Here is a 72,089-nt window from a genome sequence, read left to right as displayed (position 1 = left end):
TTTCATGGAGAAATTTGAGACTGACGCCATCCAGACTGCCACTCTGCGCCCAACCTTATGGAAGAGGTACGTGGATGACACTTTTGTCATCTGGCCACATGGCCGGCCTGCTCTAGACCAATTCTTCGACCACATCAATTCCATACACCCAGCCATCAGATTTACCATGGAAGTCGAAATAGATGGCAAGATACCTTTTTTGGATGTCCTAATTAAAAAGAGACCTGATGGTTCAATGAGCCACTCTGTCTACAGGAAAGCTAATCATACGGATGCTTATCTGAAACCGGATTCCCACCACCATCCATCACAGAAGAATTCTCTCATCAAGACTCTGTATCATAGAGCCCAATGCATATCCGACCAGGAACACATAAGCAGTGAACTCAAGCACGTACACCAAGCTCTTAGGGCTAATGGTTACTCCGACTATATAATCCGCAAAGCTATCACTCAAACCATGAAGAAGAACCCTCTTGAGGAGCCTTTCAAAACCATCACTTTACCCTACATTGCTGGGATCACAAAAAAGATCTCCAAAATCTTGAATAAACACAAGATCCAGGTCCGTTTCAACACATTACATAAAATCCGTGATCTGGTTCCGCCGTTTAAAAATAATTTTTTGCAAACCAACACACCTGAAGACGACCGTTTGAGTTATGGTCGAAACGTCATGAGAATTTTTTATTGGATTATATATATTTTATTATTTTGTTGTTTCTCTTCAACGTGACTTTACCGAAAAAACTAAGTATATAATTTATTCAGTTACAGAGCCGCTCATTGTGGGAGGGGCGTGTCTCTTACCCCGGAAGTGACGTCATGATACCTGCTTACCCGCGTGACGTCGCGAGGTAACAGGAGGCTGCCGATCCGCGCTTGGACTGAAATCCGAGGTGAGAAATTCTCATGGTGGTCATGGTGGTTGTTGTTTACCAAGGTAGAGCCTCTCTCTCTCTCGTAGGGATGTCAGTTGAGTAGCAGCGAGCATGGGAATCGATGTCCAGGTTGGAACTTTACAACGCGGGGCCTCGCCACGCGGGGCCTTGCCTCCTGCCCTCGCCTGATTGCGTTCACTTTAATTATCTCGCTTAAGTTTAATTTGTCTTCACCCGGCTCGCCACTGTGTAACTTTGTTTTATTGTAAATATTCACGCAGTTTTTATTTTTTTCACCAGGCCAAGCCCGCTTGAGCTGCTATACCGCTCTTGTTATCAGAAGCGACCTGCCCACAACAACACAAGGTGAGGCTTTGTCAACGTGTGTGAATGTTTTGACTTAAAACTTTGGTGACTGCAGGAATTAATATTCTTGGTTCTTTCGGTAAAGTCACGTAGATAGAAAATAAAATAAAATAACATAATAAAAATAAAAAAATGTAAATAAAGCAAAAAACCCCCACGTTTTGATTGCAACACAAGTGGTCTTTATTTAATGTAATTGTATTATCTGTTATTGTTATTTTTTATCTACGTAACTTTACCGAAAGAACCAAGAATACGTGTGTCAATGTCTATCGGTCAAAGACACTATACGTAGAGACGCGCAAACTCCAAATATACAGCAGGCGTCAGGGTCGGGATCGAACCCACGACTTCCTGTATACCAGGTGAGGTAGTTAACATCTCACCACGGAGAGAGACACGCAAACTCCAGTTAGCCTCGGCTATGTTTGTTGATCCTCAATTAATTACTTGGTGGAGTGATTAAGCATTAATGCTGAGCAGATGAAGGTGGCCAGGCATGGTTCTGGACATGCCACCGCCTCTTGACCCGTGACAGTGTCAAGTTTGTGTTTGCAGTAAAGTCTATGCTAAATTATCCTGTTATGTAAACCCCTTTGTCAAGGTGCCTCACTTCTCTCAACCAGTTTAAAAGACGCTACGAATCTTAGCAGCGTTCATTGTAGCTTTGTCGTCCCGACAGGTTTGTTCCTTTCACCTGAAGAAGGCCACTTGTGTTGTGGCCGAAACGTCGTGAGAATTTTATTGTTTTATTTTATTATTTTATTCTCATTCTACGTGACTTTACCAAAAGAACCAAAGAAGATCTATTAACTCTGTTGAACACGGAAGTTATATCAAAACAATAGTTTTTTTTTTCTCTGGAAGTCTTTGTAAGAATGGAAACAGGAGGTGAACACAGCACACACATTCAGCTGAAGTCGGATCTGTTCATACCAGCATTTAAGGACATCTGAGCCTGGATTCACACCTCTAAGTTGCGATTGAACATTAATTCATGCATTTCTGCATAACACAAATAGTTTTGTTTTCAACACCCTTTGCCGAAATTATGTACTCGGAGTTTTGAGTTAACATTCATCTTGAAGATACGAGGGCTTCCAGGCATATTTATGACCATTTGCCCTCTCATTGTGTGCCATGACAGCCCGTGTGAGGTATTTGGGAAACTTTTTCACTGCATCATGAATATATAAATAAGTATAGACGTGCAAGTCACATGTGACTGTATATATGCATTCCTCTGTGCCTCGATACTGACGTGTAGATGGTGTGCATATTCTTATTTTCTGTCTGCAGCTGACACTGGTCTGATGGAGCAAAGGCAGTCAGCACAGCAGCTCGGTACGACAAGTCAATATTGCGACCAGCGTGCATACAGCACGGATCGGACTGGAAATTTGACACAGCACCAGAGAACTCGCAGAGGAGAGAAACCCTTCAAGTGCACTGTGTGACAAGGCATTTTCATGGCCATCAGTTCTTGAGACCCACCAGAGAACACACACAGGAGAGAAACCCTTCAAGTGCACTGTGTGTGGGAAGGCATTTTCACAGTCATCTGCTCTTAAAATACACCAGAGAACACACACGGGAGAGAAACCCTTCAAGTGCAGTGTGTGTGGGAAGGCATTTTCACGGTCATCTGCTCTTAAAAGACACCAGAGAACACACACGGGAGTGAAACCCTTCAGGTGCACCTTGTGCGGGAAGGCGTTTGCCCATTCATCAGTTGTTCAGACCCACCAGAGAACACACACAGGAGAGAAACCCTTCAAGTGCAGTGTGTGTGGGAAGGCATTTTCACAGTCATCTGGTCTTAAAAAACACCAGAGAACACACACAGGAGAGAAACCCTTCAAGTGCACTGTGTGTGGGATGGCGTTTGCACAGTCACCACATCTTAAAGTACACCAGAGAACACACAGGAGAGAAACCCTTCAAGTGCACTGTGTGCGGGAAGGCATTTGCATGGCCATCAGTTCTTCAAAGACACGAGAGAACACACACGGGAGAGAAACCCTTCCAGTGCACTCTGTGCGGGATTATGTTTGCACAGTTGCCACATCTTAAAGTACACCAGAGAACTCACACAGGAGAGAAACCCTTCAGGTGCACTCTGTGCGGGAAGCCATTTGCAGATTCATCAAATCGTCAAAGACACCAGAGAACACACACGGGAGAGAAACCCTTCAAGTGCAGTGTGTGTGGAAAGGCATTCTCACATTCATCTATTCAAAAACACCAGAGAACACACAGGAGAGAAACCCTTCAGGTGCACTCTGCTGGAAGGCGTTTGCAGATTCATAAAATCTTCAAGTGCACCAGAGAATGCACAAGCATAGGAAGATCCACAAGGAGTTTAGTCTGAAGTCAGCTTGTGAAAGTCAAAGTGCCGCAATGAGCCCATCCCTCATGAAACAAGAACCGGAGGAAAATCCCAGCTTTGACACTTAAAGGTATCGAGGTGAAATGTGAAGAGGTGACGGTGAAGAGGGAAGAAGTGATGAGCGAAGAAGTGATGGTGAAGAGGGAAGAAGTGATGGTGAAGAGTAAAGAAGTGCAGGTTAAATGTGAAGATGGAGATTCAACTTCAAAATCCGACCTTCACATCGATGGAGGCAACGTGAAGCAGGAGGAGAATTCTGACTGTGAGGCAGAGCGAGGCAACTCCCAGCAGTTTGTGGAAGTGTAGGTGTGGGTGGACTTGCTCCTAGACAATACAAAGTCAAGTGGAGACCCGGTAGATGTGTAAGCCATAGACGATGTCGCTCCAATAGATGCACCTTTGTCACAGGCCTTTAATGACAATAATGTGAAGTTGGACACTCATTTCTTAGGTTCATCCTGCAGAGTAAGGGCGGCCAATCTTTGTGGGCCCGTGGGTTGGGTAGATCTCCAACCAGGAGCGAGAGACAATAAGCCCCCAAGCATTCACTATGTTATCATAATAATTGCATTTACACGGTGCTTGCTTAACCGCCTCAGCAACTCGGAGTTTTGTATCTCGTCTGAAACACTCGAAGAGCATCCCCAAATAGCAGCTTCCCCTGTGTGGCGCAAGGTGGTGGCCCTGCACCAGCCTGCATGTGGACAAGAGCCTGTTAGTAGGGGGCGATGATGCGTCATCTCGGTTGTGTAGTTTGTAGGCAATCTTGATTCGAAGCTTTCGTGACTGCAGGAATCCACACTCTTGAGTTATTTCGGTAAAGTCACCACGTGGGTAGAAACAACAGATCACGGCGTTTAGATCACAACACAAGCAATCGTCATCAGGTGGGACAACCACAGCAAGAGAAACTGCTGAAGTAGTAGGCGCCTACTCCAGCAGTTTCTTATTAGTGCTGCTGTGCTTGTCCCACCTGATGACGATTGCTTGTGTTGCCATCGAAACGCCGTGATTTATTATTTGTAGCGTAATGTTTAGAATTTGATACATTTTGACCCAGACGCCAGCATGCAACGGCCTACTCGTTTTGAATGACGCAACAATAGTACGGTGTACATACACGGTTAAGCAGACGGTGCGTATTTGTAAAATAACTTCTTGTTAATACGATGTAACGTGATGCAGTCAATTTCGCTGCAGTAATTCAATGTTGATAATATGCCCGTCAATGATTTAGAATTAATACTTGTCTGACTGTGCGCGTACAGGTAACATTTTGTCTGTGAGGGTCAAACATTGAATAAGTGATGTTAGGACAAAGTGTGTGTTTGTTTTGGAAGTAACCTGTACAGAGAACTCAGGTGAGACCCGTTGTTCTTGTGATACAGGTCAAAGGGTACTTTTGTGTTTCACGAAGCATCTGCCCCTGGAGCAACTCATTCTCTTTGAAATAGGGAGCACACTCGGATCATTCATCAGTCACAAGGCATACCACTTAAAAGTTACACGTATAGGACGAGGTACATTCTCTACAACACGAATTGTAGTTTTGTCTTACGTGTTGACGTAGATTTTGTCTAACTGGGACTAGAAATGCTCCTTGCTGATTCACGTCTGGATGTTCGTGACCATCGGTTGAAGCAAACCCCACTGCTGTTGAGACGCTGTGCACCATTTAATGGTCCAACACATTGACGGCCTTCAGGCCAGGAAAGTCACAACATTTGCACACGAAGGACGCATTCACGCAAGTACCCCATGCTCCGTTTTGAAGTTTTAAAATGAAACATCTTGAATTGTGTTGTGTTTTGAATTAGATGATTTTATTTCTTCATTAAAAGCTTGTATCAATTTACATCTGGAAGACTTCATTGAAAAGGACATTTCGTGTGAATTTTCTCTCGTCATTAAGTAGATGGCCTTGCCGGGGGTTCGGTTCAATGCGGACACAAACAGGGTACATACACAATGTACACACACAGTTTATACACAGTGTACACACACACAGTGTATACACACAGTGTACACACACACAGTGTACACACAGTATATACACAGTGTACACACACAGTGTAGACAGTGTACACACAGTGTACATACACAAACTGTACACAGTGTACACACACACAGTGTATACACACAGTGAACACACTGTGCACACACAGTATACACACAGTATACACAAACAGTGTACACACACACTGTACACACACAGTGTACACACACACAGTGTACACACACACAGTGTATATACATAGTTTACACACACACTGTACACACAGTGTACACACACAGTATATACACATAGTGTACACACACACACAGTGTACACACACAGTGTACACACATAGTGTACACACACACAGTGTACACACACTGACACACACAGTGACAGACGCACAGTGACACTGACACAACAACAATCGCCATTCGCCACTAAGTGGTGGTGACGTCACCACGACGCTTGTGCCAGACACAGTGACACACACAGTGACACAGTGACACACACAGCGACACACAGTGCACACACAATGTACACACACAGTGTACACACACACAGTGTACACACACAATGTACACACAGTGTATACACAGTGTACACACATAGTGGACACAGTTTATACACACATTGTACACACACAGTGTACACACACAGTGTATACACATAGTGTACACACACAGTGTACACACACAGTGTATACACATAGTGTACACACACACAGTGTACACACACACAGTGTATACACAGTGTACACACACAGTGTATGCACAGTGTACACACACAGGGTAAACACACAGTGTATATATACACACAGTGTACACACATGCAGTGACACAAAGTTTATACACAGTGTACACACACAGTGTACACATACACTGTACACACACAGTGTACACATACACTGTACACACACAGTGTACACACACACAGTGTATACACACAGTGTACACACACACTGTACACACACACAGTGTATACACAGTGTACACACACACTGTACACACACAGGGTATACACAGTGTACACACACACAGGGTATACACAGTGTACACACACACAGTGTACACACGGTGTACATACAGTGTATACACAGTGTACACACGTGTACATACAGTGTATACACAGTGTACACACACAGGGTACACACAGTGTATACACACACAGTGACATGCACACAGTGACACACAGTGACACACAGTGACACACACACAGTGACACACAGTGACAGTGTATACACATAGTGTACACACACACAGTGTACACACACACACAGTGTACACACACACAGTGTATACACAATAATGTCCACGTTGTTGCTGAGCTCACACACCCAAGAGAGGGAGCAATGGAAAATGAATCTAAATCAACTTAAACTCCAACTCTGTGACGTCACCACTCTGGATTACCTCATCGGCGTGAAACGCCAGGCGGAGGTGTACCTCGCTAGTGAAGTCATGTCACCAAGGTATTCACCCCTCCCACGTCCACCGCGCTCTTGAGCGTGACGTCCCCTCCGCATGGGTCACTGCCGATATCGTTCCAGTGGCAATCCTTATTTGGGCACAGTTACGCCCAGTGACTGGTGGCTCATTAACATAATGTGTCCGTTAAAGACGTCGCGAGTTTATTGCTACGGGTTCAGCGCCCACGCCCCCATCCCTCGACATATGGGCAGGCCTCATTAACATAATTTATTCAGTTAGAGAGCCGCTTGTGGGAGGGAAGTGACGTCATACTACTTCCTGCTGTCGCGAGGTAACAGGAAGCTGCCGTGTGCGCGCTTGCACTGAAATCCGAGGTGAGAAATTCTCATCGTTGTGGTGGTGGTCGTTGTGGTGGTGGTTGTTGTTGTTGTTTACCAAGGTAGAGCCTCTCTCTCTCGTAGGGATGTCAGTTGAGTAGCAGCGAGCATGGGAATCGATGTCCAGGTTGGAACTTTACAACGCGGGGCCTAGCCACCCGGGGCCTTGCCTCCTGCCCTCGCCTGATTTGCGTTCACTTTAATTATCTCGCTTAAGTTTAATTTGTCTTCACTCGGCTCGCCACTTTTAACTTTGTTTTATCGTAAATATTCACGCAGTTTTTATTTTCGTTCTTTTGTTAGCAGGCCAAGCCCGCTTGAGCTGCTATACCGCTCTTGTTATCAGAAGCGACCTGCCCACAACATCACAAGGTGAGGCTTTGTCAACGTGTGTGAATGTTTTTACTTAAAACTTTGGTGACTGCAGGAATTAATATTCTTGGTTCTTTCGGTAAAGTCACGTAGATAGAAAATTTAATGAAAATAACAAGAAAAATAAATAAATGTAAATAAAGCAAAAAAACTCACGTCGTTTTGATCGCAACACAAGTGGTCTTTATTTAATGTAATTGTATTATCAATTATTGTTATTTTCTATCTACGTAACTTTACTGAAAGAAACAAGAATACGTGTGTCAATGTCTATCGGCCTGGTATACTTCCTGTATACCAGGTGAGTTAGTTAACATCTCACCACGGAGAGAGACACGCAAACTCCAGTTTGCCTCGGCTATGTTCGTTGATCCTCAATTAATTACTTGGTGGAGTGAGGAAGCATTCATGCCAAGCAGATGAAGGTGGCCAGGCATGATTCTAGACATGCCACCGCCTGTTTACCCAGTGACAGTGTACAGTTTGTGTTTGCATTAACGTCTATTAACTCTGTTGAACACGGAGGTTATATCGTAACAATAGTTTATTTTTGTTTTCCTCTGGAACTCTTTATATGAATGGAAACAGGAAGTTAACACAGCACACACATTCAGCTGAAGTCGGAACTGTTCATCCCAGCATTCAAGGACATCTGAGCCTGGATTCACACCTCTAAGTTGCGATTGAACATTAATTTATGCATTTCTGCCTAACACAAATAGTATTGTTTTCAACACCCTTTGCTATGTCAGCTGAATTTAGCTCTCATAAATATTCCTTTTGTAGCCAGACATCCGAAATTGTGTGCTCGGGGTTTTGGGTGAACATTAATTTTGAAGAATCGAGGGCTTCCATGCATGTTTATGACCATTTGCCCTCTCATTGTGTGCCATAACAGCCCTGTGATGAATTTGGGAAACGTTTTTACTGCATCATGAATATATGAATAAGTATAGACGTATAAGTCACATGTGACTATATATGCATTCCTCTGTGCCTCGATACTGTCGTGTAGATGGTGTGGATATTATTTTTTTATGTCTGCAGCTGACCCTTCCTCTGACACTTCCTCTGCAGAATTGGTCTGATGGAGCAAAGGCGCTCGGCGCAGCTCGGTATGACGAGTCAACAATGCGACCGGTGTGCATACAGCACGGATCGTACTGGATATTTCACACGGCACAAGAGAACTCACACGGGAGAGAAACCCTTCAAGTGCACTGTGTGTGGGAAGGCATTTTCACAGTCATCTACTCTTAAAAAACACCAGAGAACACACACAGGAGAGAAACCCTTCAAGTGCACAATGTGCGGGAAGGCGTTTGCACAGTCATCACATCTTCAACTACACCAGAGAACACACACGGGAGAGAAACCCTTCAAGTGCAGTGTGTGTGTGAAGGTATTTCCACATTCATCAAATCTGCAAAGACACCAGAGTACACACACGGGAGAGAAACCCTTCAAGTGCATTTTGTGCGGGATGATGTTTGCACAGTCATCAAATCTTCAAGTACACCAGAGAACACATACAGGAGAGAAACCCTTCAGGTGCACTCTGTGTATGATGGCGTTTGCACAGTCATCACATCTTAAAGTACACCAGAGAACACACACAGGAGAGAAACCCTTCATGTGCAGTGTGTGTGGGAAGGCGTTTGCACGGTCATCTCCTCTTGTAACACACCAGAGAACACACACGGGAGAGAAACCCTTCATGTGCACTCTGCAAGAAGGTGTTTGCACATTCATAAAATCTTCAAGTACACCAGAGAACACAAGCATCAGAAGATCCGCAAGGAGTGGAGTCTGAAATCGGCTTGTGAAAGTCAAAGTGCCACCATGAGCCCATCCCTCATGAAACACGAACCGGAAGAAAATCCCAGCGTGGACACTTTTAAAGGTATCGAGGTGAAATATGAAGAGGTGATGGTGAAGAGGGAAGAGGTGATGGTGAAATGCGAAGAAGTGAAGGTGAAATGTGAAGATGAAGATTCAACTCCAAAATGGGACCTTCACATCGATGGAGGCAACGTGACGCAGGAAGGAGAATTCTGACTGTGAGGCAGAGCGAGGCAACTCCCAGCAGTTTGTGGAAGTGGAGGTGTGGGTGGACTTCCTCCGAGACAATCCAAAGTCAAGTGGAGACCCAGTAGATGTGTAAGCCAGAGACGATGTCGCTCCAATAGATGCACCTTTGTCACAGGCCTTTAATGACAAGAATGTGAAGTTGAACACTCAGCTCCTAGGTTCAACCTGCAGAGTAAGAGCGGCCAGTCTTTGTGGACCTGTGGGTTGGGTCAATCTCTCACCAGGAGCGAGAGCCAATAAGCTCCCAAGCATTCACGATGTTCTAATGATAATTGCTTTTACATGGTGCTTACTTAATCGCCTCAGCAACTAGGAGTTTTGTATCTCGTCTGAAACTCTCGAAGAGCATCCCCAAGTAGCAGCTGCCCCTGTGTGGCACAGGGTGGTGGCCCTGCACCGGCCTGCATGTGGACAAGAGCCTGTCAGTAGGGGGGGATGATTGATGCGTCATCTCAGTTGTGTAGTTTGTAGGCAATCTTGATTCGAAGCTTAACAGACCACGGCGTTTAGATCACAGCACAAGCAATCGTCATCAGGTGGGACAACCACAGCAAGAAGAAGACTCTGAAGTAGGCGCCTACTTCAGCAGTTTTGTCTTCTTGCTGCTGTGCTTGTCCCACCTGATGACGATTGCTTGTGTTGCCATCGAAGTGCCGTGATTTATTATTTGTAGCGTAATGGTTTGAATTTGCTACATTTTGACCCAGACGCCAGCATGCAATGGCCTACTCGTTTTGAATGACGCAACAATACTACGGTGTACATACACTGTTAAGCAGACGGTGCGTATTTGTTAAATAACTTGTTAATACGATGTAACGTGATGCAGTCAATTTCGCTGCAGTAATGCAATGTTCTTAATATGCCCGTCAATAATTTGGAATTAATACTGTGCGCGTGCATGGAACATTTTTTCTGTGACGGTCAAACATTGATTAAGTGATGTTAGGACAAAGTGTGTGTGTGTTTTGGAAGTAACCTGTACAGAGAACTCGGGTGAGACCCGTTGTTCTTGTGATACAGGTCAAAGGGTACTTTTGTGTTTCACGAAGCGTCTGCCTCTGGAGCAACTCGTCTTTGAAATAGGGAGCACGCTCGGATCATTCATCAGTTACAAGGCATACCACTTAAAAGTTACACGTATAGGAGGAGGTACATTCTCTACAACACGAATTGTAGTTTTGTCTTACGTGTTGACGTAGATTTTGTCTAACTGGGACTAGAAATGCACCTTGCTAATTCACGTCTGGATGTTCGTACCTATCGGTTGAAGCAAACCCCACTGCTGTTGTTGAGACGCTGTGCACCAATAATGGTCCAACACATTGACGGCCTTCAGGCCAGGAAAGTCACAACATTTGCAATGAAACATCTTTGAATTGTGTTGTGTTTTGAATTAGATGATTTTATTTCTTCATTAAAAGCTTGTATCAATTCACATGTGGAAGACTTAATTGAAAACGACATTTCGTTTGAATTTTCTCTCGTTAAGTAGATGGCCTTGCCGGGGGTTTGGTTTGATGCGGACTTTCACCTGTTTGGGATTGCGGGATCGAGATAAGGCGACATCGAGCTGCTGGCCGTGCGAGAAGACTGCCGTCTGCAGATCGATTCCAACGTAATCGAACGTCTGTCCCTGCGCCTCCGTCGTCCATACAGGGGGTGCGTAGGTTTGCAGCGCCCCCTGCATGAAAACAACGGAAAGTGCAGTGCTCATCACAGATAGATAAAGTTGTGCGCTTATATTTAAAATGTTATTCTTTTATAAGGTGATGTTGAAATCGAAAAGTGTTTGGCCAGGTCATGATTTCAATCAGATTGATTCATTTATTATGAACCACATCTGAGCTTTTGTGGTCCTGTTGAGCTAAAGTTAGAAAAAGTCCGTGACTATAACTTCGCTCAATATTGTAAACGTGTTTCTATTATTCAGTTATTGTTTAATACAAACTACTTCAGATAATGGGTTTCATGATGTACTTGAATGGCACGTTCGTTGTTCCGGTGTTTAATGGCTTGGACGTCATGGCAAATGGCTTCCATCGATGTGGAAGTCAATGGTGGATGATAATTTGACATTTCGGTGTTGATTTAGAGTAGATTGTTCAACTGTTGAATACCGGGTGGTGAAATGCTTTGCCGAGTACCTGAACTGTTTGACCAAGTGAATTCATGAAGAGTTCGATACGAGTTTAAGCGTCAATATTCTTGCAGAACAACAAAGGTCGGATATTTTAAAGATTCCTGATCGTACGTTTATTGCGACAATGTTCAAGGGGAACACGTGTGGAGGAGAGTTCCGGGTGAAGTCTCCCCTTACCTGGCAACCATGGTGGCTGTCCGCTGATCACTCTCACTCCGTCACAGCTACGAGCTGTAGGGATCAGGATTCTCCACGCTGGCGCTGTTTTAATTCACAGCACCAAGAGTGGAGAGCCTCATCCCTGTAGTGCCCTCCTGTTGTGCCGCAGCATTTACCGCGTAACGAGGCAACGTTTTCATGAGCAGTGCGTTCCACTACACACCCACACGAGCGAACCATGTGCAACAGTGTGCGTACATACAGACACGAACAAACACGCGGGTGCACATACACACACGAGCGCTTACTTGCATACACGGACGAGTGGAGATGCACGCACGAGTGTGGTCACCACCTGGCTAGCTACACTAGTCACGTGATAACTAGTATAGTAAACTATACACTACACTATACACTACTATAGACTACACTATACACTACACTATACTAAACTATACACTACACTATACACTATTATACACTACACTACACTATACACTACACTACTATACACTACACTATACACTACACTAAACACTATTATACACTACACTACACACTACACTATACACTACGCTAATATACACTACACTATACACTACTATACACTACACTACTATACACTACTATACACTACACTATACACTACACTATACACTACTATACACTACACTATATACTACACTATATACTACACTATACACTACTATACACTACACTATTATACACTACTATACACTACACTACTATACACTACACTATACACTACACTATACACTACTATACACTACACTATACACTACTATGCAATACACTATTATACACTACACTATACACTACTATACACTACACTATACACTACACTACTATACACTACACTACTACACTACACTATACACTACTACACACTAGTGCTGCACTAGTCCCCAAACTGCAAAGACAAAGGCTCCCCAATGTAGACTGACGCATCCACAGACCCACTCATGGACCCACGGACTCGCACAGAAACCCACGGACTCATCGACTCCCACTGGGCGTGCGCTGTTAGCGAGCACCGGTGAGGGTCGTGATGGAACAACACCAGGGGCTGGTGTGGACAGAACCACGGCTGGCCGCTCGTCTCTCACATTTTGATGTTAGCACCCCCACCCACCTCACCACCTCCTTAATTATGGCTGAGTCCACCTAAGTGACGCTCAGGACTGCTTCAGGTAAGGGGCCGACCTTAAATGACGTCACGTGATTTTAGAGGATTTTTGACCCCCCCCCCCCCCCAATCGTCACACGACGTCACAAAGTCAGACCCCTCCCCCTCAAATATGACGTCACAAAGCTCTGCCCCCCCCCCCCCAAAAAAAATAAAACATGCTTCAAATCTCTTTAAACTATTGTTGTCATTGTAGTGCGTTGTAAATGTGGCGCTGCACTCTGATGTTGTCGGTAGAAAACATTACAAAGTCTATTTAAGTAGAACGCGTTTATATTTATTTAAAGTTGCGTAATTTGATGTGACGTCACATTTCTCAACCCCCCCCCCCCTTGCCACACATCGTCACAAACGTCTGACCCCGCCCCCCCCCCCTCTAGGTGCGTGACGTCATTCACGGACGGCCCCTAATTGTCGCTGGTATTGGCCGTGAGCGAGAATGGCGCAGCGCCGCTAACCGCTACGCCGCGATGGTGCCCTTACCTGCATGAACGGAGACGCGGTCAGACGATGGGTGAGCCGTTGGTGCGGGCAGGACGAGTGATCTTGGGCGTACCTCCTGACGTGGAAAGCGAGGGAGGTCGGAGTGCGCGTGTGAAGAGAGACGGCAAGGGGCGGGAGGAGAGGGGGGCGATCGGACGGAGCGGAAGCAGGAGGACGAGGGCAGGAGAGACAGCGGAGCCTTGGAGGAGTCTAGGCGCGCTTGATGGTGAAAGTTGTCGTGGACGCACGCTGCAGAAGAGGAGAAAATCGTCACGCTCGGCGCCACACACAGCCAGACGTAGCTCACCTCATCCGTCTTGCTGACGATGTGTGGGACGACTAGACTCTGATTGTCTTGTAGCTCTGTGGAAAGAAGGAGAGGTGTCTTGGGTCAAACAAGGCCCTCTGCCACCGGTGTGGGCGGGGGGGGGGGTACCCTAGTGGAGGGCTGAGCGTGGGAGTGAGTCGAGGGGAGGATGAGTGGTGGTTGACATGAATTTGAATTCTTATACATGCTATGTATTGTAACATTTATTGTCTTATGGGTTTACATATGGTAGAACATATAGGCTATTAGACGAGGACCAATTCAGTGCTAACATCGTTAACACGGACCCAAATCGTCATCAGGGACCCACATCGTCAACAGTGACCCACAACATGAATATGTTCACGTTTTTATTTGTTGCGGTTGCACCCGAGTCAAGGGCCGCACGGCTCACAGGGCTCTACACCTAACACATGAAACTTAAATTAAACTGAAGACGACGTCTCGCCAGCATGCGTCTATCATCCACGCGTGGATTCTGTCACGCGACTTCCACGATTTCGCCTGAGAGTCTCCTGCTGCGTGCCCCCATAGGTCTTCTCCATCGGTCGCTGGGCTCGCGTAGACCATTCATCCGCGTGGTCCACGTGGTCAAAGAAGAAGTTGGTACCAGCCGAGGCAGCACAACGCCAGTAACACAGACTTATGTTAATGGTCGATAAGAGTGAAGTACAGTACGTCATAACCCACTCATGTCAAATGCTTGCCACAATTCGTCGCTATTGGTCACATAAAGAACTTGGAATTGCTAATGCTGTGCCACCTCAGGTTCTAAGGCAAAGTGAAATGTCTGCTCTGGGCCGGTCAAGGATTCCATTTCTGGGATGAAACTATCTCACATTCACAACACGTGATAAAGCATATAAGCAGTATGCACTGCTGTAACCTTAGCAGGTCCTACCACAGTATGCACTGCTGTAGTGAAAGCAGGTACCACCACGGTATGCACTGATGTAATTATAGTAGGTACCACTAGTTGGTATACCTACTGTAATCATAGCAGGTACCACCACAGCAGTATGCACTGCTGTAGTGAAAGTAGGTACCACTAGTCAGTATACCTGCTGTAATCTTAGCAAGTACCACCACAGTATGCCCTGATGTAATTATAGCAGGTACCACTAGTCAGTATGTACTGCTGTAATCATAGCAGGTACCACCACAGTCAGTATGTACTACTGTAATCATAGCAGGTACCACCACAGTATGCACTGCTGTTATCATAGCATAAAAATATATAACGATACTATTATAGAATGTTAACGAAACGAACATACATTTTTAACTAATTTAGGATAAACATTAAACTTAATGAGTATGGATAAATATACTGCATTAGCATACAGATTAAAATTAATTAGCATACCAAAATTAGCATAGGACAACCGTTGACCAATCGCTGCGCACCATCGCCGGAGACGCGCCCAGGTTTGCCCTTGTGCGTGTGAGTGTTTAGTTTTGTTTTAATTATTTTAATCATTAAAGTTCGCGAGTGTCAAGGTAAGCTACGTTGACTTTTTTTTAAAGCATTTTCTCAAGAGAACCGTTGTTGCTGCTGCTGCTGTTATTGTTGTGAAAGGCTCGGTACACCCTGAGGCCTTGCCTAGACTAGGACAGCCTTGATGTCACGTGGGTCCACACTCTTTGCGTCTTTCGGAAAAGTGACGGAGGTAGAAAATAAAATTTATTTATTATGTTATTAAATTTATATCTACGTTAAATTTAATTTGAAATTTTGATTAATTTAAAATGTATTTTATACCTACGTAATTTTTTTTATAAATGAATATTTTTTTTATAATTTAAATTCATTTTATTTTATACCTACGTTAAATTTAATTTAAATGTGTAATAAATTAAATTTTATTTCATACATATGTTAAATAAAATTGAATTTTTTTGTGAATCAAATTTATTTAAATTTATTTTATACCTACGTTTAATTTTTTTTTTATAAATTACATTTATTTCAATTTATTTTATTTTATACCTACGTTAAATATTTTTTTTATAAATTACATTTATTTAAATTACATTAATTTTATACCTACGTTAAATTATTATTTTTAGTAAATTTATTTAATTTAAATTTATCTAATACCTACGTTAAATTAAATGTTTTAATAATTTAAATTTATTTTATTTTAAATTTATTTTATTTCATACCTACACATGTACAGTCATTTTAACTGCTCTGACTGCTACAAGCTAAGTGCGGCCTGGAAGCGTATTATTAAGTAATACATTTTACAATTACAATTCCTTATAGAGGAACCCCATGCTAATGAACTGACTACGTATCTATATAATTAAAAGACCGCACACAGATGTCGCAAAAGTGGACCCCGTTGTCAATGATATAATTTGATGCACGTACAGCAGTTGCTGTATGTACATCATTAAAATTACACCGATTGCAATACGTCACCAAAGACGACACAATTTTAATTTGACCCCCGGGTCTGATCGCGTTAACTGTGCAGGTGGCGGGTCGAGAGGTGACTTGCACGTGTGTGCAGCTTGTTGAATATTGACGTGCGATGACTTGTGGAGAGGAAGAATGATGATGATGGCGATGCAAGTCTTGAAGTCTGACGCTGTTCTCCGAGTCGTGTAGCCTACCGCGTGCGACTTTGGGGATTGCGTAATGTCATTTTAGTTTCCTCTGTGGAACTGTGTGAACAGACACACACATTCACAACTTTTCCTTTGATATATGGAGATTAGTAATAAATTGTTAATTTAACTACTTTCATGTTGATGGATTGGAAATAGGAATAGCACTGGCTCACCACGGGGCTTATCGCGTGGTATCTGGGCACTATAATTTGACCCCACAGTTTGTGAGTACAGTTTGTGAGTACAATTCCTCGCAAGTTGCGTCCACAGAGACAGACAGACTGACAATGACGTTTCTAGGTAAGAGTAAGAAATTAATCTACGTGTCGAGGAGAGACGAGAGAGCCAAGAGGTCACCTTGGGAGACGGGGCGGCGCGTCAACCTTAGTCACGTGACGGAAGCAGTGTGGGCGTGCCGTGCGTGTGTGTGTACTATGTGTGTGTACTTTGTGTGTGTACTTTGTGTGTGTACTGTGCGTGTACTGTGTGTGTACTGTGCGTGTGTACTGTGAGTTTGTGTGTACTGTGTGTGTGTACCGTGCGTGTGTACTGTGTGTGTGTGTACTGTGCGTGTGTGTGTGTACTGTGAGTTTGTGTGTACCGTGTGTGTGTACTGTGCATGTGTGCACCGTGTGTGTGTACTGTGTGTCTGTGTGTACCGTGCGTGTGTACTGTGCGTGTGTGTGTGTACTGTGCGTGTGTGTGTGTACTGTGCGTGTGTGTACTGTGTGTACACTGTGTGTACTGTGTGTGTACCATGTGTGTGTACTGTGCGTGTGTGTGTAACGTGTGTGGCGGTAGTCTAGCGGTTAGTACGCTGCTTACGAACATAACGACTCGAGTTTGATTCCCGCTCACAGCCAACACCCAGTGACGATTATTTGAACCGGTTCTGGGCCTCCCCTAGGTCGACTCAGCCTCAAATGAGTACCCGGTGTGGTGTACAAACATCGCCACTTTGGGAGACAAAGGCGGTCGGGCACGGTGCTGGCCACCCACCCCGTCGTGTACCGTTCCGGCCTTCATAGGTGGCGCTGCTACTTGCTAACAGCACTTGCCCCAACAGTCTGTTAAGGCTACACGGGGGTTCTTTGTCTTTGTATCACCACCCAGGAGTCACGGAGCTTTTGAGGCTCCGAGCCACGTGGGGATCCACAACAGCGTGAGGCGGTGCCACTCACAGGTGAGACTCGGGGATATGTGATTTCTAATCGATAGCCATCCGTCGGTTAACCCATCGCAACTGCTGAGTCTGTCACGCGACTTCCTCCTTCCAGCGAGCCTTTGACGCTTCACGTGGCCTCAAAGTATACCTGGCCTGGCACGGGCGCCACGGCGATGTCACTGCCACTTACTGGCGAACGGCGGTCGTTGATGTCGGTGTTGACGGCGGCCATTGTCGTGGTACAGGTGCGCGTGGTGCATCGCTACCCCCGGCAAGACGCTGCGGGAGGGGCCAGGAGGAAGAGCGCAATCGGAGTACCACGATGGAGAGAGAGGGGAGAGGCGGGGATGGGGCAGGACAGAGAGGACCAGGGGGTGGGGGGGATCGACCAGGGGGAGATAGATGGGGTGAGATGAGAGAGCTCGTGAGGCAGAGGGCACAGAGGGAGATGGCCAGAATTGAGAGGGGCAGAGGAGAGGGTGGAGAGAGGCCATGGAGAGTGGGGGAGAATGTGGAGCGGGGGCGGGCGGGAAGAGAGCGTGAGATGCGGGTGAGGGAGGGGGCAGGAGGAGGTGGACGGTTGGAAGAAGGGGTCATGGGGCTAGAGGAGGAGCAGTGGGCTCGGAGAGAGCTTGCTCGATGGAGGGGAGGGAGAGACGTGCGCGGGGAACGGGAGGATGGGGTCAGGGCTTTGGGAGCGAGGGAGAACGTGGACCGGGGGGGACAAGAGAGGGAGATGCGGGCGAGGGAGGGCGAGAGGGGTGGACGGGGGGGAGAGAGGCGGGGGGAGAGGGACCCGGTCAGGCAGAGGGGAGTGGGAGAAGTGGTTCAGGTGGCAGAGCGGCATGTGTGGGACATGGAGGGGGCCAGATTGAGGGCAATTAGAGAGGTAGATAATAGAGTGGAGAGGATGTTAGTAAACAGGTCTCGATTGGAGAGAGAGGCGGCCAGATTGACGGCAGAGGCAGAGGTGCGTAGGCCAATGGACAGGGAAAGAGCGGAGGTGGACATTGTCAGAGGGGCCGGTGGCCCGGGTGGAGAGCAGCAGATAAGAGAGAGAGCGGGAGAGATGCTAAGGTGGGAGAGAGAGGGAGCACGAAGGAGAGATAACAGAGGGGTAGATCGGGGAGCAGAGAGGGAAAGAGCGGAGGCAGACATTGTCAGAAGGGCCGGTGGTCAGGGTAGAGAGCAGCAGATAAGAGAGAGAGCGGGAGAGATGCTAAGGTGGGAGAGAGAGGGGCTTGGAAGGAGGGGTCGGAGAGAGGTAGATAGAAGAAATGAGAGAGAGGTGGCACACAGGGGCATGGAGGGGGCTGGAAGGATCAGAGGTGGCAGAGAGGTAGAAGTGTCGATCGAGAGGGTTAGGCAATACTTGGACAGAGCGTGGAGAGTCGTGGAGGCCGAGAGGGGTCGAGACCGGGGGGCGGGGGGGGAGGTGGTCGCGAGAGACAGAGGAGTCGCGGAGAGAGATAGACGGCAAAGGGAGAGGGGGGAGGGGGGGATGAGAGAAGGGGGAGAGGGAGGAGGGAGGGGACAGTTAATGCACATGATGCGGCATATCGCGAGAGAGAACCGCTTGGTGGGAGTGGTAGATAGGGTGCTGGGTATTGTTAACAGGGGGCGAAGGTGGGTGGACAGAGAGGGAGGGAGAGAGAGCGACAAGAGCCCGGCTTGTCGTCGTTGCATCAATGACCGCTGATAGATGATGTTTGCAGGGAGGGGGGACGAGGAGGGGGGTGAGGAGAAAGCAGCGGCGCAGAGATTCAGGCTACACTGCACTACCAACACGGCAGAGACCCCAGTTCGATTCCCGCTCCTGGCCAACAACAACGGTGACGATTATCTCAACCGGTCCTGGGCCACCCTCTTCTAAGCGCCGACTCGGTTTCAAATGACTGGCGGTGTGTTTATGAACATGATTTGGAATTTAAATGCAGCGGGTGTGTGTGGCGTGGGACTCACACGGAGAAGAATGGAAATATTAAGATATGTTTTTCAAACGAACGGTTGTTTGGGTTGCGTTGTGTTCATTAAAGTTACTTGCAATTCAAATACAGGTGTGTTGTTGGTGGTTGTGATGCCAGACGATAACATTGTGAGGAGCAATGCCTGAATCCTTACCCTTGGGGTTCCTCTAGAAATGGCAAAAAGTCACTGAGAGTGGCCACGTGGAGGAGAGGCTGCTACTCTGTACAGAGCTGGACCGGTACCGCCTGGATCTCTGTGGCATTCAGGAGATCCAGTGGACCGGCTCTGACTCCAATTATCATGAGGGGTGCAGAGTCCTCCACTCGGGGCAGGAGAATGCCGAACAACAAGGAGTGGCTCTTATTCTGAAAAAAAGAATGAAGGCGGCGTGGGAAGGTGGCGGCGAGGTGTGGGAAGCTGTAAGCCCCAGGCTACTTTGGGCTCGCCTCCCCATCAACAGGAGGCAGAGAATGGTGGTGGTGGCTGCTTACGCCCCCACCGAAGACGAACATCAGTGAAGGGATGCAGGAAAGCCCGTGGATTCAGATTCCTTCTATAAACTCCTGTCACAGGTGTTAGCTAAACGTGGCCCCTCGGGATAGAGTCATCCTGTTGGGTGACTTTAATGCCCAACTTGGTGATGATGCTGGCACCTGGTCTGGAGCGATTGGAAGGCATGGGCCAGATCAACTCAATAACAACGGTAGGAGGCTGTTAGACTTCTGTGCAGCCTGTGGGCTTGTCATTGCCAACACGCTGTTCTGGCATCTGTGCATCCAGACAACATCATGGATTCATGCCGGGTTCAAGCAAGAACATCCGCTGGACTATATAGCAGTGGACCAGCGAATGCAGGCCCATGTCCTTGACACCAGAACCTACAGTGTTGCTGACCTCACTGACCATTAGCTTTTAGCAGGAGCGAGGGACAAAGCAGGAGCGAGGGACAATTAAGCTCCCAAGCATTCACTACGTTATAAACAACATTTTTGCACTCATAAGTCGCTTGCCTAATTGCCTCAGCAACTCGGTGTTTCGTATCGAATCTCATCTCAAATAATCGAAGGGCGCCCCCTAGTGGCAGCTGCCCCTGTGTGGCACAAGGTGGCCCTCCACCGGCCTGCACGTGGACATGAGTCTGTCGGTAGGGGGCGATCATTGACGCGTCATCTCCCTTGTGGAGTTTCTGGATAATGTCTGGAATTAACCACAATTTTGACCGTGACACCAACATGCAATGACCTGTGCGTTGTGAGTGACACAATACTCTGTTTTACATCTGCCGTGAAGCAGAACAGCGCATAATGTGGTGAATGTTACTGGGGTAGCCAGGTGTGCCTGTCGGATTTGAACTTTGAATCTCTGCAACAAATAGAGAATGCGCTACCATATTCCTGGTTCTTTCGGTAAAGTCACGTAGATAGAAATCAAAAAATAAACAAATAAAAGTAAAAAAAAAATTAAAAAATGTAATACAAATAACAAATAAAAATAATACATTTTAAAAAATTAATTGATAAGATGCCATGGGTCGACTGACTCAGATGACTGGGCAATGCACCGCCTTTGACCTCCACTACACACACACAGTGTGTACGTACACACACACAGTGTGTATTTACGTACACACTGTGTGTGTGTACGTACATACACAGTGTGTACACACACACACAGTGTGTACACACTGTGTGTGTACGTACATACACAGTGTGTACACACTGTGTATGTACGTACACACACACAATGTGTACACACACACACACTGTACACACAATAATGTCCACGTTGTTGCTGAGTTCACGTACCCAAGGGAGGGGGCAATGGAAAATCAATCTAAATCAACTTAAACTCCATCTCCGCTCTGTGACGTCACCACTCAGCATGACCTCAACGGCATGAAGTGCCAGCGGGAGGTGTACCTTGCTAGTGACGTCATGTCACCAAGGTATTCACACTCCCCCAACCCTGTCCACGGCGCTCTTGAGCGTGACGTCACCTCCGCTTGGGTCACTGCCGATATCAATCCAGTGCCAATCCTTATTTGGGCAAAGCTACGCCCAGTGACTGGCGGTTCATTAACATAATATATTTGTTGAAGCAGTCGAGTGTTTATTGCGACGGGTTCAGCAGCCACGCCCCATCCTTCGACATATGGCCCGGACTCATTAACATAATTTATTCAGTTACAGAGCCGCTCATTGTGGGAGGGGCGTGTCTCTTACCCCGGAAGTGACGTCATGTTACCTGCTTACCCGCGTGACGTTGCGAGGTTACAGGAGGCTGCCGATCCGCGTTTTCATTGAAATCCGAGGTGAGAAATTCTCATGGTGGTGGTGGTTGTGGTGGTTGTTGTTTATCAAGGTAGAGCCTCGCTCTCTCTCTCGTAGGGATGTCAGTTGAGTAGCAGCGAGCATGGGAATCGATGTCCAGGTTGGAACTTTACAACGCGGGGCCTAGCCACGCGGGGCCTTGCCTCCTGCCCTCGCCTGATTGCGTTCACTTTAATTATCTCGCTTAAGTTTAATTTGTCTTCACCCGGCTCGCCACTTTGTAACTTTGTTTTATTGTCAATATTCACGCAGTTTTTTATTTTCTTTTGTTAGCAGGCCAAGCCCGCTTGAGCTGCTATACCGCTCTTGTTATCAGAAGCGACCTGCCCACAACAACACAAGGTGGGGCTTTGTCAACGTGTGTGAATGTTTTGACTTAAAACTTTGGTGACTGCAGGAATTAATATTCTTGGTTCTTTCGGTAAAGTCACGTAGATAGAAAATTTAATAAAAATAACATAATGAAAAAAAAAATTGTAAATAAAGCAAAAAAACTCACGTTTTGAACACAAGCAGTCTTTATTTAATGTAATTGTATTATCAGTTATTGTTATTTTCTATCTACGTAACTTTACCGAAAGAAACAAGAATACGTGTGTCAATGTCTATCGGTCAAAGACGCTCAGCGGAGAAACGCGCAAACTCCAAATATACAGCAGGCGTCAGGGTCGGGATCGAACCCACGACTTCCTGTATACCAGGTGAGGTAGTTAACATCTCACCACGGAGAGAGACACGCAAACTCCAGTTAGCCTCGGCTATGTTTGTTGATCCTCGATTAATTACTTGGTGGAGTGAGGAAGCATTCATGCCAAGCAGATGAAGGTGGCCAGGTGTGATTCTAGACACGCCACCGCCTGTTTACCCAGTGACAGTGTACAGTTTGTGTTTGCAGTAACGTCTATTAACTCTGTTGAACACAGAGGTTATAGCGTAACAATAGTTTACTTTTGTTTTCCTCTGGAACTCTTTAAATGAATGGAAACAGGAAGTTAACACAGCACACACATTCAGCTGAATTCGGAACTGTTCATCCCAGCATTCAAGGACATCTGAGCCTGGATTCACACCTCTAAGTTGCGATTGAACATTAATTTATGCATTTCTGCCTAACACAAATAGTATTGTTTTCAACACCCTTTGCTATGTCAGCCGAATTTAGCTTTCATAAATATTTATTTTGTAGTCAGCCGAAATTGTGTGCTTAGAGTTTTGGGTTAACATTCATCTTGAAGATACGAGGGCTTCCAGGCATATTTATAACCATTTGCCCTCTCATTCTGTGCCATCACAGCCCTGTGATGAATTTGGGAAACGTTTTTACTACATCATGAATATATGAATAAGTATAGACGTGTAAGTCACAGGTGACTATATATGCATTCCTCTGTGCCTCGATACTGTCGTGTAGATGGTGTGGATATTATTTTCTGTCTGTAGCTGACGCTTCCTCTGACGCTTCCTCTGACGCTTCCTCCGCAGAATTGGTCCGATGGAGCAAATGCACTCAGCGCAGCTCGGTATGACAAGTCAACAATGTGACCAGCGTGCATACAGCACGGATCGGACTGGATATTTGACACGGCACCAGAGAACACACACGGGTGAGAAACCCTTCAAGTGCACAGTGTGTGGTAAGGCATTTGCATGGCCATCACTTCTTCAGATACACCAGCGAACTCACACGGGAGAGAAACCCTGCAAGTGCAGTGTGTGTAACAAGGCATTTGCACAGTCATCTGCTCTTAAAATACACCAGAGAACACACACGGGAGAGAAACCCTTCAAGTGCATTGTGTGTGGGAAGGCGTTGGCACATTCATCTGCTCTTAAAAAAACACCAGAGAACTCACACGGGAGAGAAACCCTTCAAGTGCAGTGTTTGTGGGAAGGCGTTTGCACAGTCATCTGTTCTTGTAGAACACCAGAAAACACACACGGGAGAGAAACCCTTCAAGTGCACTCTGTGCGGGAAGCCGTTTGCACTTTCATCACATCTTCAAGTACACCAGAGAACACACACGGGAGAGAAACCCTTCAAGTGCAGTGTGTGTGGGAAGGCGTTTGCACAGTCATCTGTTCTTAAAAAACACCAGAGAACACACACGGGAGAGAAACCCTTCAGGTGCACTCTGTGCGGGAAGGCGTTTGCAAATTCATCTAATCTTCAAGTACACCAGAGAACACACACTGGAGAGAAACCCTTCAAGTGCAGTGTGTGTGGGAAGGCGTTTGCAAAGTCATCTGCTCTTGTAGAACACCAGAGAACACACACGGGAGAGAAACCCTTCAAGTGCAGTGTGTGTGGGAAGGCATTTGCACATTCATCTGTTGTTAAAAAACACCAGAGAACACACACGGGAGAGAAACCCTTCAAGTGCATTCCGTGCGGGATAGCGTTTGCACAACAACAGCATCTTCAAGTACACCAGAGAACACGGAAGCATCAGAAGATCAACAAGGAGTGGAGTCTGAAATCAGCTTGTGAAAGTCAAAGTGCCACAATACGCCCATCCCTCATGAAACACGAACCAGAAGAAAATCCCAGCTTGGACACTTTTAAAGGTATCGAGGTGAAATATGACAAGGTGATGGTGAAATGTGAAGAAGTGATGGTGAAGAGCGAAGAAGTGAAGGTGAAATGTGAAGATGAAGATTCAACTCCAAAATGGGACCTTCACATTGACGGAGGTAATGTGAAGCAGGAGGAGAATTCTGACTGTGAGGCAGAGCGAGGCAACTCCCAGCAGTTTGTGGAAGTGGAGGTGTGGGTGGACTTCCTAGACAATACAAAGTCAAGTGGAGACCCGGTAGGTGTGTAAGCCAGAGACGATGTCGCTCCAATAGATGCACCTTTGTCACAGGCCTTTAATGACAAGAATGTGAAGTTGAACATTCAGCTCCTAGGTTCAACCTGCAGAGTAAGAGCGGCCAGTCTTTGTGGACCTGTGGGTTGGGTCAATCTCTCACCAGGAGCAAGAGCCAATAAGCTCCCAAGCATTCACGATGTTCTCATGATAATTGCTTTTACGCGGTGCTTGCAATTTTGTTAATATGCCTGTCAATAATTACGAATGAATACTTGTCTGTGCGTATTTTAAATGTTATTCTTTTATAAGGTGATGTTGATATCGAAAATTGACACATAACTGGCATGCCATAAATAGGAAATTAACTCTGCTTATTCGAATCAATGTATTCATATATGTTGATAAACTGTTTCAAGCAGATTGTCTCTAACGGCGACTACAGGGACCACGTGATTGTTTAAAAATGTCTTTGATTATAACTATAATTGCCTACAATTCGTCATGTGTAGCTTATTTAGACTATAATTTATTCACTACCCAAAATGTATTTACTTGAAAACATAGAGCTGATATTTGTAAGCATTGTCTTTTTTATTTATACGTTTGAAAAAATATCTTTGCACAAATTGAACTTGTTCAGATACAAGGTGAATTCACAAGGCTTTGTAAAAAAATCCAATATTTCAGAATGTTTGCCTTAACGGAGAATATTTTTTAAAATGTTGGTAAAAATAAAGATTCAGAAGTATATATTGTGCCGTGTCTACAATTTTATTGTAAAGTGGAATTGGTAAAAAAAATTGATGGTTCAATGAGCCACTCTGTCTAAGGAAAGATACCCATACGGATGCTTACCTGAAACCGGATTCCCACCACCATCCATCCCAGAAGAATTCCCTCATCAAGACTCTGCACCAGAGCCCAATGCATATCCGACCAGGAACACATAGCCAGTGAACTCAAGCACGTACACCAAGCTTTTACAATCCGCAAAGCTATCACTCCAACCATGAAGAAGGACCCTCTTGAGGAGCATTTCAAAACCATCACTTTGTCCTACATTGCGGGGATCAAAAAAAAGATCTCCAAAATCTTGAATAAACACAAAATCCAGGTCCGATTCAACACTTTACATAAAATCCGTGATCTGGTCCCGTCTGTAAAAGATGTGATTCCGGACATAAAGTACCCTGGCGTCTACAAACTAAGTTGCCTCTGTGGTAGTAGTTACATTGGAGAAACCAAACGACATGTCTCGGACCTCATTCGTGAACAGAATGCAGACCTAAAACACGGTAGGACCAACACCTCGGCCGTGGCAGATCACTGTTATAATTCAGTAGGCTCACATGACATGGACTTCTCCAAGACGGAGGTTCTTTGCAATCCATCTGGCTACCATGAGATATTCGTTCATGAGGCTATCCACATATACACAGAGACAATTTCAACTGATAGGAAGGAATTCTGGCTTAGCAATCATTGGAAGGATTTGATAAACCATTTCGGGTCTTAAATGATTGTTCACACTTATGCTGGCTTTCAGACCGCATCCATTATTTTCGTCTACCCCCTCCTCTATCCCGAACATAGATGGGCTCGTCCATCTGAATGACTGTCAAATCGCTCTCTGTGGTGCTAACGTTAACAAAAACGCCACTTTTTTCAAATTTTCTTGCTGTGGTTTTCACACCTGATGATGATTGCTTGTGTTGCAGTCGAAACGTCGTGAGAATTTTTATTGTTTTATATTTGTATTATTTGTTTCCCTTCTACGTGGTGACTTTGCCAAAAGAACCAAGAATATGAATCCCTGCAGTTAAGAAAGCTTTAAATCAAAGTTATTATTAGTTCATTAACACCTTTCACTTTCGCACGCCGCTAATTTTTTACGACAAGAGGTTTCATTACCATAGGTGACACGTGCAGTGGGTCCAAGACGAGGCGAGACGGTTCGCTGGAGGCAACACGTTTATTCAACAAGGGAACCACAGCACAGAGGGGTGACGACCCCTCACAACCGATAACCTCAGTAGGCAGTCCCTCCACACTACGGTGCCCTTACTCTGGTTCTAGCGCTAACCCTACACTGGTTATGTCTGAACCCGACCCTAGCCAGGGTCACTGGGCTCTTTGCTTCAGGGTCTTCAGGGTCTTCAGGGTAGCGCTCAGAGACTTCTTTAGATCTTCAGGTGGACGAGGACCGCCAAACCCGTTCAGGGGTCCGGCTTTTATCCCCATTCCAGGGTCTCTCCGCCCCTGGCCAAGCCTTCTGGAACTCTCTAGGGGGCCCTGGAACATCCCCCAGCCCCCCCCCTCTTGGGGTCTGGGGGCCCTGTTCGTCACACCTGGTCTGTACACCACCCCCTGTTGACGCATGTCCGCTATTACAGGTCAGCTCCCGTGGTAATACGCATACAGCCCAACAATGGCGCTACATCATCCCCCCCCCCCCCCCCTTGTAACATCCAGGCGTCTGCTACGTTCACAGGAAGCCCTAGACGCATGCACGAATATGCTCAAGGTGCCATGTCGTACGTTCGAGCGTATGGATGTCCCCGACTTATTTATTACCTTTACATGTAATCCAACTTGGCCTGAGATAAAACAAAAATAATAACTTTCATTCGGCCAGACACCCAGCCGTCGATACGACTTCACAGCCAGGGTGTTCAGACAAAAGCAAGTCAAATTCATCGAGAGCATTCACTGAGAGTCGTGTTTTTTGGAGAAACGATGCTGGATGTACTCAACTGAGTGGCAGAAACGAGGACTTCCACATCATAGGGGTTTCCCCTTTTTTTGTGGCAACAAATCTGAAACCTTTTGGCGTCCTCTGGTCGAGCACCAATTGGGTCGAGGCTCTCAAGAAAGCCGTCCCTTGGTGTGGAACAAGTTGTTTCAAGGACAATGCCACATATATATTATCATAGTGCGTGTTTTTTGTTTGCATTTTGACTGCAGGTATTGTGGTTAATGCTGTAATATGAATCCTTGTAAAAAGGTTTCAGTTTTGTTGCCGGAAAAAAGGGGAAAAACCTCTATTATTATATTTTGGTACTGCCAAAGGAGGTCTAATGATGTAGATGACTTCCCCACGCTCATATTTTAATCTGGCTGAAAGAAAAAAATCATCCAATCCAAATCGATGTTATATCTGTCGAGTTTCCAAATCCAGAGGAAGACCCAAAATCTGTTTGCAGTAGTGACTGCAAATATGATTCATGGGCCATGCGGAAACCTTAATGTCAATGCAGCAGCATGTATGAAGGACATAGAGAGCAGCAAGAAATATCCGAGACAATTTATTAAAGACACACAAACTGGAGATGATGGATATCCTCGCTATAGAAGGCGAGCTCCAGCAAACGGTGGATACACAGCAAGACTGAAGATTAGAGGCAACACGGAAATCGAAATAAACAACAGGTGGGTTGTTCCGTATTCTCCGCTTCTTTCTAAAATGTTTCAGGCGTAGATGTGTTGACCACGCTCCACCTCCTCCAGTTAGTGTGTGTATCATGATGTGTGTATGTCAGTGTGTGTGTCAGTGTGTATAGGTGCTCGCTAACAGCACTTGCCCCTACAGTCTGTTAAGGCTATACGGGGGATCTTTGTTTTTTGCTTTGTCAGTGTGTGTGTGTCAGTGTGTGTATGAGTGTGTGTGTGTCAGTGTGTGTGTGTCAGTGTGTGTCTGAGTGACTGAGTGTCTGAGTGAGTGACTGAGTGACTGTCTGAGTGAGTGACTGAGTGTCTGAGTACGTGTCTGAGTGACTGAGTGTCTGAGTGAGTGACTGAGTGAGTGACTGAGTGTCTGAGTGAGTGTCTGAGTGACTGAGTGAGTGACTGTCTGAGTGTCTGAGTAAGTGTCTGAGTGAGTGACTGAGTGTCTGAGTGAGTGACTGAGTGACTAAGTGAGTGACTGAGTGTCTGAGTGAGTGACTGAGTGAGTGACTGAGTGACTAAGTGAGTGACTGAGTGTCTGAGTGAGTGACTGAGTGTCTGAATGAGTGACTGAGTGACTAAGTGAGTGACTGAGTGTCTGAGTGAGTGTCTGAGTGAGTGACTGAGTGAGTGACTGTCTGAGTGAGTGTCTGAGTGAGTGACTGAGTGTCTGAGTGAGTAACTGAGTGAGTGAGTGACTGAGTGTCTGAGTGAGTGACTGAGTGACTGAGTGAGTGACTGAGTGTCTGAGTGAGTGTCTGAGTGAGTGACTGAGTGAGTGACTGTCTGAGTGAGTGTCTAAGTAAGTGTCTGAGTGAGTGACTGAGTGAGTGACTGAGTGAGTGTCTGAGTGAGTGATTGAGTGAGTGAGTGACTGAGTGAGTGACTGAGTGTTCGAGTGAGCGAGTGAGTGACTGAGTGAGTGTCTGAGTGAGTGAGTGTCTAAGTAAGTGTCTGAGTGAGTGACTGAGTGAGTGACTGAGTGAGTGTCTGAGTGAGTGACTGAGTGAGTGAGTGACTGAGTGACTGAGCGAGTGACTGAGTGAGTGTCTGAGTGAGTGAGTGACTGAGTGAGCGAGTGAGTGACTGAGTGAGTGTCTGAGTGAGTGAGTGTCTGAGTGAGTGACTGAGTGAGTGACTGAGTGTGTGACTGAGTGAGTGACTGAGTGAGCCACTCCCAACGCCCTCACCCGCTGCCCTGGAATTTCCTCACCCTCCTCCTCACCACCCTACACCTCACCACCCAGCCCCTCCTCCCCACCCTACACCTCACCACCCAGCCCCTCCTCACCACCCTACACCTCATCTGCTCCTCCTCACCCTGCATCTCCCCTCCAGCTGGGGTATCTCAGCCATGATGTCGTCTATCTGCTTGAGAATCCGGCACTCCTCCACCCTCTTGAGACTCGCCACCCTCTCCTCCTCCTCCTCCGCCTCGTCGCCCGACTTGCAGTCGCCATCATCGGCTGCACTGCGTGATCTCCGTAGTCCCCTCCTCCTTCTCCTCCTCGTCCTCTTCTTCTTCTTCCTCCTCGTCTTCCTCTCCTCCTCGTTCTCCTCCTCCTCGTTGTCCGCCACCTCCCCATCGTCTCGTGCTCTGTCGACGCTCGGCTGCAGGCGGCTGGCGCAAAACTTCAGCAGCAGCCTGCGGACGCCCCCCGTAGACTCCACCACCTCCTCCTCCTCCTCGTTCCCCCGCTCCTTCACCTCCTCCCCCTCCACCACCTCCTTCTCGTCCCTCCGCTCCATCACCTCGTCACCCTCCACCACCTCCTCCTCGTCCCTCCGCACCTTCACCTCATCACCCTCCACCACCTCCTCCTCCTCGTCCCTCCGCTCCTTCACCTCGTTACCCTCCACCACCTCCTCCTCGCCCCTCCGCTCCTTCGCCTCGTCACCCTCCACCACCTCCTCCGGCGATGAAGACGACAACGACGATGCGTCCGAGAACGACCAACAGCTGGGCGACGATGACGACGCTCTCTGCTGCCGGTATTGTTGCTGAATTTGTCTCCGTCGCTGCCGCTGCTTCTCCAGGGCGCGACCCCGGCGCCTCCCGGTGGGCGGTGGTGGCGGCTCAGCCAACGGCCGCGGCATCAGCGAGAAGAAGTGGAACATCGCCCCACGCGGGGCCGAGCGCCGCTTGCCCGCGACCGCCGCCGCCGGCAGCGGCGGCGGAGGAGGAGGCGGAGGAGGCGGAGGAGCGCGGCAGGTAGAGGAGCCCGGGCAGGGATCGGGATTCGGTCCCGCCGGGCAATCCGCCGCCGCAGCCTCCCGCCGCTTGCTTAGCGGTGACCACCCGGTCAAAACCTCCTCCTCCTCCTCTTCCTCCTCCGCCTTCATCGCCGGAACCCGTGGCCTCCGCGGACCCAGCGAGACTCCGGCAGCGGCCTCCGGGACCCGCGGGGCCTTCGAAGCCGGGTCGACCCCCGGGGCGCCCCTGGCCTGGCCAGCCGGTGAGGGGCGGTGATGGCTGTGTTGTGTTCACTGTGTTGTGTTGGCTGTGTTGTGTTGGCTGTGTTGTGTTGGCTGTGCTGTGTTCGCTGTGTTGTGTTGGCTGTGCTGTGCTGGCTGTGTTGTGTTCACTGTGCTGTGTTCGCTGTGCTGTGTTCACTGTGTTCGCTGTGTTTGCTGTGTTGTGTTTGCTGTGTTGTGTTTGCTGTGCTGTTCGCTGTGCTGTGTTCGCTGTGTTGTGTTCGCTGTGTTGTGTTCGCTGTGTTGGCTGTGTTGTGTTGTGTTCGCTGTGTTGGCTGTGTTGTGTTGTGTTCGCTGTGTTCGCTGTGCTGTGTTGGCTGTGTTGTGTTGGCTGTGCTGTGTTCGCTGTGTTGTGTTGGCTGTGTTCGCTGTGTTGTGCTGTTTTGGCTGTGTTGTGTTCGCTGTGTTCGCTGTGCTGTGTTGGCTGTGTTGTGTTCGCTGTGTTGGCTGTGTTGTGCTGTGTTGGCTGTGTTGGCTGTGTTGTGTTCGCTGTGTTCACTGTGTTTGCTGTGTTGGCTGTGTTGTGTTCGCTGTGCTGTGTTCGCTGTGTTCGCTGTGTTGTGTTCGCTGTGTTCGTTGTGTTTGCTGTGTTGGCTGTGTTGTGTTCGCTGTGCTGTGTTCGCTGTGTTCGCTGTGTTGTGTTTGCTGTGTTGGCTGTGTTGTGTTGGCTGTGCTGTGTTCGCTGTGTTGTGTTCGCTGTGTTGTGTTGGCTGTGCTGTGTTCACTGTGTTGTGTTCGCTGTGTTGTGTTGGCTGTGTTGTGTTCGCTGTGCTGTGTTGGCTGTGTTGTGTTCGCTGTGTTGTGTTGGCTGTGTTGTGTTCGCTGTGTTGTATTGGCTGTGCTGTGTTCGCTGCGTTAGCTGTGTTGTGTTCGCTGTGTTGGCTGTGCTGTGTTGGCTGTGTTGTGTTCGCTGTTGGCTGTGTTGTGTTCGCTGTGTTGGCTGTGTTGTGTTCGCTGTGTTGTATTGGCTGTGCTGTGTTCGCTGTGTTGGCTGCGCTGTGTTCGCTGTGTTGGCTGTGCTGTGTTCAGCTGATAAAGGCCGCACTACTGTAGTGATATCACGAGCCGATTATGATAATAAAATTAGAAATTTACTAGAGGAAAGTACCTACATTAAAATTAAACGAGATCCAACTAATACTTTAGAACGTAAGACCACTGCAATAATTGCAAATTCACTAATCCCTAAAAATGAGCAATACCTAATTAAGCCAAGGGCCTCAAAACCACCTAGACTCTATGGGCTACCAAAGATTCATAAAATCGGCATCCCATTACGACCCATAGTCAGTACAATTGGCTCTGCCACATATCAATTAGCAAAATATATAACCAAACAAATACTGCCCTACATCGGTAAGACATCTTCATTCATAAAAATTCAGAACATCTTGTGAATGTGATTAAAGATATTAAACTTACTCCTGATGATATTCTGGTAAGTTTTGATGTGATTTCTCTATTCACTAAGGTTCCAGTGGACGAATCGCTTAAATTACTTGATACACTAGTAAAGAATACCGGTTTACCAAAAGATATTCCGAAACTTGCTGGCCATTGTTTAAATAACACTTACTTCTTATGGAGAGGAGATTTCTTTAAACAAAAGGAAGGAGCAGAAATGGGTTCTCCTTTATCCCCTGCTATAGCAAATTTGTACATGGAAAACTTTGAAATAAGAGCACTTGCCTCGAGCACATTAAAACCATCTTTTTGGTTTAGGTATGTGGATGACACTTTGGTTGTCTGGCCACATGGTAGAGATACACTTAATGATTTTCTAAATCATCTCAATGCACAAAACCCGGCCATCCAGTTCACCATGGAAATGGAGGTGAATAACACACTCCCATTCCTAGATATTTTGCTTGGACATGGCCTAAACGGTAAAATAACACACAGTGTTTACAGAAAGCAAACGCACACTGATGCCTATCTGAATGCAGAATCACATCATCATCCAGCTCAGAAATCCTCTCTTATCAAGACGCTCATACATCGGGCTAAAACAGTGTCAGATGGTGAGAGTCTAGTGAGAGAGATTAAACACGTTAAAGACGCACTACGACAGAATGGCTACAATAATGCTCAAATTAACAGAGCACTGAATGCCAAATCACGATCGCAAAGCAATACTGCTGAAAGCGACCAGATTGTTAAAACAATAAAAAATCCATATATCTCAGGAGTAACTGACAAATTAGCCCGTGTTTTGCAAAAGCAAAACATTACAGTAAGATTTGGTACAGTACACAAAAATCAAAAACTAGTATCTTGCACTAAAGACGCATTACCTAAACTATCAACAGAAGGTGTATATCGGATTAATTGTTCATGTGGCAGCTGCTACATTGGGCAGACGGGACGTAACATCAGCGTAAGACTAAGAAAACATCAGAGAAATATTAAATTATCTCAAACACAACTGTCGGCAGTGGCAGAACATGCTTGTCAACAAGGACACTCAATTGCTTTTGACAATGTTGCAGTGGTGTGTAAAACTAATTATTACTGGCAAAGACTAATTAGAGAATCCATTGAAATTGAGAGGAACAAGAATAACTTTAATCGCTCTGACAGCTACCGGCTTAGTGCGGCCTGGAAGAGTATTATTAAATAATACACATTACATTTTGATTTAAAGAATTACTAATCTACAACTCATTACTAATCATAACCAATGACTGATTACTAATCGATTATATAATTACAATACCCCCCCTTCCGCCTCTAATCACTGCACCTGATATGAGTTAAGTGATGACGTCACCCTGCTGCTCTATATAAAACCGGGAGCAAGCGAGGGCTTTACCATTCTGGCGAATTGCCCGATGACGCTGGATGTATTTACCAGCGAAACGTCGTACTCAAACTGTAAATGTGGATTAACTCTTCAACACACCGGTGGGCTGAAGTAGTGATTTATTTGTCTTTTGTCAACGTGACACTTTTTTTTTGCTGATTGGCCATGTCGGGTGGTGGAGGGTTACGACACATTTATAAATAAACGCGATCTAACCCAAAAACCTTTATTATGAATAATATTGGTCGCGAAAGCCTACGTGTTAATCTGAGTCTCGTTATCGTTTTTCTTTTCTTACTTATAAAAGGCATTTTTTTTCTGTGTGTATGTCCGTCTGTCTCTGTGTGGACGCACACTTGCTCGCGAACCATGGAGTTTACTTTTAAAAAAAAGTAGCCGGGTACCACGCCGTAAGCCCCGTGGTGAGCCAGCGCCATTCCGTTTTCCCATCCGTAAACTTCAAATGTTGTTAAATTAATAATTTAGTGCTATTTTGCATTATTTAAGTATTTCCTTGCGCCGCTAAAGCTGCCCGGGGGATGCCCCTAGCAACGCTCGCGCGTCATCGGTGGAGGGTGGGGGGGGGATTTCTCATTCGCGTTCAAAATGGTTTTACTTAACTTGATTCCTCTGTTTGTCGTGGTCAAATCTTGTGATAAAAATTTCGTCCACTTCCCGTCGTCCAATAAATTCCACATTTCGCACATGGTACTCAGATCCGGTGACAATGCATGCCTGTATCAAAATCGGCATCAATTAATCAATTAATTGGCTCCCTTAAAGCGATTAACATTTTGTATGGACGCCTTATTATTCATATATATTTGTGTGCAGGTCAAAAACGCCGCGGTCCCTAAACTGTGGAATCGCCTCGCCTGCTCCGTGTGAACGAGTTACGGGCACCCTCACTCCACACAAACAAAAGTTGTACATTGAAGATTGATTTATAAAATAACCAATTAATTCAAGTAAGCGTTGATGTGTGAGCAGGCGCCGCATCATTGACGTACTTCTCGACGGTGAGTTGAACGAAGTTGTGACAAAAAAGTTATTAAACTTCATTCCTCTGTTTGATGTCGTGGTGTACGTATGTACGTACACAGTGTGTACGTACATACATACACACTGTGTACACACAATAATGTCCACGTTGTTGTTGCTGAGTTCACGCACCCAAGGGAGGGGGCAATGGAAAATGAATCTAAATCAACTTAAACTCCATCCCCGCTCTGTGACGTCACCACTCAGCATGACCTCATCGGCATGAAGTGCCAGCGGGAGGTGTGCCTCGCTAGTGACGTCATGTCACCAAGGTATTCACACTCCCCCAACCCCGTCCACAGCGCTCTTGAGCGTGACGTCACCTCCGCTTGGGTCACTGCCGAAATCAATCCAGTGCCAATCCTTATTTGGGCAAAGGTACGCCCAGTGACTGGCGGGTCATTAACATAATGTGTTCGTTAAAGCTGTCGGGTTCAGCAGCCACGCCCCATCCATCGACATATGGCCAGTTAACATTAACATAATTTATTCAGTTACGGAGCCGCTCTTTACAGGAGGGGCGTGTCTCTTACCCCGGAAGTGACGTTCTGTTACCTGCTTACACGCGTGACGTCACGAGGTAACAGGAGGCTGCCGATCCACGCTTGCACTGAAATCCGAGGTGAGAAATTCTCATGGTGGTGGTGGTTTCGATTTAAAGCTTTCGTGACTGCAATGATTCATCTTCTTTGGTTCTTTCGGTAAAGTCACGTAGAATGAGAATAAAATAATAAATTGATAAAATAAAATAACAATAATATTCTCACGACGTTTCGGCCACAACACAAGCGGCCTTCATCAGGTGAAGGGAGCGAGACTGTCTGGTAGGACAGCGCTGGAGTGAGAGAGCCACGTTCAGATCACGGCTTTTAAGCTGTGTGAGAGGAACAAAGAGCCTTGACGAAGGAATTAGCATAAAATTTAGCATTGAAATGGCTGAATGATTAGCTTGTGACTGGTCACAGAAATAGCTATGTTAAAAGTTAAAGCATACACATCCGCAGAGGCACCCATTGTTAAAAGGAATTAGCATAGAATTTAGCATTGAAATAGCTAAATTAAGGCATTCGCTTGTAACTGCTACAGAAATAGTTACGTTGAAGTCAGAGCATACACATTCACCGAGGCACTTAGTACAAATCAAAACAGGAGAATTTAGCATTGAAATAACTAGGCGAATTTAGCATGGAAATAACTGGGTGATTTGCTAGTGACTGGTCACAGAAATGACTACAAATCTGAGCTATTCACAGTACTATATAGTGAACCAATAAAAACTAAAATATAAATTACCTTCATGTTATCAATAAACTCTATATTCTCCAATCAGCTAAGCTACCAACCATAAGTCGTTATATAACACAATGCTATATGGCGAAAAAATGGGTGGATTCTTACCCTCAAATTTCCGTACCACGGATAGCTACGGGCCCCGTTCAGACGGACGAGTTCGTCCATGGTCGGAACAGAGGAGGGGGAGAGAGACAGCTGCGAAGCCCTAGTATACTCCATGTTGTAAACCATACCATTAACCGTGGTGTGAGAGGTATTAAGAGGCAATGCTGGCGAAAGAGCTGCGGTCTGAAGGTCATCGTAAAATTACAATTAATTAAGAACAGAAATGATTTAACACATCTTTCCAGTGGTTACTGGAAAGATGTGTTAAATCATTTCTGTATACTAGGGCTTCGCAGCTGTCTCTCTCCCCCTCCTCTGTTCCGACCATGGACGAACTCGTCCGTCTGAACGGGGCCCGTAGCTATCCGTGGTACGGAAATTTGAGGGTAAGAATCCACCCATTTTTTCGCCATATAGCATTGTGTTATATAACGACTTATGGTTGGTAGCTTATTTGATTGGAGAATATAGAGTTTATTGATAACATGAAGGTAATTTATATTTTAGTTTTTATTGGTTCACTATATAGTACTGTGAATAGCTCAGATTTGTAGTCATTTCTGTGACCAGTCACTAGCAAATCACCCAGTTATTTCCATGCTAAATTCGCCTAGTTATTTCAATGCTAAATTCTCCTGTTTTGATTTGTACTAAGTGCCTCGGTGAATGTGTATGCTCTGACTTCAACGTAACTATTTCTGTAGCAGTTACAAGCGAATGCCTTAATTTAGCTATTTCAATGCTAAATTCTATGCTAATTCCTTTTAACAATGGGTGCCTCTGCGGATGTGTATGCTTTAACTTTTAACATAGCTATTTCTGTGACCAGTCACAAGCTAATCATTCAGCCTTTTCAATGCTAAATTTTATGCTAATTCCTTCGTCAAGGCTCTTTGTTCCTCTCACACAGCTTAAAAGCCGTGATCTGAACGTGGCTCTCTCACTCCAGCGCTGTCCTACCAGACAGTCTCGCTCCCTTCACCTGATGAAGGCCGCTTGTGTTGTGGCCGAAACGTCGTGAGAATATTATTGTTATTTTATTTTATCAATTTATTATTTTATTCTCATTCTACGTGACTTTACCGAAAGAACCAAAGAAGGTGGTGGTGGTTGTTGTTGTTGTTTACCAAGGTAGAGCCTCTCTCTCGTAGGGATGTCAGTTGAGTAGCAGCGAGCATGGGAATCGATGTCCAGGTTGGAACTTTACAACGCGGGGCCTTGCCTCCTGCCCTCGCCTGATTGCATTTACTTTAATTATCTCGCTTAAGTTTAATTTGTCTTCACCCGGCTCGTCACTTTGTAACTTTGTTTTATTGTAAATATTCACGCAGTTTTTTATTTTCGTTCTTTTGTTACCAGGCCAAGCCCGCTTGAGCTGCTATACCGCTCTTGTTATCAGAAGCGACCTGCCCACAACAACACAAGGTGAGGCTTTGTCAACGTGTGTGAATGTTTTGACTTAAAACTTTCGTGACTGCAGGAATTAATATTCCTGGTTTATTCGGTAAAGTCACGTAGATAGAAAATAAAATAATACAAATAAATGAATTTTTTTTTTTAAATAAAGCAATAAACCCACGACGTTTCGATCGCAACACAAGTGGTCTTTATTTATTAAATTTAATCTGTTATCTTTATTTTCTATCTACGTGACTTTACTGAAAGAACCAACAATACGCGTGTCAATGTATCTATCGGTCAAAGACGCTAAGCGCGTGCCGCTGTTGACTCTGAATGTGTGGAGGGGAACACCTTCACCACGGGGAGAGAGAGACAGAGACACGGATAGCCTCGGCTATGTTGATTGATCCTCGATTCATTACTTGGTGGAGTGAGGAAGAATTAATGCTGAGCAGATGAAGGTGGCCAGGCATGGTTCTGGTCACACCACCACCTGTTTACTCATGGCAGTGTGTGACAGTGTCACATTTGTGTTTGAAGTAAAGTCTATTAACTCTGTTGAACACGAGGATATATAAAAACAATAGACGTCATGTCACCAAGGTATTCAACCCTCCCCCGTCCACCACGCTCTTGAGCGTGACGTCACCTCCGCCGATATCGTTCCAGTGGCAATCCTTATTTGGGCAAAGCTACGCCCAGTGACTGGTGGCTCATTAACATAATGTGTTCGTTAAAGCCGTCGCGAGTTTATTGCGACGGGTTCAGCGCCCACGCCCCCATCCCTCCACATATGGGCCGGCCTCATTAACATAATTTATTCAGTGGGAGAGCCGGGGGAAGTGACGTCATACTACGTCATACTACCTGCTGCCACCTGCGCTCTTGCATTGAAATCCGAGGTGAGAAATTCTCATCGTTGTAGTGGTGGTGGTCGTTTTGGTGGTTGTTGTTGTTTACCAAGGTAGAGCCTCTCTCTCTCGTAGGGATGTCAGTTGAGTAGCTCCTCCCCCCTCACTCTATCTCTCCTCCCTGGCTTCTCCCCCCTCTCTTACCTACGTAGCCTCTTATCACGGCAACCCTTTTGCCCACTTCAGCAATTGTCTCTTGCTGTGGCTGTCCCACCTGATGACGGACGCTTGTCGTGTTGCTAACGAAACGTCACGTGATTTAATTTATTTTATTTTCTACCTACCCACGTGATGACTTTACCAAAAGACCCAAAGAGCGGCCGTCAATCTTGACTTCAAGTCAAGATTTGACGGCCACTGCGTGGCGCGCTTTCAGATGCGCTCCAGCAGCCGTCTGGAACGCTCTTCCTTCTGACATTCATTAAGTCGCTGGAGCTATGCGCTTTTGAATGAAGATTTGACTACGGAACTACCTATCGTACCCTTTGGTTCTTTCGGTAAAAAAAACAAAAAAATAGATCACGACGTTCCGATCGCAGCAACAAGCGACCGTCTTCACAGTCACTTTACCGGAAGAACCAAAGAGCGTGGATCCCTGCAGTCACGAAAGCTTCAAATCAGGATTGACGACTTTGTGTGTTCAGTTTGTCGTCCTTCCCCAGCACCTCCGATGAGCACGGTTGGCTACGTACGGCGCGTAAGAAGTTCAACGTACGTACGCAATGAGGGGGTGCTTCTTTTATTCACACGCGGCACAGCGCGGGCCAACCTCATCTTCTCATTCTGAGCGCGGCGTCTCCGCCGGCCACACGCACGGTCGGTCACGCGGCGCCGTTCCACCCGTCCGCTTTCGGCTTCGCCGCTGGCCGGCGGCGTGCCGGGAAGGGCGGCGACGGAACCCCCGCAGGAGATCTTCCGCGCGCGGCCGCACGACGGAGAGAGACGACGGCGAGCGGCGACGCAGCCCGGGACCCAAGGCTCCACGCGCGAGCCCCGAGTCCTCCTCCGCCCACCGCTTCTGTCGCCGCAAAGTGCGGCTAGGCTCCGCCTCTGGCCACGCCCTATCGCGGAACCTTCCAGAGGGTTCCCGGCGAGCCCCGCCCATTTACCCTTGGCCTAGATACCTCTCCCTTTCGGATTGGATGTTGCTTTAGCGGTGCCTGTACCCGTGCTTCCGTTTTCTAACCAACAGGTGTCATCATGTCATTACATCACCCCCCCCCCACCCCCCCCCCGTAATAAAAAAACATGTAGCCTTCCTGGCTAATATCTTGTTTGGTTCTTTCGGTAAAGTCACCACGTAGAATGAGAATAAAATAATAAAATAAAACAATAAAATTCTCACGACGTTTCGGCCACGACACAAGTGGCCTTCTTCAGGTGAAAGGAACAAACCTGTCGGGACGACAGAGCTACAATAAATGACGGAGCTTCAATAATGAAGCTCTGAAGAAGGCCACCTGCATTGTGGCCGAAACGTCGTGAGAATTTTATTGTTTTATTTTATTATTTTATTCTCATTCTACGCGGTGACTTTACTGAAAGAACCAAAGAAGATGAATCCTTACAGTCACAAAAGGTTTAAATCGAAATTTTCCTGGCTAATACTCAAATAACAGGTAAGTGCGCTCATGTGCAGGATAACAACAACAACAACAATATCTATAAAAGCAGGACTCCAGTTATTTTCCTTAAAAAGGCAGAACAATCCGCAGGAACAACACCTAAAGACGAGGGAACAAGGAGCGAAGGGAACATTTACGAAAGGGAACAAGACTTAGGAAAACGAACAGAACAGAATTGAACAACAACCATAACCTCTCCGCCATTCCCAAACCAATACCCAAAATATGGAATCAACGGAATCGCAAGCATTTGGACCGAGTTAACCTCGACCAGAACTGAACAACAACAACAACCACAACCTCTCCGCCATTCCCCGACCAATACCCAGAATATGGAATCAACGGAATCGCAAGCATTTGGACCGAGTTAACCTCGGCCAGAACTGAACAACAACAACAACCACAACCTCTCCGCCATTCCCGAGCAAATACCCAGAATCAGGAGTCAACGGAATCGCAAGCGTTTGGACCGAGTTCGCGACGCCGAGTTCCGTTGACGGGGGACGGGTCTTCCGCCCCTGCTCGGGCGGTGCGCGTGCCACGAGAACGGCCGGAGACACACGGGGTGCAACGCAGGAGGCACGGGTGCAGCAGGAGGCACGGGTGCAGCAGGAGGCACGGGTGCAGCAGGCTCGGCGGCAGCAGCCACCTCCCTCGGTCCCGGCGAGGCTTCGATGCGACGGGCGGCACGGCGCGATCCTTCCGACGCACGCCGTCTGAACGCACACGCCATCCCCGGCTCGCCGGACGCACTGGACGCTGGCGGACCAATTTTCGGAGACGGGGGAAGAGGCAATCCGTGGCAGGACAAACGGCTTCGGCCGAGACGGACGGACGAACCAACGGCGAAGGCCCAGCCGGAAATGCGCAAACTGCGGCCGCTTAACCTCGGCCACTTCCACGGGCTCTTGCCGGGGGGCTGATGCAGCTTAGGGGACGTAACCAACCGGCACCCGCAGGCAACGTAACCATGCTCCGTCACCGATGGGCCATGCTAGCACGTGATCCCGTTTCCCCGCAATACGTGCATTACGCTTTGGTTCTATTCGGTAAAGTCACGTATTTTTACCTACGTGGTGACTTTACCGAATAGAACCAAAGAGTATGGATCCTTGCAGTCACGAAAGCTTCAAATCTAGAATACGTTCGTTGTTTCACCCGTGCTTTGGCGGCGTTAAATTTTGCCGCCTCCCGAGCCGTGGAAATGCATTGCGGGGTAATTTTCACATGCTCTGGGCAACTTGGATTTCCCCTTAGCCAGTGGCAAACCCAATTGGGCATCTACAGGGGGTACATTCTGCCTCCCATACATGAGAAAAAATGGTGAAAATCCCGTGGAAGTATGAGGGGCCATCCTATATGCAGCTAGTACACTCGGAACATGCAAATCCCAGTCCGTTTGCGCCGCGTCAATCGCCTGACAGAGCATGGAGGTCAGAGTTCTATTCAGGCGCTCCACCATCCCATCTGTCTGGGGGTGGTACGGCGACGTTTTAATTATCTTTGCACCTAAAGCGTCGCAAACCTCGCGCAGCAGTTTAGATGAGAAATTCAGAATTATCCTGTATATAAATCACAACAGTGTTTGTGTTCATCATCAAGTGCAGCAAACGATTTTCATCCACAGACGTCACTTATGCTCAGACGGCCTAAGCACAGCTCAATGGGGAACCAAATGAAGACGTGTATTTGTTATTGTGGCCATGCACTCTAAACTACGGACCACACAGTAAACCGCTGTGGTCTGCGCCCCTTCAACGCAGGAGAAATATCAAAACTAAACCACCTCTCTCCTGAAGCCCTCTCGCGAAGACCAGCAAGCCTCAGCGTCGGCATTTAGCTGCTGAGCACATCGCTGGTGCCGTCGCGCGCGAGAATGGAATTTCGGAATTGCTCGGATTTCGCACGATTCAGGAAAAATGACCCAAACACTCTCAGAAAGATCCTCAAAACTCGGGACGGACGGCAGCCAGGCGCGGTTCGTCCACCAGGGGGCGACAGGGGCGCTGACGAATGTAACTCCGGCCCCACGGGGTTCAAATTTGAGTGCGACAGCCACCGCAGTTGCCACAGCTCATCTGCAACGCGTCGTGAGACAAAGGCAAAGGCGCAGCTCTGCAACGTGTCGCTTGTGCCACGGCCCCCCGGGTGGGACGGACCTCCAACAGAAGATGCTGCGGTGAGCTCCTCTCGAGGGGCATCTGGGCCCTACACTTCCAAGCTATCCATCTGCTTGTTGAAATAGGCGAGAGTGCCCACACTTTACCCCACCACCACCACACGTGCGTCCTGACGATCGACTGCCCATTATGACTGCTTTGACTGCGATCACACCACAGACGCTTCCCAAAAGATCACGGCCGTGCGTCGTTTCTTCGGTATTGACGAGCAAAGCGAGCGGACGATACTGCGTCGCGAGGCAGTGAACCCCTTTCACCTTGCCTCGGCTGTGAAGCCCTTCCGTTTGATTTAATCTCGCACGACCTGAGGAATGCGAAATTAATTTCAGATTTGTTTCCACGAGGAACACATCGGTGGTGGTGGAGGGGTTTGTGATGCCGGCTGTCCAGGATTATAACTCATGCTGGGCGACCACTACGACACTGACGTTTAATGACCAAAACAATAAACATTTGATATAAAATACCCAACATGATATATGGGTGGTTGAGTGTCTGGGTGAGTGGGTGGGTGGGTAAGTTGTTGGGTGAGTGGGTGGGTGGATGAGTGAGTGGGTGGATGAGTCAGTGGGTGAGTCGCCGGGTGAGTTGGTGAGCGGACAAGTGAGTGGCTAGATGAGGATGCTAATCTATGGGTCTCTTTGTGAATCTACCCCTTACAAATTTGTCCTCCTTCCGTACCCCTCACATCATCTCCCACGTGGCAAGTCCGATAAGACTCGATCTATAATCTCAATGGCATTTTTATGTGTATATCCCTCTGATCTCTCCGGCCTTGCCCCATCCCTCCCCCATCGTCCCTGCCTCTCCCCCCCATCTCCCCCGCCTCTCTATCCCTCCTCTCTCTGTCTCTCCTCTCTGTGTCTCTCGCTCTGCCTTCGACCTGTCTCTCTCCACCCACCCCTCCCGCGACTTTCCTTCTGGCCCCCTCTCGCTCCCACCTGGCCCTGTCCGCGTCCTGCCTCTGCTCCTCCCTCTTGCCCTCGGCCCACCTCACTGCACGCTCTCCCCTCTGGGCGTCTTGATGTCCGTCATCTCTCCCTTCTTGCTCTTCCGTAATTTGAGGCTCCTCCTCTCTGCCCTGACTTCTTTTCCCTCCTCGCTCTCCTCTCCCTTCCCGCTCCATCGGAGCTCTTCGGTCGCTCTCCTCGTTCCCGAGCGACGGTGGCCGTGCGGGGAGCAAACCTGTAACGTCACAACCGTCACCGCCGTCAGCATCACCTCTAACACCGTCACCAACGCCATCAGCGTCACCAACGCCATCACCTCCAACACCGTCACCTCCGTCAGCACCATCAACAACAACAAGCGGCAGGCTACGTGCATATTCTTTGGATCTTTCGGTAAAGTCACGTAGATAAGTGACTTACCGTAAGACCCAAAGAATATGAATTCCTGCAGTCACAAAAGCTCTAAGTCACGGCTATAAGTGCACTTGAAGGTCACGTGAAGTGTCGAATGCCTGGTGCTGGCAGGAGGTCAAGGGACAGACCCAGGTGCCACGGGTCGACTCACTGAGCCTGCTGCCGCTCCTCTGCACTCCGTTGTTGCAGGAGGGCGACTGCCTCAAACTGCCCAGTAGCAGCGTCCTTCACGAGCCTCCTCCACTGACTCTGAAGATGGTCCACACAAACTCCACTCACTCATCTGTAGAACAGGGGGAGATCACACAAACTCCACTCACTCATCTGTAGAACAGGGGGAGATCACACAAACTCCACTCACTCATCTGTAGGACAGGGGGAGATCACACAAACTCCACTCACTCACTCACTTTGTAGAACAGAGTGAGATCATACAAACTCCACTCACTCAATCTGTAGAACAGGGGGAGATTATACAAACTCCATTCACTCACTCTGTAGAACAGGGGGAGATCACACAAACTCCACTCACTCATCTGTAGAACAGGGGGAGATCACACAAACTCCACTCACTCATCTGTAGAATAGGGGGAGATCACACACACTCCACTCACTCATCTGTAGGACAGGGGGAGATCACACAAACTCCACTCATCTGTAGAACAGGGGGAGATCACACAATCTCCACTCACTCATCTGTAGAACAGGGGGAGATCACACAAACTCCAGTCACTCATCTGCAGAACAGGGGGAGATCACACAAACTCCACTCACTCATCTGTAGAACAGGGGGAGATCACACAAACTCCACGCACTCATCTGAAGAACAGGGGGAGATCACACAAACTCCACTCACTCATCTGTAGAACAGGGGGAGATCACACAAACTCCACTCACTCATCTGTAGAACAGGGGGAGATCACACAAACTCCACTCACTCTGTAGAACAGGGGGAGATCACACAAACTCCACTCACTCATCTGTAGAACAGGGGGAGATCACACAAACTCCACTCACTCATCTGTAGAATAGGGGGAGATCACACACACTCCACTCACTCATCTGTAGGACAGGGGGAGATCACACAAACTCCACTCATCTGTAGAACAGGGGGAGATCACACAATCTCCACTCACTCATCTGTAGAACAGGGGGAGATCACACAAACTCCAGTCACTCATCTGCAGAACAGGGGGAGATCACACAAACTCCACTCACTCATCTGTAGAACAGGGGGAGATCACACAAACTCCACGCACTCATCTGAAGAACAGGGGGAGATCACACAAACTCCACTCACTCATCTGTAGAACAGGGGGAGATCACACAAACTCCACTCACTCATCTGTAGAACAGGGGGAGATCACACAAACTCCACTCACTCTGTAGAACAGGGGGAGATCACACAAACTCCACTCACTCATCTGTAGAATAGGGGGAGATCACACACACTCCACTCACTCATCTGTAGGACAGGGGGAGATCACACAAACTCCACTCATCTGTAGGACAGGGGGAGATCACACAAACTCCACTCACTCACTTTGTAGAACAGAGTGAGATCACACACACTCCACTCACTCATCTGTAGGACAGGGGGAGATCACACAAACTCCACTCATCTGTAGAACAGGGGGAGATCACACAATCTCCACTCACTCATCTGTAGAACAGGGGGAGATCACACAAACTCCACTCACTCATCTGTAGAACAGGGGGAGATCACACAAACTCCACTCACTCTGTAGAACAGGGGGAGATCACACAAACTCCACTCACTCACTCTGTAGAACAGGGGGAGATCACACAAACTCCACTCACTCATCTGTAGAACAGGGGGAGATCACACAAACTCCACTCACTCTGTAGAACAGGGGGAGATCACACAAACTCCACTCACTCACTCTGTAGAACAGGGGGAGATCACACAAACTCTACTCACTCATCTGTAGAACAGGGGGAGATCACACAAACTCCACTCACTCATATGTAAAACAGGGGGAGATCATACAAACTCCACTCACTCATCTGTAGAATAGGGGGAGATCACACAAACTCCACTCACTCATCTGTAGAACAGGGGGAGATCACACAAACTCCACTCACTCATCTGTAGAACAGGGGGAGATCACACAAACTCCAGTCACTCATCTGTAGAACAGGGGGAGATCACACAAACTCCACTCACTCACTCTGCAGAACAGGGGGAGATCACACAAACTCCACTCACTCATCTGTAGAACAGGGGGAAATCGCGCAAACTCCACTCACTCATCTGTAGAACAGGGGGAGATCACACAAACTCCACTCACTCATCTGTAGACCAGGGGGAGATCACACAAACTCCACTCACTCATCTGTAGAACAGGGGGAGATCACACAAACTCCACTCACTCATCTGTAGAACAGGGGGAGATCACACAAACTCCAGTCACTCATCTGTAGAACAGGGGGAGATCACACAAACTCCACTCACTCACTCTGCAGAACAGGGGGAGATCACACAAACTCCACTCACTCACTCTGTAGAACAGGGGGAGATCACACAAACTCCAGTCACTCATCTGTAGAACAGGGGGAGATCATACAAACTCCACTCACTCATCTGTAGAACAGGGGGAGATCATACAAACTCCATTCACTCATCTGTAGAACAGGGGGAGATCATACAAACTCCACTCACTCATCTGTAGAACAGGGGGAGATCATACAAACTCCATTCACTCATCTATAGAACAGGGGGAGATCATACAAACTCCACTCACTCATCTGTAGAACAGGGGGAGATCACACAAACTCCACTCACTCACTCTGTAGAACAGGGGGAGATCACACAAACTCCACTCACTCACTCTGTAGAACAGGGGGAGATCACACAAACTCCACTCACTCTGTAGGACAGGGGGAGATCACACAAACTCCACTCACTCTGTAGAACAGGGGGAGATCACACAAACTCCACTCTGTAGAACAGGGGGAGATCACACAAACTCCACTCACTCACTCTGTAGAACAGGGGGAGAATCACACAAACTCCACTCACTCATGTGTAGAACAGGGGGAGATCACACAAACTCCACTCACTCTGTAGGACAGGGGGAGATCACACAAACGCCACTCACTCATCTTTAGAAGAGGGGGAGATCACACAAACTCCACTCATCTGTAGAACAGGGGGAGATCACACAAACTCCAGTCACTCATCTGTAGAACAGGGGGAGATCACACAAACTCCACTCACATCAGCTAAGCCACGGATTATTAAATGCGAATTATAACTATCATTTGCATTATCAGCTGCTGTGTTGACCAACTATTCGAGCGAAACCATCAATAAAACGCAGACACACACCACACACACAGTCACACACCACAACAACAACAACCGCCATTCGCCACTAAGTGGCGGTGACATCACCACGACGCTTGTGCCAGGCTATGTGCACCCTGAGGCCACGTGAAGTGTCGAATGCCCGCTGGCAGGAGGTCACGGGGCAGACCCACACACAGTCACACACCACACACAGTCAGACACACACCACACACACACCACACACAGTCACACACCACACACACACAGTCACACACCACACACACACAGTTACACACACCACAGACACATCACACACACCACACACACCACAGAAACATCACACAGTTACACACCACATACACAGTCACACATCACACACACACCACACACAGTCACACACCACACACAGTCACACACACCACAGACACATCACACACACCACACACAGTCACACACCACACACACACAGTCACACGCCACACACACAGTCACACACACCACACACACACCACACACAGTCACACACCACACACACAGTCACACACATCACACACACACCACAGACACATCACACATACACACCACACACACACCACACACAGTCACACACCACACACACAGTCACACACATCACACACACACCACAGACACATCACACACATACACCACACACACACCACACACAGTCACATCACACACACCACACACAGACACACACCACACACACAGACACCACACACACAGTCACACACACCACACACACAGTCACACACACACCCCACACATACACCACACACACACACCACACACAGACACCACACACACTCACAGACACCACACACACACCACACACACACCACACACACACAGACCACACACACAGTCACACACACAGTCACACACACACCACACACACACACACACCACAAACACCACACACACATCACACACACACCACAGACACATCACACACACACCACACCACACACACACCACACACACACTACACACACACCACACACAGTCACACACACCACACACACACACCACACACACACAGTCACACACACCACACACACACCACACACACACACACAGTCACACACACACCACACACACACCACACACACACACCACACACACAGTCACACACACACCACACACACAGTCACACACACACCACACACACACCACACACCACACACATCACACCACACACACCACACACACAGTCACCGACCAGTTCTAGGCCCGCCCCAGGCTCAATCCACGTGGGTGACCCACTCGGCCCCCACACTCACCCCCAGCGAGGCGTCTTTGTCCTTGGGTGTGCACACGTGGAACGGCGCCTCTACTGCTGCTGTTGTTTCTGCTGTTGTCGTTGTTGTTTCTGCTGTTGTGGTTGTTGTTTCTGCTGTTGTTGTTATCGTTGCTGTTATACCTCCCAGCGGGTTGATTGTCTCACGTGTCACGTGCCCTTCAAGACTCGCGGGCCATCTTCCGGAAGACTCTTCCAGCCGTCTCAAGCGTGGCGCGGGACGTCTTCCGGAAGACTCTTCCGGCCGTCTCACGCGTGGCGCGGGACGTCTTCTGGAAGACTCTTCCGGCCGTCTCAAGCGTGGCGCGGGACATCTTCCGGAAGACTCTTCCGGCCGTCTCACGCGTGGCGCGGTACATCTTCCGGAAGACTCTGCCGCCCTGCGAATGCGTCACGTGATCACAGCCGCGCGCAGTCGCCTGTCCGTGTTAGCGGCACGGAACGTCGGACCTCCTGCACTCCACAAGAGGACATTGTTTCGTGTATAAACACACCACGACGGTGAGTGGGTGGGTGGGTGGCTGAGTGAGTGAGGGGGTGAGTGAGGGGGTGAGTGAGTGAGGGGGTTGGTGAGGGGGTGAGTGAGGGGGTGAGTGAGTGAGGGGGTGAGGGGGTTGGTGAGGGGGTGAGTGAGGGGATGAGGGGGTGAGTGAGTGAGGGGGTGAGTGAGTGAGGGGGTGAGTGAGTGAGGGGGTTGGTGAGGGGGTGAGTGAGGGGATGAGGGGGTGAGTGAGTGAGGGGGTTTGTGAGGGGGTGAGTGAGTGAGGGGGTTGGTGAGGGGGTGAGTGAGGGGGTGAGGGGGTGAGTGAGGGGGTAGGTGAGGGGGTGAGTGAGGGGGTTGGTGAGGGGGTTGGTGAGGGGGTGAGTGAGGGGGTGAGGGGGTGAGTGAGGGGGTAGGTGAGGGGGTGAGTGAGGGGGTTGGTGAGGGGGTTGGTGAGGGGGTGAGTGAGGGGGTGAGTGAGTGAGGGGATTGGTGAGGGGGTGAGTGAGGGGGTAGGTGAGGGGGTGAGTGAGGGGGTTGGTGAGGGGGTTCGTGAGGGGGTGAGTGAGTGAGGGGATTGGTGAGGGGGTGAGTGAGGGGGTGAGTGAGGGGGTGACTGAGGGGGTTGGTGAGGGGGTGAGTGAGGGGGTTGGTGAGGGGGTGAGTGAGTGAGGGGATTGGTGAGGGGGTGAGTGAGGGGGTGAGTGAGGGGTGGGTGAGTGAGGGGGTGAGTAAGGGGGTTGGTGAGGGGGTGAGTGAGTGAGGGGATTGCTGAGGGGGTGAGTGAGTGAGGGGATTGGTGAAGGGGTGAGTGAGGGGGTGAGTGAGGGGGTGAGTGAGGGGGTTGGTGAGGGGGTGAGTGAGGGGGTTGGTGAGGGGGTTGGTGAGGGGGTGAGTGAGTGAGGGGATTGGTGAGGGGGTGAGTGAGGGGGTGAGTGAGGGGGTGACTTAGGGGGTTGGTGAGGGGGTGAGTGAGGGGGTTGGTGAGGGGGTGAGTGAGGGGGTTGGTGAGGGGGTGAGTGAGTGAGGGGGTGAGTGAGTGAGGGGGTTGGTGAGGGGGTTGGTGAGGGGGTGAGTGAGTGAGGGGATTGGTGAGGGGGTGAGTGAGGGGTGGGTGAGTGAGGGGGTGAGTAAGGGGGTTGGTGAGGGGGTGAGTGAGTGAGGGGATTGGTGAGGGGGTGAGTGAGGGGGTGAGGGGGTTGGTGAAGGGGTGAGTGAGTGAGGGGGTGAGTGAGGGGGTGAGTGAGTGAGGGGGTGAGTGAGGGGGTTGGTGAGGGGGTGAGTGAGGGGGTGGGTGAGGGGGTGAGTGAGGGGGTGAGTGAGGGGGTTGGTGAGGGGATGAGTGAGGGGGTGAGGGGGTAGGTGAGTGAGGGGGTTGGTGAGGGGGTGAGTGAGTGAGGGGGTTGGTGAGGGGGTGAGTGAGGGGATGAGGGGGTGAGTGAGTGAGGGGGTTGGTGAGGGGGTGAGTGAGGGGGTGAGTGAGGGGGTTGGTGAGGGGGTGAGTGAGGGGGTGAGTGAGGGGGTTGGTGATGGGGTGAGTGAGGGGGTTGGTGAGGGGGTTGGTGAGGGGGTGAGTGAGTGAGGGGATTGGTGAGGGGGTGAGTGAGGGGGTGAGTGAGGGGGTGACTGAGGGGGTTGGTGAGGGGGTGAGGGGGTTTATGAGGGGGTGAGTGAGTGAGGGGATTGGTGAGGGGGTGAGTGAGGGGGTGAGTGAGTGAGGGGGTTGGTGAGGGGGTGAGTGAGGGGATGAGGGGGTGAGTGAGGGGGTTTGTGAGGGGGTGAGTGAGTGAGGGGATTGGTGAAGGGGTGAGTGAGGGGGTAAGTGAGGGGGTGAGTGAGGGGGTTGGTGAGGGGGTGAGTGAGGGGGTTGGTGAGGGGGTTGGTGAGGGGGTGAGTGAGTGAGGGGATTGGTGAGGGGGTGAGTGAGGGGGTGAGTGAGGGGGTGACTGAGGGGGTTGGTGAGGGGGTGAGTTAGGGGGTTGGTGAGGGGGTGAGTGAGTGAGGGGATTGGTGAGGGGGTGAGTGAGGGGGTGAGTGAGGGGTGGGTGAGTGAGGGGGTGAGTAAGGGGGTTGGTGAGGGGGTGAGTGAGTGAGGGGATTGGTGAGGGGGTGAGTGAGGGGGTGAGGGGGTTGGTGAAGGGGTGAGTGAGTGAGGGGGTGAGTGAGGGGGTGAGTGAGTGAGGGGGTGAGTGAGGGGGTTGGTGAGGGGGTGAGTGAGGGGGTGGGTGAGGGGTGAGTGAGGGGGTGAGTGAGGGGGTGAGTGAGGGGGTTGGTGAGGGGATGAGTGAGGGGGTGAGTGGGTGAGGGGGTAGGTGAGTGAGGGGTTGGTGAGGGGGTGAGTGAGTGAGGGGGTTGGTGAGGGGGTGAGTGAGGGGATGAGTGGGTGAGTGAGTGAGGGGGTTGGTGAGGGGGTGAGTTAGGGGGTGAGTGAGGGGGTTGGTGAGGGGGTGAGTGAGGGGGTGAGTGAGGGGGTTGGTGAAGGGGTGAGTGAGTGAGGGGGTGGTGAGGGGGTGAGTGAGGGGGTGGGTGAGGGGGTGAGTGAGTGAGGGGGTGGGTGAGTGAGGGGTTTAGTGAGGGGGTGAGTGAGGGGGTGAGTGAGGGGGTTGGTGAGGGGGTGAGTGAGGGGGTGAGTGAGTGAGGGGGTGAGTGAGTGAGGGGGTTGGTGAGGGGGTGAGTGAGTGAGGGGGTGGGTGAGTGAGGGGTTTAGTGAGGGGGTGAGTGAGTGGATGGGTGAGTGAGTGGGGGGGGTTGGTGAGGGGTGAGTGAGGGGGTTGGTGAGGGGGTGAGTGAGGGGGTGAGTGGATGGGTGAGTGAGTGGGGGATTGGTGAGGGGGTGAGTGAGGGGTGGGTGAGTGAGGGGGTGAGTAAGGGGATTGGTGAGGGGGTGAGTGAGGGGGTGAGGGGGTTGGTGAAGGGGTGAGTGAGTGAGGGGGTGAGTGAGGGGGTGAGTGAGTGAGGGGGTGAGTGAGGGGGTTGGTGAGGGGGTGAGTGAGGGGGTGGGTGAGGGGGTGAGTGAGGGGGTGAGTGAGGGGGTTGGTGAGGGGATGAGTGAGGGGGTGAGGGGGTAGGTGAGTGAGGGGGTTGGTGAGGGGGTGAGTGAGTGAGGGGGTTGGTGAGGGGGTGAGTGAGGGGATGAGGGGGTGAGTGAGTGAGGGGGTTGGTGAGGGGGTGAGTGAGGGGGTGAGTGAGGGGGTTGGTGAGGGGGTGAGTGAGGGGGTGAGTGAGGGGGTTGGTGATGGGGTGAGTGAGGGGGTTGGTGAGGGGGTTGGTGAGGGGGTGAGTGAGTGAGGGGATTGGTGAGGGGGTGAGTGAGGGGGTGAGTGAGGGGGTGACTGAGGGGGTTGGTGAGGGGGTGAGGGGGTTTATGAGGGGGTGAGTGAGTGAGGGGATTGGTGAGGGGGTGAGTGAGGGGGTGAGTGAGTGAGGGGGTTGGTGAGGGGGTGAGTGAGGGGATGAGGGGGTGAGTGAGGGGGTTTGTGAGGGGGTGAGTGAGTGAGGGGATTGGTGAAGGGGTGAGTGAGGGGGTAAGTGAGGGGGTGAGTGAGGGGGTTGGTGAGGGGGTGAGTGAGGGGGTTGGTGAGGGGGTTGGTGAGGGGGTGAGTGAGTGAGGGGATTGGTGAGGGGGTGAGTGAGGGGGTGAGTGAGGGGGTGACTGAGGGGGTTGGTGAGGGGGTGAGTTAGGGGGTTGGTGAGGGGGTGAGTGAGTGAGGGGATTGGTGAGGGGGTGAGTGAGGGGGTGAGTGAGGGGTGGGTGAGTGAGGGGGTGAGTAAGGGGGTTGGTGAGGGGGTGAGTGAGTGAGGGGATTGGTGAGGGGGTGAGTGAGGGGGTGAGGGGGTTGGTGAAGGGGTGAGTGAGTGAGGGGGTGAGTGAGGGGGTGAGTGAGTGAGGGGGTGAGTGAGGGGGTTGGTGAGGGGGTGAGTGAGGGGGTGGGTGAGGGGGTGAGTGAGGGGGTGAGTGAGGGGGTGAGTGAGGGGGTTGGTGAGGGGATGAGTGAGGGGGTGAGTGGGTGAGGGGGTAGGTGAGTGAGGGGGTTGGTGAGGGGGTGAGTGAGTGAGGGGGTTGGTGAGGGGGTGAGTGAGGGGATGAGTGGGTGAGTGAGTGAGGGGGTTGGTGAGGGGGTGAGTTAGGGGGTGAGTGAGGGGGTTGGTGAGGGGGTGAGTGAGGGGGTGAGTGAGGGGGTTGGTGAAGGGGTGAGTGAGTGAGGGGGTTGGTGAGGGGGTGAGTGAGGGGGTGGGTGAGGGGGTGAGTGAGTGAGGGGGTGGGTGAGTGAGGGGTTTAGTGAGGGGGTGAGTGAGGGGGTGAGTGAGGGGGTTGGTGAGGGGGTGAGTGAGGGGGTGAGTGAGTGAGGGGGTGAGTGAGTGAGGGGGTTGGTGAGGGGGTGAGTGAGTGAGGGGGTGGGTGAGTGAGGGGTTTAGTGAGGGGGTGAGTGAGTGGATGGGTGAGTGAGTGGGGGGGGTTGGTGAGGGGTGAGTGAGGGGGTTGGTGAGGGGGTGAGTGAGGGGGTGAGTGGATGGGTGAGTGAGTGGGGGCTAATGCCCCACTCGCCACTCCCCATTAGGTGGGGGCCGATGCCCTCCCCCCCACCCGCCATTTGGGGGGGGGAGGGTCAATGACGTCATCCGCCCACTCGCGCTTCAACCGCGCGGATGACGTAATGGTTTGACTGACGGCTGCTCAGAGTTAATTAAAAACTCCTACTAAGCCCTTGTGTCAACAAGCCAATGGCGCCCCGAATAGATCAATAATTAATAATTAATTAATTATTTGGCGCACTGACCGCTGTCCCACCGCTCTTCACACAGACACATACACAGACACACAGACACACACACAGACACACAAAGACAAAGATCCCCCATATAGCCTTAACAGACTGTAGGGGCAAGTGCTGTTAGCGAGCACCTATGAAGGCCGGAACGGTACACGAGGGGGTGGGTGGCCAGTACCACGCCCGACCGCCTTTGTCTCCCCAGTCGCGATGTTTACACACCGCACCAGGTACTCATTTGAGGCTGAGTCGACCTAGGGGAGGCCCGGGACTGGTTCAGATAATCGTCACTGGTGTTGGCCGTGAGCGGGAATCGAACCCGGGTCGCCAGGTTCATAGCGCAGCGTAGCGCTAACCGCTACACTATCGCTCCCCACACACAGTACATACACAGTCACACACACACAGTCACATACACAGACACACAGACACACACACACAGACACACACACAGACACACAGACAGACACATACACACAGACACACAGACACACACACAGACACACACACAGACACACACACAGACACACACACAGACACACAGACAGACACATACACACAGACACAGACAGACACACAGACACACACACAGACACACACACAGACACACACACATACACAGACACACAGACACACACACAGACACACACACAGACACACAGACAGACACATACACACAGACACACAGACAGACACACAGACACACACACAGACACACACACAGACACACAGACAGACACACAGACACACACACAGACACACACACAGACACACAGACAGACACATACACACAGACACACACACAGACAGACACACACAGACACACAGACAGACACACAGACACACAGAAACACACAGACACACACAGACAGACACACAGACAGACACACACACAGACACACACAGACAGACACACACACACAGACACACACACACAGACACACACACACACAGACACACACACAGACACACAGACAGACACACACACAGACAGACACACACACAGACAGACACACACACACAGACACACACACAGACAGACACACACACAGACACACAGACACACACACACAGACACACACAGACACACAGACAGACACACAGACAGACACACACACAGACACACACACAGACACCACGTGCACCACGTGTCACAACGTCAGTCTGTGCTAAGGGCTTCATTATTGAAGCTCCGTCATTATTGTGGCTCTGTCGTCCCGACAGGTTTGTTCCTTTCACCTGAAGAAGGCCGCTTGTGTCGTGGCCGAAACGTCGTGAGAATTTTATTGTGTTTTATTTTATTATTTTATTATTCTCATTCTACGTGGTGGTGGTGACTTTAATACCGAAAGAACCAAAGAAGATACTCTACGGGTCTCTGTGTGAGTCACTGGGTCTCTATGTGAGTCTGTGGGTCTCTGTGTGAGTCTATGGGTCTCTGTGTGAGTAGTCTATGGGTCTCTGTGTGAGTAGTCTATGGGTCTCTGTGTGAGTTTATGGGACTTTGTGTGAGTAGTCTATGGGTCTTTGTGTGAGTAGTCTATGGGTCTTTGTGTGAGTAGTCTATGGGTCTCTGTGTGAGTAGTCTATGGGTCTCTGTGTGAGTTTATGGGACTTTGTGTGAGTAGTCTATGGGTCTTTGTGTGAGTAGTCTATGGGTCTTTGTGTGAGTCAATGGGTCTCTGTGTGAGTAGTCTATGGGTCTCTGTGTGAGTTTATGGGACTTTGTGTGAGTAGTCTATGGGTCTTTGTGTGAGTCAATGGGTCTCTATGCGAGTCAGTGGGTCTCTGTGTGAGTCTGTGGATCTCTGTGTGCGTAGTCTATGGGTCTCTGTGTGAGTCTGTGGGTCTCTGTGTGGTGAGTCTATGGGTCTCTGTGTGCGTAGTCTATGGGTCTCTGTGTGAGTAGTCTATGGGTCTTTGTGTGAGTCAATGGGTCTCTGTGTGAGTAGTCTATGGGTCTCTGTGTGAGTTTATGGGACTTTGTGTGAGTAGTCTATGGGTCTTTGTGTGAGTCTACGGGTATCTGTGTGAGTCTAATTTTCTCTGTGTGAGTCTGTGGATCTTTGTGTGAGTAGTCTATGGGTCTCTGTGTGAGTCAATGGGTCTCTATGCGAGTAGTGGGTCTCTGTGTGAGTCTGTGGATCTCTGTGTGCGTAGTCTATGGGTCTCTGTGTGAGTCTGTGGGTCTCTGTGTGGTGAGTCTATGGGTCTCTGTGTGCGTAGTCTATGGGTCTCTGTGTGAGTAGTCTATGGGTCTCTGTGTGAGTAGTCTATGGGTCTCTGTGTGAGTAGTCTATGGATCTCTGTGTGAGTAGTCTGTGGGTCTCTGTGTTAGTACTCTATGGGTCTCTGTGTGAGTCTAATTTTCTCTGTGTGAGTAGTCTGTGGGTCTCTGTGTGAGTCAGTGGGTCTCTGTGTGAGTTTATGGGTCTTTGTGTGAGTAGTCTATGGGTCTTTGTGTGAGTCTATGGGTCTCTATGCGAGTCAGTGGGTCTCTGTGTGAGTCAGTGGGTCTCTGTGTGAGTCTGTGGGTCTCTGTGTGAGTCTGGGTCTCTGTGTGAGTAGTCTATGGGTCTCTGTGTGAGTCTGTGGATCTCTGTGTGAGTAGTCTATGGGTCTCTGTGTGAGTTTTTGGGACTTTGTGTGAGTAGTCTATGGGTCTTTGTGTGAGTCAGTGGGTCTCTGTGTGAGTAGTCTATGGGTCTTTGTGTGAGTAGTCTATGGGTCTCTGTGTGAGTTTATGGGTCTTTGTGTGAGTAGTCTATGGGTCTCTGTGTGAGTTTATGGGTCTCTGTGTGAGTAGTCTATGGGTCTCTGTGTGAGTTTATGGGACTTTGTGTCATTAGTCTATGGGTCTTTGTGTGAGTCTATGGGTATCTGTGTGAGTCAATGGGTCTCTGTGTGAGTCAGTGGGTCTCTGTGTGAGTCTAATTTTCTCTGTGCGAGTCTGTGGATCTCTGTGTGAGTAGTCTATGGGTCTCTGTGTGAGTAGTCTATGGGTCTTTGTGTGAGTCTATGGGTCTCTATGCGAGTCAATGGGTCTCTGTGTGAGTCTAATTTTCTCTGTGTGAGTCTAATTTTCTCTGTGTGAGTCTAATAATCTCTGTGTGAGTCTGTGGATCTCTGTGTGAGTAGTCTATGGGTCTCTGTGTGAGTTTATGGGACTTTGTGTGAGTAGTCTATGGGTCTTTGTGTGAGTCTACGGGTATCTGTGTGAGTCTAATTTTCTCTGTGTGAGTCTGTGGATCTTTGTGTGAGTAGTCTATGGGTCTCTGTGTGAGTCAATGGGTCTCTATGCGAGTCAGTGGGTCTCTGTGTGAGTCTGTGGATCTCTGTGTGCGTTGTCTATGGGTCTCTGTGTGAGTCTGTGGATCTCTGTGTGGTGAGTCTATGGGTCTCTGTGTGCGTAGTCTATGGGTCTCTGTGTGAGTAGTCTATGGGTCTCTGTGTGAGTAGTCTATGGGTCTCTGTGTGAGTAGTCTATGGGTCTCTGTGTGAGTCAGTGGGTCTCTGTGTGAGTTTATGGGTCTTTGTGTGAGTAGTCTATAGGTCTTTGTGTGAGTCTATGGGTCTCTATGCGAGTCAGTGGGTCTCTGTGTGAGTCAGTGGGTCTCTGTGTGAGTCTGTGGGGCTCTGTGTGAGTCTGGGTCTCTGTGTGAGTAGTCTATGGGTCTCTGTGTGAGTCTGTGGATCTCTGTGTGAGTAGTCTATGGGTCTCTGTGTGAGTTTTTGGGACTTTGTGTGAGTAGTCTATGGGTCTTTGTGTGAGTCAGTGGGTCTCTGTGTGAGTAGTCTATGGGTCTTTGTGTGAGTAGTCTATGGGTCTCTGTGTGAGTTTATGGGTCTTTGTGTGAGTAGTCTATGGGTCTCTGTGTGAGTTTATGTGTCTCTGTGTGAGTAGTCTATGGGTCTCTGTGTGAGTTTATGGGACTTTGTGTCATTAGTCTATGGGTCTTTGTGTGAGTCTATGGGTATCTGTGTGAGTCAATGGGTCTCTGTGTGAGTCAGTGGGTCTCTGTGTGAGTCTAATTTTCTCTGTGCGAGTCTGTGGATCTCTGTGTGAGTAGTCTATGGGTCTCTGTGTGAGTAGTCTATGGGTCTTTGTGTGAGTCTATGGGTCTCTATGCGAGTCAATGGGTCTCTGTGTGAGTCTAATTTTCTCTGTGTGAGTCTAATTTTCTCTGTGTGAGTCTAATAATCTCTGTGTGAGTCTGTGGATCTCTGTGTGAGTAGTCTATGGGTCTCTGTGTGAGTTTATGGGACTTTGTGTCATTAGTCTATGGGTCTTTGTGTGAGTCTATGGGTATCTGTGTGAGTCAATGGGTCTCTGTGTGAGTCAGTGGGTCTCTGTGTGAGTCTAATTTTCTCTGTGCGAGTCTGTGGATCTCTGTGTGAGTAGTCTATGGGTCTCTGTGTGAGTAGTCTATGGGTCTTTGTGTGAGTCTATGGGTCTCTATGCGAGTCAATGGGTCTCTGTGTGAGTCTAATTTTCTCTGTGTGAGTCTAATTTTCTCTGTGTGAGTCTAATAATCTCTGTGTGAGTCTGTGGATCTCTGTGTGAGTAGTCTATGGGTCTCTGTGTGAGTTTATGGGACTTTGTGTGAGTAGTCTATGGGTCTTTGTGTGAGTCTACGGGTATCTGTGTGAGTCTAATTTTCTCTGTGTGAGTCTGTGGATCTTTGTGTGAGTAGTCTATGGGTCTCTGTGTGAGTCAATGGGTCTCTATGCGAGTCAGTGGGTCTCTGTGTGAGTCTGTGGATCTCTGTGTGCGTAGTCTATGGGTCTCTGTGTGAGTCTGTGGATCTCTGTGTGGTGAGTCTATGGGTCTCTGTGTGCGTAGTCTATGGGTCTCTGTGTGAGTAGTCTATGGGTCTCTGTGTGAATAGTCTATGGGTCTCTGTGTGAGTAGTCTATGGGTCTCTGTGTGAGTCAGTGGGTCTCTGTGTGAGTTTATGGGTCTTTGTGTGAGTAGTCTATGGGTCTTTGTGTGAGTCTATGGGTCTCTATGCGAGTCAGTGGGTCTCTGTGTGAGTCAGTGGGTCTCTGTGTGAGTCTGTGGGTCTCTGTGTGAGTCTGGGTCTCTGTGTGAGTAGTCTATGGGTCTCTGTGTGAGTCTGTGGATCTCTGTGTGAGTAGTCTATGGGTCTCTGTGTGAGTTTTTGGGACTTTGTGTGAGTAGTCTATGGGTCTTTGTGTGAGTCAGTGGGTCTCTGTGTGAGTAGTCTATGGGTCTTTGTGTGAGTAGTCTATGGGTCTCTGTGTGAGTTTATGGGTCTCTGTGTGAGTAGTCTATGGGTCTCTGTGTGAGTTTATGGGACTTTGTGTCATTAGTCTATGGGTCTTTGTGTGAGTCTATGGGTATCTGTGTGAGTCAATGGGTCTCTGTGTGAGTCAGTGGGTCTCTGTGTGAGTCTAATTTCTCTGTGCGAGTCTGTGGATCTCTGTGTGAGTAGTCTATGGGTCTCTGTGTGAGTAGTCTATGGGACTTTGTGTGAGTCTATGGGTCTCTATGCGAGTCAATGGGTCTCTGTGTGAGTCTAATTTTCTCTGTGTGAGTCTAATTTTCTCTGTGTGAGTCTAATAATCTCTGTGTGAGTCTGTGGATCTCTGTGTGAGTAGTCTATGGGTCTCTGTGTGAGTTTATGGGACTTTGTGTGAGTAGTCTATGGGTCTTTGTGTGAGTCTACGGGTATCTGTGTGAGTCTAATTTTCTCTGTGTGAGTCTGTGGATCTTTGTGTGAGTAGTCTATGGGTCTCTGTGTGAGTCAATGGGTCTCTATGCGAGTCAGTGGGTCTCTGTGTGAGTCTGTGGATCTCTGTGTGCGTAGTCTATGGGTCTCTGTGTGAGTCTGTGGATCTCTGTGTGGTGAGTCTATGGGTCTCTGTGTGCGTAGTCTATGGGTCTCTGTGTGAGTAGTCTATGGGTCTCTGTGTGAGTAGTCTATGGGTCTCTGTGTGAGTAGTCTATGGGTCTCTGTGTGAGTAGTCTGTGGGTCTCTGTGTGAGTAGTCTATGGGTCTCTGTGTGAGTCTAATTTTCTCTGTGTGAGTAGTCTGTGGGTCTCTGTGTGAGTCAGTGGGTCTCTGTGTGAGTTTATGGGTCTTTGTGTGAGTAGTCTATGGGTCTTTGTGTGAGTCTATGGGTCTCTGTGTGAGTCTGGGTCTCTGTGTGAGTAGTCTATGGGTCTCTGTGTGAGTCTGTGGATCTCTGTGTGAGTAGTCTATGGGTCTCTGTGTGAGTTTTTGGGACTTTGTGTGAGTAGTCTATGGGTCTTTGTGTGAGTCTATGGGTATCTGTGTGAGTAGTCTATGGGTCTCTGTGTGAGTAGTCTATGGGTATCTGTGTGAGTCAATGGGTCTCTATGCGAGTCAATGGGTCTCTGTGTGAGTCTAATTTTCTCTGTGTGAGTCTGTGGGTCTCTGTGTGAGTAGTCTATGGGTCTCTGTGTGAGTCTATGGGTCTTTGTGTGAGTCAATGGGTCTCTATGCTAGTCAGTGGGTCTCTGTGTGAGTAGTCAATGGGTCTCTGTGTGAGTTTATGGGACTTTGTGTGAGTCAATGGGTCTCTATGCTAGTCAGTGGGTCTCTGTGTGAGTCTAATTTTCTCTGTGTGAGTCTGTGGATCTCTGTGTGAGTAGTCTATGGGTATCTGTGTGAGTCAATGGGTCTCTATGCGAGTCAGTGGGTCTCTGTGTGAGTCTATGGGTCTCTGTGTGATGAGTCTATGGGTCTCTGTGTGAGTAATCTGTGGGTCTCTGTGTGGTGAGTCTATGGGTCTCTGTGTGAGTAGTCTATGGGTCTCTGTGTGAGTAGTTTATGGGTCTCTGTGTGAGTCTATGGGTCTCTGTGTGAGTCAATGGGTCTCTGTGTGAGTCAATGGGTCTCTGTGTGAGCCTAATTTTCTCTGTGTGAGTCTGTGGGTCTCTGTGTGAGTCAATGGGTATCTGTGTGAGTCTAATTTTCTCTTTGTGAGTCTTTGGGTCTCTGTGTGAGTCGTCTGTGGGTCTCTGTGTGAGTAGTCTATGGGTCTCTGTGTGAGTCTATGGGTCTTTGTGTGAGTAGTTTATGGGTCTTTGTGTGAGTCTATGGGTATCTATGCGAGTCAATGGGTCTCTGTGTGAGTCTAATTTTCTCTGTGTGAGTCTAATTTTCTCTCTGTGAGTCTAATTTTCTGTGTGAGTCTAATATTCTCTGTGTAAGTCTGTGGGTCTCTGTGTGAGTCTAATTTTCTCTGTGTGAGTCTAATATTCTCTGTGTGAGTCTGTGGGTCTCTGTGTGAGTCTTTTTTTCTCTGTGTGAGTCTGTGGGTCTCTGTGTGAGTAGTCTATGGGTCTTTGTGTGAGTTTATGGGACTTTGTGTGAGTAGTATATGGGTCTTTGTGTGAGTCTATGGGTCTCTGTGTGAGTAGTCTATGGGTCTTTGTGTGAGTCTATGGGTCTCTGTGTGAGTCTAATTTTCTCTGTGTGAGTCTGTGGGTCTCTGTGTGAGTCAATGGCTATCTGTGTGAGTCTAATTTTCTCTGTGTGAGTCTGTGGGTCTCTGTGTGAGTAGTCTGACCCATAGACTACTCACACAGAGACCCATAGACTACTCACACAGAGATCCACAGACTCGCACAGAGAAAATTAGACTCACACAGAGACCCACTGACTCACACAGAGACCCATTGACTCACACAGATACCCATAGACTCACACAAAGACCCATAGACTAATGACACAAAGTCCCATAAACTCACACAGAGACCCATAGACTACTCACACAGAGACCCATAAACTCACACAGAGACCCATAGACTACTCACACAAAGACCCATAGACTCACCACACAGAGACCCACTGACTCATCACACAGAGACCCATAGACTCACCACACAGAGACCCATAGACTCACCACACAGAGACCCATGGACTTAACACACAGAGACCCATAGACTCATCACACAGAGACCCACAGACTCACCACACAGACACCCATAGACTCACCACACAGAGACCCATAGACTCATCACACAGAGACCCATAGACTCACCACAGAGAGACCCATAGACTCACCACACAGAGACCCATAGACTCACCACACAGAGACCCATAGACTCACCACACAGAGACCCATAGACTACTCACACAGAGACCCACAGACTACTCACACAGAGACCCATAGACTCACCACACAGAGACCCATAGACTCACCACACAGAAACCCATAGACTACTCACACAGAGACCCACAGACTACTCACACAAAGACCCATAGACTCACCACACAGAGACCCATAGACTCATCACACAGAGACCCACAGACTCCCCACACAGAGACCCATAGACTCATCACACAGACACCCATAGACTCACCACACAGAGACCCATAGACTCCCCACACAGAGACCCATAGACTCACCACACAGAGACCCATAGACTCCCCACACAGAGACCCATAGACTCCCCACACAGAGACCCATAGACTCATCACACAGAGACCCATAGACTCACCACACAGAGACCCATAGACTCACCACACAGAGACCCATAGACTCACCACACAGAGACCCATAGACTCATCACACAGACACCCATAGACTACTCACACAGAGACCCACAGACTCACACAGAGACCCATAGACTACTCACACAGAGACCCACAGACTACTCACACAGAGAAAATTAGACTCACACAGAGACCCATAGACTACTCACACAGAGACCCACAGACTACTCACACAGAGACCCATAGACTACTCACACAGAGACCCATAGACTACTCACACAGAGACCCATAGACTACTCACACAGAGACCCATAGACTACGCACACAGAGACCCATAGACTCACCACACAGAGATCCACAGACTCACACAGAGACCCATAGACTACGCACACAGAGATCCACAGACTCACAAAGAGACCCACTGACTCGCATAGAGACCCATTGACTCACACAGAGACCCATAGACTACTCACACAAAGATCCACAGACTCACACAGAGAAAATTAGACTCACACAGATACCCCTAGACTCACACACAGACCCATAGACTACTCACACAAAGTCCCATAAACTCACACAGAGACCCATAGACTACTCACACAGAGATCCACAGACTCACACAGAGATTATTAGACTCACACAGAGAATATTAGACTCACACAGAGAAAATTAGACTCACATAGAGACCCATTGACTCGCATAGAGACCCATAGACTCACACAAAGACCCATAGACTACTCACACAGAGACCCATAGACTACTCACACAGAGACCCACAGACTACTCACACAGAGACCCATAGACTCACCACACAGAGACCCATAGACTCACCACACAGAGACCCATAGACTACTCACACAGAGACCCACAGACTACTCACACAAATACCCATAGACTCACCACACAGAGACCCATAGACTCATCACACAGAGACCCACAGACTCCCCACACAGAGACCCATAGACTCATCACACAGACACCCATAGACTCACCACACAGAGACCCATAGACTCCCCACACAGAGACCCATAGACTCACCACACAGAGACCCATAGACTCCCCACACAGAGACCCATAGACTCCCCACACAGAGACCCATAGACTCATCACACAGAGACCCATAGACTCACCACACAGAGACCCATAGACTCACCACACAGAGACCCATAGACTAACCACACAGAGACCCATAGACTCATCACACAGACACCCATAGACTACTCACACAGAGACCCATAGACTACTCACACAGAGACCCACAGACTCACACAGAGACCCATAGACTACTCACACAGAGACCCACAGACTACTCACACAGAGACCCATAGACTACTCACACAGAGACCCATAGACTCATATACAACATGGCAACCAGCACAATGTCTACCAAGCTGACTTGGAAGTCACCTATACAAGACAACCAGCACAATGTCCCAAATGCAATATGGCTGACTTGGAAGTCACCTATACAACATGGCAACCAGCACAATGTCCCCCATGCAATATGGCTGACTTGGAAGTCACCTATACAATACAACCAGCACAATGTCCCCCAAGCAATATGGCTGACTTGGAAGTCACCTATACAACATGGCAACCAGCACAATGTCCCCCATGCAATATGGCTGACTTGGAAGTCACCTATAGGACATGGCCACCAGCACAATGTCCCCCATGCAATATGGCTGACTTGGAAGTCACCTATACAATACAACCAGCACAATGTCCCCCATGCAATATGGCTGACTTGGAAGTCACCTATACAATACAACCAGCACAATGTCCCCCATGCAATATGGCTGAATTGGAAGTCACCTATACAACACAACCAGCACAATGTCCCCCATGCAATATGGCTGACTTGGAAGTCACCTATACAAGACAACCAGCACAATGTCCCCCATGCAATATGGCTGACTTGGAAGTCACCTATAGAACATGGCCACCAGCACAATGTCCCCCATGCAATATGGCTGACTTGGAAGTCACCTATACAACATGGCAACCAGCACAATGTCCCCCAAGCAATATGGCTGACTTGGAAGTCACCTTTACAACATGGCAACCAGCACAATGTCTACCAAGCAATATGGCTGACTTGGAAGTCACCTATAGAACATGGCAACCAGCACAATGTCCCCCAAGCAATGTGGCTGACTTAAAAGTCACCTATACAAGACAACCAGCACAATTTCCCCCATGCAATATGGCTGACTTGGAAGTCACCTATAGGACATGGCAACCAGCACAATGTCCCCCATGCAATATGGCTGACTTGTAAGTCACCTATACAACATGGCAACCAGCACAATGTCCCCCATGCAATATGGCTGACTTGGAAGTCACCTATACAACATGGCAACCAGCACAATGTCCCCCATGCAATATGGCTTACTTGGAAGTCACCTTTACAACATGGCCACCAGCACAATGTCCCCCATGCAATATGGCTGACTTGGAAGTCACCTATACAATACAACCAGCACAATGTCCCCATGCAACACGGCTGACCTGGAAGTCACCTATACAAGACAACCAGCACAATGTCCCCCATGCAATATGGCTGACTTGGAAGTCACCTATACAACACAACCAGCACAATGTCCCCCAAGCAATATGGCTCACTTGGAAGTCACCTATACAACATGGCAACCAGCACAATGTCCCCCATGCAATATGGCTGACTTGGAAGTCACCTATTGGACATGGCAACCAGCACAATGTCCCCCATGCAATATGGCTGACTTGGAAGTCACCTATAGAACATGGCCACCAGCACAATGTCCCCCAAGCAATATGGCGCACTTGGAAGTCACCTATACAATACAACCAGCACAATGTCCCCCATGCAATATGGCTGACTTGGCAGTCACCTATACAATACAACCAGCACAATGTCCCCCATGCAATATGGCTGACTTGGAAGTCACCTATACAACACAACCAGCACAATGTCCCCCATGCAATATGGCTGACTTGGAAGTCACCTATACAACACAACCAGCACAATGTCCCCCATGCAATATGGCTGACTTGGAAGTCACCTATACAACACAACCAGCACAATGTCCCCCATGCAATATGGCTGACTTGGAAGTCACCTATACAAGACAAGCAGCACAATGTCCCCCATGCAATATGGCTGACTTGGAAGTCACCTATACAAGACAACCAGCACAATGTCCCAAATGCAATATGGCTGACTTGGAAGTCACCTATAGAACATGGCCACCAGCACAATGTCCCCCATGCAATATGGCTGACTTGGAAGTCACCTATACAACATGGCAACCAGCACAATTTCCCCCGAGCAATATGGCTGACTTGGAAGTCACCTATACAATACAACCAGCACAATGTCCCCCAAGCAATATGGCTGACTTGGAAGTCACCTATACAAGACAACCAGCACAATGTCCCCCAAGCAATATGGCTGACTTGGAAGTCACCTATAGGACATGGCCACCAGCACAATGTCCCCCATGCAATATGGCTGACTTGGAAGTCACCTATACAATACAACCAGCACAATGTCCCCCATGCAATATGTCTGACGTGGAAGTCACCTATACAATACAACCAGCACAATGTCCCCCAAGCAATATGGCTGACTTGGAAGTCACCTATAGAACATGGCAACCAGCACAATGTCCCCCAAGCAATATGGCTGACTTGGAAGTCACCTATACAAGACAACCAGCACAATGTCCCCCATGCAATATGGCTGACTTGGAAGTCACCTATAGGACATGGCAACCAGCACAATGTCCCCCATGCAATATGGCTGACTTGGAAGTCACCTATAGAACATGGCCACCAGCACAATGTCCCCCATGCAATATGGCTGACTTGGAAGCCACCTATACAATACAACCAGCACAATGTCCCCCAAGCAATATGGCTGACTTGGAAGTCACCTATACAAGACAACCAGCACAATGTCCCCCATGCAATATGGCTGACTTGGAAGTCACCTATACAATACAACCAGCACAATGTCCCCCATGCAATATGGCTGTATTGGAAGTCACCTATACAACACAACCAGCACAATGTCCCCCATGCAATATGGCTGACTTGGAAGTCACCTATACAAGACAACCAGCACATTGTCCCAAATGCAATATGGCTGACTTGGAAGTCACCTATAGAACATGGCCACCAGCACAATGTCCCCCATGCAATATGGCTGACTTGGAAGTCACCTATACAACATGGCAACCAGCACAATGTCCCCCATGCAATATGGCTGACTTGGAAGTCACCTATACAATACAACCAGCACAATGTCCCCCAAGCAATATGGCTGACTTGGAAGTCACCTATACAAGACAAGCAGCACAATGTCCCCCATGCAATATGGCTGACTTGGAAGTCACCTATAGGACATGGCCACCAGCACAATGTCCCCCATGCAATATGGCTGACTTGGAAGTCACCTATACAATACAACCAGCACAATGTCCCCCATGCAATATGGCTGACTTGGAAGTCACCTATACAATACAACCAGCACAATGTCCCTCATGCAATATGGCTGATTTGGAAGTCACCTATACAACACAACCAGCACAATGTCCCCCATGCAATATGGCTGACTTGGAAGTCACCTATACAAGACAACCAGCACAATGTCCCCCAAGCAATATGGCTGACTTGGAAGTCACCTATAGGACATGGCCACCAGCACAATGTCCCCCATGCAATATGGCTGACTTGGAAGTCACCTATACAATACAACCAGCACAATGTCCCCCATGCAATATGGCTGACGTGGAAGTCACCTATACAATACAACCAGCACAATGTCCCCCAAGCAATATGGCTGACTTGGAAGTCACCTATAGAACATGGCAACCAGCACAATGTCCCCCAAGCAATATGGCTGACTTGGAAGTCACCTATACAAGACAACCAGCACAATGTCCCCCATGCAATATGGCTGACTTGGAAGTCACCTATAGGACATGGCAACCAGCACAATGTCCCCCATGCAATATGGCTGACTTGGAAGTCACCTATAGAACATGGCCACCAGCACAATGTCCCCCATGCAATATGGCTGACTTGGAAGTCACCTATACAATACAACCAGCACAATGTCCCCCAAGCAATATGGCTGACTTGGAAGTCACCTATAAGACAACCAGCACAATGTCCCCCATGCAATATGGCTGACTTGGAAGTCACCTATACAATACAACCAGCACAATGTCCCCCATGCAATATGGCTGTATTGGAAGTCACCTATACAACACAACCAGCACAATGTCCCCCATGCAATATGGCTGACTTGGAAGTCACCTATACAAGACAACCAGCACAATGTCCCAAATGCAATATGGCTGACTTGGAAGTCACCTATAGAACATGGCCACCAGCACAATGTCCCCCATGCAATATGGCTGACTTGGAAGTCACCTATACAACATGGCAACCAGCACAATTTCCCCCGAGCAATATGGCTGACTTGGAAGTCACCTATACAATACAACCAGCACAATGTCCCCCAAGCAATATGGCTGACTTGGAAGTCACCTATACAAGACAACCAGCACAATGTCCCCCAAGCAATATGGCTGACTTGGAAGTCACCTATAGGACATGGCCACCAGCACAATGTCCCCCATGCAATATGGCTGACTTGGAAGTCACCTATACAATACAACCAGCACAATGTCCCCCATGCAATATGGCTGACGTGGAAGTCACCTATACAATACAACCAGCACAATGTCCCCCAAGCAATATGGCTGACTTGGAAGTCACCTATAGAACATGGCAACCAGCACAATGTCCCCCAAGCAATATGGCTGACTTGGAAGTCACCTATACAAGACAACCAGCACAATGTCCCCCATGCAATATGGCTGACTTGGAAGTCACCTATAGGACATGGCAACCAGCACAATGTCCCCCATGCAATATGGCTGACTTGGAAGTCACCTATAGAACATGGCCACCAGCACAATGTCCCCCATGCAATATGGCTGACTTGGAAGTCACCTATACAATACAACCAGCACAATGTCCCCCAAGCAATATGGCTGACTTGGAAGTCACCTATACAAGACAACCAGCACAATGTCCCCCATGCAATATGGCTGACTTGGAAGTCACATATACAATACAACCAGCACAATGTCCCCCATGCAATATGGCGGTATTGGAAGTCACCTATACAACACAACCAGCACAATATCCCCCATGCAATATGGCTGACTTGGAAGTCACCTATACAAGACAACCAGCACAATGTCCCAAATGCAATATGGCTGACTTGGAAGTCACCTATAGAACATGGCCACCAGCACAATGTCCCCCATGCAATATGGCTGACTTGGAAGTCACCTATACAACATGGCAACCAGCACAATGTCCCCCATGCAATATGGCTGACTTGGAAGTCACCTATACAATACAACCAGCACAATGTCCCCCAAGCAATATGGCTGACTTGGAAGTCACCTATACAAGACAACCAGCACAATGTCCCCCATGCAATATGGCTGACTTGGAAGTCACCTATAGGACATGGCCACTAGCACAATGTCCCCCATGCAATATGGCTGACTTGGAAGTCACCTATACAATACAACCAGCACAATGTCCCCCATGCAATATGGCTGACTTGGAAGTCACCTATACAATACAACCAGCACAATGTCCCTCATGCAATATGGCTGATTTGGAAGTCACCTATACAACACAACCAGCACAATGTCCCCCATGCAATATGGCTGACTTGGAAGTCACCTATACAAGACAACCAGCACAATGTCCCCCATGCAATATGGCTGACTTGGAAGTCACCTATAGAACATGGCCACCAGCACAATGTCCCCCATGCAATATGGCTGACTTGGAAGTCACCTATACAACATGGCAACCAGCACAATGTCCGCCAAGCAATATGGCTGACTTGGAAGTCACCTATACAACATGGCAACCAGCACAATGTCCCCCAAGCAATATGGCTGACTTGGAAGTCACCTATAGAACATGGCAACCAGCACAATGTCCCCCAAGCAATATGGCTGACTTAAAAGTCACCTATACAAGACAACCAGCACAATTTCCCCCATGCATTATGGCTGACTTGGAAGTCACCTATAGGACATGGCAACCAGCACAATGTCCCCCATGCAATATGGCTGACTTGTAAGTCACCTATACAACATGGCAACCAGCACAATGTCCCCCATGCAATATGGCTGACTTGGAAGTCACCTATACAACATGGCAACCAGCACAATGTCCCCCATGCAATATGGCTGACTTGGAAGTCAACTATACAATACAACCAGCACAATGTCCCCCATGCAATATGGCTGACTTGGAAGTCACCTATACAACATGGCAAACAGCACAATGTCCCCCATGCAATATGGCTGACTTGGAAGTCACCTATACAATACAACCAGCAAAATGTCCCCCAAGCAATATGGCTGACTTGGAAGTCACCTATACAAGACAACCAGCACAATGTCCCCCATGCAATATGGCTGACTTGGAAGTCACCTAGAGGACATGGCCACCAGCACAATGTCCCCCATGCAATATGGCTGACTTGGAAGTCACCTGTACAATACAAAAAGCACAATGTTCCCCATGCAATATGGCTGACTTGGAAGTCACCTATACAATACAACCAGCACAATGTCCCCCATGCAATATGGCTGATTTGGAAGTCACCTATACAACACAACCAGCACAATATCCCCCATACATTATGGCTGACTTGGAAGTCACCTATACAAGACAACCAGCACAATGTCCCCCATGCAATATGGCTGACTTGGAAGTCACCTATAGAACATGGCCACCAGCACAATGTCCCCCATGCAATATGGCTGACTTGGAAGTCACCTATACAACATGGCAACCAGCACAATGTCCCCCAAGCAATATGGCTGACTTGGAAGTCACCTATACAACATGGCAACCAGCACAATGTCCCCCAAGCAATATGGCTGACTTGGAAGTCACCTATAGAACATGGCAACCAGCACAATGTCCCCCAAGCAATATGGCTGACTTAAAAGTTACCTATACAAGACAACCAGCACAATGTCCCCCATGCAATATGGTTGACTTGGAAGTCACCTATAGGACATGGCAACCAGCACAATGTCCCCCATGCAATATGGCTGACTTGTAAGTCACCTATACAACATGGCAACCAGCACAATGTCCCCCATGCAATATGGCTGACTTGGAAGTCACCTATACAACATGGCAACCAGCACAATGTCCCCCATGCAATATGGCTGACTTGGAAGTCACCTTTACAACATGGCCACCAGCACAATGTCCCCCATGCAATATGGCTGACTTGGAAGTTACCTATACAATACAACCAGCACAATGTCCCCCATGCAACACGGCTGACTTGGAAGTCACCTATACAAGACAACCAGCACAATGTCCCCCATGCAATATGGCTGACTTGGAAGTCACCTATACAACACAACCAGCACAATGTCCCCCAAGCAATATGGCTCACTTGGAAGTCACCTATACAACATGGCAACCAGCACAATGTCCCCCATGCAATATGGCTGACTTGGAAGTCACCTATAGGACATGGCAACCAGCACAATGTCCCCCATGCAATATGGCTGACTTGGAAGTCACCTATAGAACATGGCCACCAGCACAATGTCCCCCAAGCAATATGGCTCACTTGGAATTCACCTATACAATACAACCAGCACAATGTCCCCCATGCAATATGGCTGACGTGGAAGTCACCTATACAATACAACCAGCACAATGTCCCCCATGCAATATGGCTGACTTGGAATTCACCTATACAACACAACCAGCACAATGTTCCCCATGCAATATGGCTGACTTGGAAGTCACCTATACAACACAACCAGCACAATGTTCCCCATGCAATATGGCTCACTTGGAAGTCACCTATACAACATGGCATCCAGCACAATGTCCCCCATGCAATATGGCTGACTTGGAAGTCACCTATACAACATGGCAACCAGCACAATGTCCCCCATGCAATATGGCTGACTTGGAAGTCACCTATACAACATGGCAACCAGCACAATGTCCCCCATGCAATATGGCTGACTTCGAAGTCACCTATACAAGAAACCAGCACAATGTCCCCCATGCAATGTGGCTGACTTGGAAGTCACCTATAGAACATGGCAACCAGCACAATGTCCCCCAAGCAATATGGCTGACATAAAAGTCACCTATACAAGACAACCAGCACAATTTCCCCCATGCAATATGGCTGACTTGGAAGTCACCTATAGGACATGGCAACCAGCACAATGTCCCCCATGCAATATGGCTGACTTGTAAGTCACCTATACAACATGGCAACCAGCGCAATGTCCCCCATGCAATATGGCTGACTTGGAAGTCACCTATACAACATGGCAACCAGCACAATGTCCCCCATGCAATATGGCTGACTTGGAAGTCACCTTTACAACATGGCCACCAGCACAATGTCCCCCATGCAATATGGCTGACTTGGAAGTTACCTATACAATACAACCAGCACAATGTCCCCCATGCAACACGGCTGACTTGGAAGTCACCTATACAAGACAACCAGCACAATGTCCCCCATGCAATATGGCTGACTTGGAAGTCACCTATACAACACAACCAGCACAATGTCCCCCAAGCAATATGGCTCACTTGGAAGTCACCTATACAACATGGCAACCAGCACAATGTCCCCCATGCAATATGGCTGACTTGGAAGTCACCTATAGGACATGGCAACCAGCACAATGTCCCCCATGCAATATGGCTGACTTGGAAGTCACCTATAGAACATGGCCACCAGCACAATGTCCCCCAAGCAATATGGCTCACTTGGAATTCACCTATACAATACAACCAGCACAATGTCCCCCATGCAATATGGCTGACGTGGAAGTCACCTATACAATACAACCAGCACAATGTCCCCCATGCAAT

At 48.6% G+C, this 72,089-nt stretch overlaps 2 long non-coding RNA genes across 3 annotated transcripts; one reads left to right on the top strand and one right to left on the bottom strand.

Annotated features, from left to right (window-relative positions):
* Window positions 1-797: 797 nt before the first annotated feature.
* Window positions 798-5,487, top strand: LOC142908876 (uncharacterized). The gene is made up of 3 exons (XR_012932020.1): window positions 798-899; window positions 1,182-1,247; window positions 2,547-5,487. It is a non-coding gene; the product is annotated as an uncharacterized LOC142908876 (long non-coding RNA).
* Window positions 5,488-39,310: 33,823 nt separating this feature from the next.
* LOC142908875 (uncharacterized) lies at window positions 39,311-48,549 on the bottom strand. Of its 2 annotated transcripts, XR_012932019.1 has the most exons (4): window positions 48,371-48,549; window positions 43,908-44,039; window positions 43,385-43,577; window positions 39,311-40,971 (listed from the first exon to the last, which is right to left on the bottom strand). It is a non-coding gene; the product is annotated as an uncharacterized LOC142908875 (long non-coding RNA). The 2 variants fall into 2 exon arrangements; XR_012932018.1 differs by lacking the exon at window positions 39,311-40,971 and having other exon boundaries at window positions 43,223-43,577; window positions 48,371-48,548.
* Between the last annotated feature and the right edge of the window lie 23,540 nt (window positions 48,550-72,089).

The sequence above is a fragment of the Petromyzon marinus genome, unplaced genomic scaffold (genome assembly GCF_048934315.1).
Source record: "Petromyzon marinus isolate PM22_M1 ecotype Great Lakes invasive population unplaced genomic scaffold, UKy_Petmar_22M1.pri1.0 PM_G_Scaffold_108, whole genome shotgun sequence".
Lineage (NCBI taxonomy): Eukaryota > Metazoa > Chordata > Hyperoartia > Petromyzontiformes > Petromyzontidae > Petromyzon > Petromyzon marinus.
Note: the sequence above shows the minus strand (reverse complement) of the source record. Positions and strands in the feature narration are given on the sequence as shown.